This window comes from Schistocerca piceifrons, chromosome 5 (assembly GCF_021461385.2).
Source record: "Schistocerca piceifrons isolate TAMUIC-IGC-003096 chromosome 5, iqSchPice1.1, whole genome shotgun sequence".
NCBI classification, from domain to species: domain Eukaryota; kingdom Metazoa; phylum Arthropoda; class Insecta; order Orthoptera; family Acrididae; genus Schistocerca; species Schistocerca piceifrons.
Window position 1 is genome coordinate 683,000,237 of NC_060142.1, and position 72,089 is coordinate 683,072,325.

A 72,089-nucleotide genomic window follows, 5' to 3' on the forward strand; every position below is an offset into this window, starting at 1 on the left:
GGGCGAATAATACCCCGACACTGTTTGCAACAATTTTGAATAATTATTCTGTTAATAAAACTCTTATTCTCAATAAGTGGTTTTGTACCTACGGAAATGATTATAAATTTAATTATGGTACGTAGTCAAATAATAAATTTATTAATTAAAAACTGGATGAGCAATGTTACTAACCTATGACATTACAACAACAATCAAATTAACTTCTTAAACTAACTAAACTACCATTGGCTCAATTTAAACTCTGTTCTGTATCGCGCCCCTTTCCCTAACTTACGTTGGCTAATACTGGTTCAGAATGGTTCAAATGGCTCTAAGCACTATAGGACTTAACATCTGAGATCATCAGACCCCTAGAACTTAGAACTACTTAAACCTAACTCACCTAAGGACATCACACACATCCATCCCGGAAGTAGGATTCGAACCTGCAACCGTAGAGGTCTGGACTTTATATCTAAAAACGTGGGCGTGATCTCCGACCGAGAAACTCCTGACCATAAGTTGCTGAACTGCAGAGTCCGTCACGAGTAGGTACACAGTCTAGTTGCATAAATGCAAGGAGTAGTTGGTAGACTCAAGTGCGCTACAGACGCGAAATTTAACCGACAGGAAGAAGATGCTGTGATATGCAAATGATTAGCTTTTCAAATCACTCACACAGAGTTTGCGCCGGTGGCGAAACCTACAACATGCTGACACGAGGAAAGTTTCCAACCGATTTCTCATACACAAACAGCAGTTGACCGGCGTTGCCTGGTGAAACGTTGTTGTGATGCCTCGTGTAAGGAGGGGAAATGCCTACCATCACGTTTCCGACTTTGACAAAGGTCGGATTGTAGCCTGTCGCGATTGCGGTTTATCGTATAGCGACATTGCTGCTCGCATTGATCGATATCCAATGACTGTTAGCACAATATGGAATGGGTGGGTTCAGGAGGGTAATACGGAACGCCATGCCGGATCCCAACGGCCTCGAATCACTAGCAGTCCAGATGGCAGGCATCTTATCCGCATGGCTGTAACAGATCGTGCAGCCACGTCTCTATCCCTGAGTCAACAGATGGGGACGTTTGAGAGAAAACAACCATCTGGACGAACAGTTCGACGACGTTTGCAGCAGCATGGACTATCAGCTGGTATACCATGCCTGCGGTTACCCTTGACGCTGCATCAGAGACAAGAGCACCTGCGATGGTGCACTGAACGGCGGAGCTGGGTGCACGAATGGCAAAACTTCATTTTCTCGGATGAATTCAGGTTCTGTTTACAGCATCATATAGTCGCATCCGTGTTTGGCGACATCGGAGTGAAGGCACTTTGGAAGCGTGTATTCGTCATCGCCATACTGGCGTATCACCCGCCGTGATGGTATGGGGTGCCAGTGGTTACACGTCTCGGTCACCTCTTGTACGCATTGACGGCACTTTGAACGGTGGACGTCACATTTCAGATGTGTTACGACCCGTGGCCCTACCCTTCATTCGATCCCTGCAAAACCCTACATTTCAGCAGGATAATGCACCACCGCCGATTGCAGGTCCTGTACGGGTCATTCTGGATACAGAAAATGTTCGAGTGCTGCCCTGGCCAGCACATTCTCCAGGTCTCGCACCCACTGAAAACGTCTGGTCACTGATGGCCGAGCAGGTGGCTCGTCACCATACGCCAGTCACTACTCTTGATGAACTGTGGTATCGTGTTGAAGCTGCATGGGCAACTGTACCTGTACACGCCATCTTAGCTCTGACTCAATGCCCAGGCGTATCAAGGCCGTTATTACGGCCAGAGGTGGTTATTCTGGGTACTGACTTCTCAGGATCTATGCACCCAATTTTCGTGAAAATGTAATAATATGTCAGTTCTAGTATAATATGTTTGTCCAATGAATACCCGTTTATCAACTGCATTTCTTCTTGGTGTAGCAATTTTAATCGCCAGTAGTGCATGTGAAGCCCTCCACTCGCCGACAAGACGCTCCGTGTCTGCTCAGCCCCACACCAGACACGAGAGTCCCACCTCTTGCTGCCGCCAAACTTTGCAGTTCCTCTCACTTGTATTTCTACGTGTGTCCCGGCAATCAGGACTCTGAAGATTCGCGCGGTTCTTCCACCTTTCATGGGCATGCCGTATGTGTGTCCCGTTCCAACCGCTGCATAGCCGCAACGGCGAGAAGCAGTCTCGCTCTGTCTAGCATGTACTCTCTCTCTTTCTCTCTCTCTCTCTCTCTCTCTCTCTCTCTCTCTCTCTCTCCCTCTCTCTCTCTTTCCACCTGTGTGGTCTCAGGCTCACCCGGTGCTCAATGTGGCCACTGCTCACACTGCCGCCAAAGCATCCGCCGTGTGAGGTTCCGGTAGGTCGCCGGCCACCTCGCTTGTTCTACATCTCATAACAGCTCTTTCACGTGTCCGTCCAAACCACCTTCCCAAGGATAATATGCAAGGCTCTCAAAATCTTACGTACCAGTATGAACCTTTGTTTTGGTACTAGTATTATTTTTCCTAGCGGCTATGCCTGTCAATCCCATGTTGTTGTTGTTGTTCCTGTGGTCTTCAGTCCTGAGACTGGTTTGATGCAGTTCTCCATGCTACTCTATCCGCTACAAGCTTCATCATCTCCCAGTACGTTCTGCAACCTACATCCTTCTGAATCTGTTTAGTGTTTTCATCTCTTGGTCTCCCTCTACGATTTTTACCCTTCGCACTGCCTTCCAATGCTAAATTGGTGATTCGTTGATGCCTCAGAACATGTCCTACCAACCGATCCCTTCTTCTAGTCAAGTTGTGCCAAAAACTCCTCTTCTCCCCAATTCTATTCAATTGCTCCTCATTAGTTATGTTATTTACCCATCTAATCTTCAGCATTTTTCTGTAGCACCACATTTCGGAAGTTTCTATTCTCTTCTTGTCCAAACTACGTATCGTCCACGTTTCACTTACATACATGGTTATACTCCATACAAATACTTTCAGAAACGACTTCTTGCCACTTACATCTATACTCGATGTTAACAAATTTCTCTTCTTCACAGATGCTTTCCTTGCCCTTGCCAGTCTACATTTTATACCCTCTCTACTTCGACCATCTTCATTTATTTTGCTCCCCAAATAGCAAAACTCCTTTACTACTTTAAGTGTCTCACTTCCTAATCTAATTCCCTCAGTATCACCCAACTTAATTCAACTACATTCCATTATCCTCGTTTTGCTGTTGTTGATGTTCATCTTATATCCTCCTTTCAAGACACTGTCCATTGCGTTCAGCTCTCCTTCCAAGTCCTTTGCTGTCTCTGACAGTATTAAAATGTCTTCGGCGAACCTCAAAGTTTTTATTTCTTCTCCATGGATTTTAATACCTACTCCGACCTTTTCTTTTGTTTCCTCTACTGCTTGCTCAGTATGCAGATTGAATAACATCAGGGAGAGACTACAACCCTGTCTCACTCCCTTCCCAACCACTGCTTCCCTTTCATGTCCCCAGACTCTTATAACTCCCATCTGGTTTCTGTACAGATTGTAATTAGCCTTCCGCTCCCTGTGTTTTACCTCTGCCATCTTGAGAATTTCAAAAACAGTGTTCCATTCAACATTGTCAAAAGCTTTCTCTATGTCTACAAATGCTAGAAACGAAGGTCTGCTTTTCCTTAATCTTTCTACTAAGATAAGTCGTAAGATCAGTATTGCCTCATGTGTTCCAATATTTCCACGGAATCCAAACTGATCTTCCCCGAGGTCGGTTTCTACCAGTTTTTCCATTCGTCTGTATAGAATTCGCGTTACTATTTTGCAGCTGTGACTTCTTAAACTGATTGTTTGGTAATTTTCACTTCTGTCAACACCTGCTTTCTTTGGGATTGGAATTATTATATTCTTCTTGACGTCTCACATATCTTGTCCAACAGATAGGAGAGTTTTGTCAGGACTGGCTCTCCCAAGGCTATCAGTAGCTGTAATGGAATGTTTTCTGCTCCCGGGGCCTTGTTTCGACTCAGGTCTTTCAGCGCTCTGTCAAGCCCCTTACGCAGTATTGTATTTTCCATTTCATCTTCATCTACAACCACTTCCATCTCCATAATATTGCGCTCACGTACATTGCCCTTGCATAGACCCTCTATATACTCCTTCCACCTTTCCACTTTCCCTTCTTAGCTTAGAACCGGTTTTCCATCAAAGCTCTTAATATTCATGCAAGTGGTTCTCCTTTCTCCAAAGGTCTCTTTAATTTTCCTGTAGGCAGTATCTATCTTACCCCTAGTGAGATAAGCCTCTTCATATTTACATTTGTCCTTTAGCCATCCCTGCTTAGCCATTTTGCACTTCATGTCAGTCTTATTTTCGAGACGTTTTTATTTCTTTTTGTCTACTTCATTTACTCCATTTTTATATTTTCTCCTTTCATCAATTAAATTCAATATTTCTTCTGTTACCCAAAGATCTCTTCTAGCCCTCGTCTTTCTACCAACTTGATTCTCTGCTGCCTTCACTATTTCATCCCTCAGAGCTACATATTCTTCTTATAATTTATTTCTGTCTCCCATTCCCGTCAATTGTTCCCTTACGCTCTCCTTGAAACTCTGTACAACCTCTGGTTTAGTCCGTTTATCCAGCTCCCAGTGTAACGCTGCGCTTGTGGGCACACGATACTCATTAAAGCCTGTACTATGGTAAGTTGACGGGCTTCCCCTTATGAGAAAGGATTTTTATATGGATATAGACCGTGTGTACCTGAATGGAGGCAAATCAGGCCTACACCCACTCTGTGATAACAATCATACGTCAAGCAAGTTCGAAATGCAACCGCACGTCAGGACGGACAAGAAACAACACAGTAGATGTTACCAATTTGTTAATAATACGGTCGCCAGCCTTATTAGGCATTAACTGAGTTTCTTCCCTGTATAAGTTTGTGTATATTCATGTAAAACAACACGTAATAACACTGCATAATATGGTAAATTTTAGACCCAGAAAATTTACTGAACTGATAATTTCACTTCCTGTACTAATATGGATAAACCATAAATACATAACACTACACTATAATGTATACTATAAAACTTCATACTGTCTATTTATCTGGTTAAAATCGGGCATAGGTTACCCTAGGAATAGCACTTTCGAACCACACACACAATGTCAATTTTGATAAAGGTAAAACACTGATAAATTTTGGCCTTTATATTGGCTTTAACTTTGCTGGTCAAATCAGTTTAGAACACTTCAGAATTCAAATGAATAAAAAAGAGGGGGGGGGGCCTGAAACTATTATGATCACTGTATTAAAAAATTCGATTACTGAAATCATTATATGCTCAAGATTTCCAATATATTAGTTACTACTCTTTTCGTTTTATTTCCTGCTCATTTAAATACCATTATATCTGTCTCGAAATGATTAAACTTCACTACTAAATCGATGTCAAAATTATCTTCTAATTTTGTCAGACCTTTGTTATTCGTCTATTAGTTCATTAACAAAAAAGTTCTTTAAACATCATTCTAACACAGCTAGGTCTGCAGGTAATTATTATTAAGATAAACTTTAATTCTTCATTTCGGGACATTCGGATAGCACAACATTTGGAAATGACCCTGGCTGGGTTAGTTGTGAGGGTAGTTAAATGATAGGACTGTTCTGGTAAAATTTGTTATTGAACAGCATGGAACAAAAGTAACACTGGTCCACATGAATACAGTACTAAAAGTTTCAACCTGTTCGTATCGATGCGGCGGTTGGCAGGCGGCGAGATGGCGAGGCACAAAACACACATACAACCACAGCAATGGCTCTTGTTGTATCGGCACTTTACTTCTTCATAGCGTCGCAATACTTTTCCATTTAGTGCCTATGGAATTTTGCCATGCTGTATAGGCGTCGGAACGGCATATCCGAGGCTAAATGAAACTACGTCTTCCAGGAGAGCCTCCTCGATCCAGAACGTGTTGCTCACACCAATGACCAACTCCGACGACCACTGCTGAGTCCGTTATATCGTGCAGCGCCCGTGTGCATTTTCCCGCGCTCGCCTGCCATCCACCTTTTACCGCTCCCTTACAAGCCGGGTATTCCCACCGAGGTTTTGCCTTCTACATATCCTAATACATTGCCTACGTATGGACCAGACGCACAATTACAACTTTAAACATGTTACAACAGTTACAACATTTGTTACACTTCAATTCTATTACAATATTGCTTGAAATTTGACATAAACCTTAGTATTCACATCGAAAATTGTTTACAGTTTCTCTAACATAATGGCATGAAAAAAAAAGGAAATGAAATCAGAACATCGATTACACTAATTTGTCGAAAAATCAGAAAAATTTATTATATGTACAATAGTACAGCGTTGTTGTTGTTACATATGCCCCTGTCTCCAGTAAATTTCACTAAGTGCAAATTTGATGGGAACACTGAACTTTATGTTTATACAGGGGTTCTGAATCTTTGCATGAATGTGCCATCATAAAAGTTTTTACCAGAACTTCCCTTCACTCACATTATATAGTTCTATACTTTTTAACGTATCAAGAACATTTACCTATCATTTGCTCAAGTGCCTTTGGCACAGTCCAACCTCCTATCACAACATGATTTAAATAGCAAATTACTCATTATTATTAAATTTCTCAGAAAACTAAAATCAAATTTTGGAACACAAACACTTAGCTACAAAAGCAAATACAAATACCTATATACACTAAAAGACAATTTGTTGCAGCTTGCATCGAATGGCAGTCCATTTCCTTATTTACTAATAAACACACAATACTATTTAGAAAAACCACTACATCTATTTGCTGCCTATTATTCAGATTTGGGCAGTCCATTTCGCGTCATTTTACCACATCACCTGTACCACACTTAAAATTCTCCTTTGACTATTTATCTGCCCTCTTTGATTTTTGGGAGTCCTTTATATTATGACTCATATACTGCCCACGTTGGTTTTCGGCAGTCCCATCTTTTATCTGGCTTACAGCATTTGCTTTTTCTTTTCAACCCTTTTCTCCATACATCTTTACATTTATACGACATTTGGTAATCTGAAACTCACATAACTACATTAGCACACTGACATTGGTATATGAAGTGTTGGCAGAAGAGCCAACACCGTGTTCCTAGAGGAGGCCGAAATGTTCGCTTTTAAACTCACGCAGGCTGGCGTGAGGTCTGGAACAGGTCGGAGAAATAAGACTAGCAAAACAGGAGGTAACTGGTAGAATAGTTAACTTTAATTCATAATTGATGAACATTGGTCTGACGGTACAGGCATCATAAGATAAATATCTGTTGATAATGGCGCCTTGCTAGGTCGTAGCAAATGACGTAGCTGAAGGCTATGCTAACAATCGTCTCGGCAAATGAGAGCGTATTTGTCAGTGAACCTTTCCTAGCAAAGTCGGCTGTACAACTGGGGCGAGTGCTAGGACGGCTGTCTAGACCTGCCGTGTGGTGGCGCTCGGTCCCCAATCACTGACAGTGGCGACACGTGGGTCCGACGTATACTAAAGGACCGCGGCCGATTTAAAGGCTACCACCTAGCAAGTGTGGTGTCTGGCGGTGACGCCACAGTATACATACATTTACAAAGATTTGTTACATTTAGAATAAAATGGTTTCAGCATAAGATACAGCACATTTACTGCAAATTGCTCTCTGAGTGCACTTAGGTCACTCACTCCTAGGAACATACAGTTTCCGGTCCACAACGCTTCTTACACCTAAAGGTCTCTTGGATTTTGGGTACATCGGGTAGTAAGCATTATCGTGTGGAATGTTCTGTATTATATACGGTCCATTATAAATATATTTAAATTTGGAAATTTCATGGTTCAGTTCACAAGATTTTTCGTGGGTTTTTTAAAGAACATAATCCCCAATTTTAAATTTTGAAACTTTCAGATTTTTATCATGTCTTTTAGATCTAGATTCAGCTTTTTGCTTTGCCCTTTTTCCGACTAATTCTTTCTTTTGATTCAACCCCAAGCTTGTACAAGGTGGAAACTCTAGTTTTTCCTCAATTAAACCTTTACTTCTGCTGCCTAACAGATTTTCTTCCGGTGGGAACCCAGTAGATTCATGATGTACTGTGTTCATGACGTTCTCAGAGTCCAATATAAATCTGCCCCAGACTCTAAATCATGCCCTTTCCTGTTTTTTTCCGCAATGCACCTTGGTCGACTGTGACATTGTCCCAAGATACGTTCCTGATCTGTGAACCATTTATATCTGGTGGCTTTCTCGGTTTCTGGAGTTGAAAGTCTTTGCTTACTTGAACTCCTTGTAACAATGACATTGATTCGTCCGGTGGCTCCTTTTTTCTGTGTTCCGTCTCAACCTCTGGATTTTGTTGTGAAACCTCGTCATCAGTAGGTACAATATCGCAATTAGCTGTATTCCCATTATTTTCACTAGCACCGAAATACTCGTCATCTGAACCATCGTCAGAATCCGACCATTCTGGATCGCTCTCAGGTTCTAACATAAAAGCTTTTCTGAGACAGGCACTAAGTTCTTTCTCCGCATTTTCTTCAGGCTTTGATTTTAACTCAGTATCCTCTTTTGACAAAACGGCCTCATTATCAGCTTTACTCACATCCACTGTTACTTCATATTTAGTGTAATCCTCGTGGACTTCAATTACTCTCGCCCCTTCCCCACAGTGCCTTTCGGTAACAGCTTGTACTATTGGCTGATCGTTAACAGAAGTTACTTCCTCATCAATGCTTAGGATTTCATTTTCCAATTCCTTCCTACCTTTAACCATCGTCCTATCAGCAGCCCGCATGCTTTGCATGGCGCTATTTACTCTCTCCTCTTTAAATTCGGGCCACGTCACCTTATCGACGTCCCTACTGTTTCCTTTTTCACTAATTAACCTCCTTGCCACATACTCCTTCTTAAAATCCTCCAACTCACATTGCTTGAGGCCCTTGTACAGATCGTCGATCTGCACACGCCAATCAGTTACTTCTGCTAATTCATTCCTGCCTTTAACTTTATTGCTAACACTGCTAACCGCACCTCTCTGTGTATCCACTGTTTTATCTACTATTTCCTTCGCCACGGAATTACCACCCATAATATATTCACCAGCTCTTACGGCAATGTTCGTACCTAATGCTGCCGCATTGCTAGCGGCTGCTCTCTGACCAGCTGTTCTGCTAGGCTGGGCCGTTGCCCTCTGATGCTCCACTCGCCTGCGCGGCGAAGATGACTCACCAGCGCTCGCACCTGACGCTTGTTTCGCAACAACACGTTGAGTCTTTCCACGACTGTCTCTAACCGGTCTCATAACTTTACTGTCAGTCCGTTAACATTTCTTAAATCGGGGCCGGTATATACTGTCCGCATCCGTTTGGCCCGCAACGGTCGCGGAAATCAGTTTCCCGCGTCGTTATTAATTTGCGCGGTGTACCCTCTACCGCGACCTAGATAACTCCCTCTTCCTCTTCCTCTGCCTCTTCCTCTCCGTATGACGTTGCCGCGAAACCCTTCGCCGTCATTTCTCTCGTCATTATTGCGAATATTTCTGTTACCAAAATTCTGATAATTGGCACCACTTTCGCGCCAATGGTCTTCATCTTCAACCCTCTCGAGAAACTCTTGGAAGCTGCGATGATTGCTTCCCGCGTATCTCTTCGAATCTTCTGGAAGCTTTTTATATAGCTCCCATATGATTTCAGAATCGGTTCTTCTCCTTCTTAAATGGTCAACTTTCGGTACCAATATTCACAGAAATCTTTCAAAGAATTCATGCCCCTGTTATCATGAAGTTTGGCCATGATAAACTCACGCCACAAATGATCCTGTTTTTGTTCGGACCAATATTCTTCCGTAAACATTTGCTTAAATTCTTCGAACGTCATTTGTTCGGTTTTCAAATTAATTCCCCAGCGCTTAGCGTCACCTGCTAAGGCGCTAATTACTACGTTTATCTTTTCTTGACCAGACGAGTGTTCAGGAAGCATTCTCTCGCAATTTTTGATGACATTAACGGATGCCATCCGTTATGATTCTTGGCGGGATCGAAGCGTTCCTCACCTTCCAATAGCTTCGTAAGTGGTGTGGTATTATAGACAACACCAGGCCTATCTTTAATTTTACTCTCAAGATCGAAAATTTTGCCTTGAATTTTCGAAGTATTTTGTTCACACTTTTGTACACATCCGGTAACTTTTTCGCCTAAATTTCTTTCAGTGTCTGAAACTGCCCTTTTCAACTGTGATATTCCGTGTTGACATTCGTTTACGATCTCAGTTTTACGACCGAAAACTTTTTCATCTACTATTGTTTCAACCAGAGGCTCTACTTTCTCTTGGATGTTGAGAATTTCAACATCAAACCTACTGTTAGTGTTGTCAATTTCCCCCCGCATAGTATCGATATTTTTATTAATTGTGTCAATTTCAAATTTCATAGTATTTACCACAGAACTTAAATTACCCACTTCTTGTTCTACCTGTTCTATTTGTTAACTAATTTTAATTCCATGTTCTTCGACCTGTGCTTTAAGCTGACCAACTTGTTTTTTGAGCTGCTATTCAACGTGTGTTTTAAGCTGACTAACCTGATTACTGACTTGTTTCTGAAGCTGATCATTCTGTGTTTTGAGCTGCTCGTCAACGTGTGTTTTAAGCTGATCATTCTGTGTTTTGAGCTCATCAACATGTGTTTTAAGCTGATCATTCTGTCCTGCAATTTGTTTGGTTAATTGTACAAATAAATCGTTCATGCTTGAAATTTTCACGTTGTTTTGTTCTACGAAATCGGTGTGTTCCGATCCTACATCAAAATTTTCTTTCGGTTCTTTCTTTATCTGTGGTGAATCAAACATCTCAGTGGATTCGTTCATATACCCACTATCATCTACAAAGTCATCTTCTACTTCCTGTTGAATTCCTTGCTGTGTTCGAGGCAATCTCGACATTTAAATCGGTTCGTTAACATGTTTGTGATATTGTATGTACGCCAATTGTCTACCACTAACGCCATCTGTTATTTGGCCGCGTAAACTCCTGCTATTGCCAGCCGCATTTTCCATTAAGCTCAGCACATCTACTGTGTCTACATCCCTGCGCATACTGAATGCAAATTACACCTCTCCACCGTACTTGACGTTCACTGCTATTTACTTTACTAAATATTATTGCAATACGTGCCACTGAACATCCACTGTTCGGTATTCGCATTAATTTGTGACCGACAACAACTGGATGTCCTGTCACCGTTGCCACTTGTAACACTGTTCTTGTGTGCACACGATACTAATGAAAGCCTGTACTATGGTAAGTTGACGGGCTTCACCTTATGAGAAAGGATTTTTATATAGATATTGACCATGTGTACCTGAATGGAGGCAAATCAGACTTGCACCCACTCTGTAATAACAATCATACGTCAAGCAAGTTCGAAATGCAACCGCACGTCAGGACGGACAAGAAACAAAACAGTAGATGTTACCAAATTGTTAATAATACGGTCGCCAGCCTAATTAGGCATTAACTGAGTTTCTTCCCTGTATAAGTTGGTGTATATTCATGCAAAACAACACGTAATAACACTGCATAATATGGTAAATTTTAGACCCAGAAAATTTACTGAACTGATAATTTCACTTTCTGTACTAATATGGATAAACCATAAATACATAACATTACACTATAATGTATACTATAAAACTTGGTACTGTCTATTTATCTGGTTAAAATCGGGCATAGGTTACCCTAGAAATAGGACTTTCGAAACACACACACAATGTCAATTTTGGTAAAGGTAAAACACTGATAAATTTTGGCCTTTATATTGGCTTTAACTTTGCTGGTAAAATCAATTTAGAACACTTCAGAATTCAAATGAATAAAAAAGAGGGCGGGGGGGGGACCCTGAAACTGTTATAATCACTGTATTAAAAAATTCGATTACTGAAATCATTATGTGCTCAAAATTTCCAATATATTAGTTACTACTCTTTTCGTTTTATTTCCTGCTCATTTAAATACCATTATATCTGTCTCGAAATGATTAAACTTCAATACTAAATCAATGTCAAAATTATCTTCCAATTTTGTCAGACCTTTGTTATTCGTCTATTAGTTCATTAACAAAAAAGTTCTTTAAACATCATTCTAACATAGCTAGGTGTGCAGGTAATTATTATTAACATAAATTTTAATTCTTCATTTCAGGACACTCGGATAGCACAACATTTGGAATGGACCCTGGCTAGGTTAGTAGTGAGGATAATTAAATGATAGGACTGTTCTGGTAAAATTTAAGTTGTTATTGAACAGTATGGAACAAAAGTAACACTGGTCCACATGAATACAGTACTAAAAGTTTCAACCTGTTCGTATCGATGCGGCGGTTGGCAGGCGGCAAGATGGCGAGGCACAGAGCACACATACAACCACAGCAATGGCTCTTGATGTATCGGCACTTTACTTCTTCATAGCGTCGCAATACTTTTCCATTTAGTGCCTATGGAATTTTGCCATGCTGCATAGGCGTCGGAATGGCATATCCGAGGCTAAATGAAACTACGTCTTCCAGGAGAGCCTCCTCGATCCAGAACGTGTTGCTCACACCAATGACCAACTCCGACGACCACTGCTGAGTCCGTTATATCGTGCAGCGCCCGTGTGCATTTTCCCGCGCTCGCCTGCCATCCACCTTTTACCGCTCCCTTACAAGCCGGGTATTCACCCGAGGTTTTGCATTCTACATATCCTAATACATTGCCTACGTATGGACCAGACGCACAATTACAACTTTAATCATGTTACAACAGTTACAACATTTGTTACACTTCCATTCTATTACAATATTGCTTGAAATTTGACATAAACATTAATATTCACATCGACAATTGTGTACAGTTTCTTTAACAAAAGGCATGAAAAAAAAGAAATGAAATCAGAACATCGATTACACTAATTTATCGAAAAATCAGAAAAAAATTATTATATGTACAATAGTACAGCGTTGTTGTTGTTACACCGTCTCCTTAAAATCCCATGTAAGCTGCTGAAATCTGCCACCTTACAAAGGGTGTTAGTTTTATCGTGATAGTGCACATACTGGTTACGGTATAGGACTATTATCGTTTCTTTAAAGATTTGTATTGAAATGAAACAACAACAAAACAGACAGACATCAAACAAAGGTTCCATAAGCAACAAACCGTAATTACGTAGAAGCAAATTGTCATCAGCCTAATAAGCAAGTACCAGCATGGTTCACAAAGAGAGTTAACCATCGCAATTCCTTTGACTGATACTGAAATCCTGTTTTGCTTATAGGATACAAGTCAGTAGCGCAATTTAGCAATAATGTTCAAGTGATATAACATGAAATACACAGGAGGAGTATTAAAAAGTTTAGGTAACAACTGTCTCTGAGCAAAACTGACTCCTTATACATTCCACTAGGTCGCTAATGATGATGACAGGTAAATGATTAGTAATGGTGGAGCAATAATAACTTGGTTAGTGGTTTTTTTTGTTGGTTTGATTATTGAAAATTTCTTCCACTGAAATGCTTTTCGAGTAACTGCATCATCAGTACTAATTATTATATATATTAATTATTTATATTAATCACGAAAATTTAATAGTCATGGGTGACTGGTACTCGATAGCAGGAAAAGGAAGGAAACGCAGTAGTGAATATGGAATGAGAGTAAGAAATGAAAGAGAAAGCCGCCTGGTAGAATTTTGCACATGGCATAACTTAATCATAGCTAACACTTGGTTCAAGAATCGTGAAAGAAGGTTGTATACATGGAAGAAGCTTGGAGATACTGCAAGGTATCAGATAAGTTATATAATGGCAAGAGAGAGATTCAGGAACCAGGTTTTAAATTGTAGGACATTTCCCAGGGCAGATGTGGACTCTGACCACAATCTATTGGTTATGAACTGTAGATTAAAACTGAAGAAATTGCTAAAAGGTGGGAAATTGAGGAGATGGGACCTAAATAAACTGAAAGAACCAGAGGTTGTAGGGCGCTTCAGGGAGTGCATTAGGGAACAATTGACAAGAATGTGAGAAAGAAATACAGTAGAGGAATAATTGGTAGCTTTGAGAGACAAAATAGGGAAGGTAGCAGAGGAACAAGTACGTAAAAAGACGAGGGCTAATAGAAATCCTTGGGTAACAGAAGAGATACTGAATTTCATTGATGAAAGGAGAAAATACCAAAACGCAGTAAGTGAAAGAGGCAAAAAGGAATACAAACGTCTCTAAATCGTAGAGGGGGACCAAGAGATGAATATACTATACAGATTCAGAAGGATGTAGGTTGCAGTAGGTACTGGGAGATGAAGAAGCTTGCACAGGAGAGAGTAGCATGGAGAGCTGCATCAAACCAGTCTCTGGACTCAAGACCACAACAACAACAACAACAATCACTTCCTTATACTATTTAACTCAGATGGGACATGTGATACCAGAATCTATTATAGATTCAATATTAGTGCCTATTTGCTTTCTATAGTGCACACAAGTTATATGAAAGAAAGTTGTACATCTTGAGTACTGTCATTGTAATATGAAATTTAGATCTGGATCAACTATGAGCATGGGGATTTATTTTAGTCACAACACGATATTATAAACACTGTTATCTACGTAACACATGAAATTATATGCACAGTTATTTCGACAAGAAGAATCGTCATCTTTCTTAGGAAATGTTCTTTAATAAAACTTTAACTATCCTTTAAGCAAATTACATGGAGTGTTTGAAAACTTACGCTCATTGAATAACTATGTGTTTTACATGTGCATAAAGTGTGTTAACTTTGTTAAGAAGGATAACTGCTTTTCAGTTTAGTAAAATAGGACACTCGGCATTATTGCTGCACTTCAGATAGGACCTTGTCTACGTAACTGACTAAATATAAGATACGGTGACTCGACAAGAAGTTTACATAACACAAACTTATTAATGACAGAGACACCATATAACTGGTCTATGAAGTTATACAGCACTCAACTGTTAATGTGCGATAAAGTTGGTGTGCAATGTCGGTCTCCTACACTTTTCAAAAAAAAAATAAAAAATAAAAAAAAATAAACCAAAGAAAAAAAAGGCCACAAAATTATCCATGGTTTAACCTGGCATGGTCTCCTGACCTTCATTTCACACTCCCTCCTCACAATCATATTCTACACATCATGGCGCTTCATTCGAACCCAAACTCGATAAGGAAGAGTCAATTTTGCATGAATTAATACAAGCGATACGCAAATCTAATAAGTAAATTGAAAGTGCGCACTGAGGTTGGAAAAGTCGAGGCTGGTGTACACAACATGATGGCCACAGGAATTTTCGTTCTAAAGAGGAAACCAGCCCACTGGGAAGACTGTCCCTTCAGAGGTCTGGGTCAACAACATACCTACTTTGGCCAAAGCGACCGCCCAGAGAGAAGACAGCTTTTGCCAGAGTGAAGGGATAACAACCCCCGTGTTCAACTTAAAAGCAAATTCCGCTACATTGTGTGGGAGCGCCGAGAACATGCATTTTTTCATGAACTGACTGGACAGTTATAGAATTATCCCAGTAGGACAATATATGCTTAACGAAGATGCTACAGATTTCCGCATTGGTCGTCTTAAACGAAACGTCATTCTTCCGTTTAAAAAAGCAATGCTGATTGGTAGAATATTTCTGATGCAAAGAGTCAGAGGTGTGAGGGAAGGCAGCGGATGACATACCCTTGCAACTTTTCCAGAAAAAGGGGCCCTTCCGTTGTCGCTCTTTGAGCAGGAACATGTAATGAGAGTAAGAGCACTCGTACATGTACACAAAGAGCGAGGAACAAAGTCTCAGTACTTCACTGGGAGAGCACCTCTGTCGTTAGCGAATAGGAGTGACAATCTATATTTAGTCGCTCGCGATTAAGTGTTGTTCACTGTGTTGGCCACCACACTTATTGTGCAGTGTGAACACAGACAGGGTACTGGTTAAACGCCTGCGAGCAAGTACTGAGTGACATCACGGTGGACTGGTTATCTGACAAGTGTACCACGCCAATAGTTAGACTACGGTTTGATAGGAGTCTTTGACTTCATCAAGGTGTATGGAGAGTTTGATTGACGAAGGTCAATCCAGATAGAAAAGGAAAGTTGTGTTACTTGTCAGACTGCAGGCAGCAGTCATCGCGGCTCACGCTATTGTGTGCTACAGAGTATGCGAGCCCTATTTGTCCTCCATAACAGTACACTCCATTACATTTCTTACACGACAGCCTTGACCGTACCTAGAAAAGCCATTCAAGTTGTGTAGATGCGGCTCTCAGCCATTCTGCCGAGTAAATAACATTCTCAAAGATAAGGTAGAAAAGAACTTTTCCAAACTTTGCCAAATAATAGCGTTCCTATTCATAAGAGGCAATCTACTGTTACGAAAAGAGCACGGAAGTTTATTATATTTTTATAAAAGATTAAGTTTTTCTTGATTTCTCAGAATTTTTTGCAATAAATAATATTTTTGCTCGTTTAACGTTTTTCTTACAGTAACTAGCAATACTCCAGTAACCAAGTATTCCACTAGTTATGTAAGAATGTAGAATATTGTTGTGTCTTTTCCTTACAGCAGACGATTCCAGAAGATATTTGTTGCTGAATGTTTTTCAAGTAGTTCTTGTTGGTACATTAGGAGTGCCTGTCTGACTTCTGTAGTAGTGTGAGGTGGAAACTGTTTCTTGCAGGAGCGAAAGGGTACTTGTGGGATCAATCCATTGCGCAACTTGACAGAATAAAACCCTCACACTCAAAATGGCTCTTGCTGCGTAACTAACTCTGAAAATTATCTTCTTAGTATCAGGCCATTCAAAATATACCATTAATAATTAGCCAAATTACGTCCACACGTGCAGTTGAGCGCCCCTCTGTCTGTTCAGAAGACGCTTATGCGTTGCCTGCTAGCCACCAACTGACTCATGTCAGACAGAATCCTTGCAGTTCTACCGCAAGATCCACCTTTTCTGCTCCTGGCATAGCTAATTCCGTTGCAGAGGGAAGTTTGTCCCAGTTTGACATGATTACGAACCTACTTTCGCTATGCATGAATAAGTAAAATTTTAACATTTTGATTCTCTTACGCTATATTACTTTTGTAGATAAATCCTTAAGTTAGTTAAAATTACATAATTTTCATAAATAATAAATAAACTATTACATGGATGCTACATCAAACACTATGGTTATATAGAAGTAACAAAAAATATAATTTGCCATCAGGGTCCTGAATGAAAATAAATCGTAAGCCCTTCATCTGCGTTTCATTAAATGTTGGACACGATTCGTTGAAGACCTGTTCTTCGCTGAGCCTTTGTAAATGAGACTTGTGTTGGGTTCGCGTCTCAAGTATGCGTATCTCAGGCTGGTGGCTATTTTTTGGCATGGGTTTTTTATTAGTGGGCCAGCATTCTTGGTAATCAGATCATGCCAGACTTATTTTTGAGACATTTTTACAGTTAGAACAGCTATAGTTCCATTATTACCTGATTTCGAGTACTAGTGGTTTCTTTAAAATGTCTGTCTGTGTCTTATTAATGAACGCTGAGGGAATTAAATCTAGCATTGTCTTTTGCTTTTATAGCACTCGTGCGTTGATTCTTTAGAATTCAGTCTGCATTTCATGCTGAGCGATCAACTGTTTAATTCATTTTTTCAAATATTTGTATGTTCAACCATCTGTTTACTTCTGTGGGCTAAACAGGCACATTTACTCTTGTTCTGAAGGCAAGCATCCACATGCAATCTGTAATGTACACAGTTTTAGCGTGTTCGCTGTTTACGTCTTTGAGTCTAAGGTGAACCACGCAACTGTTCCATATGTGGTTGAACACAAAAAGTGGTTCAAATGGCTCTGAGCACTATGGGACTTAACTTCTGAGGTCATCAGTCCCCTAGAACTAGAACTACGTAAACTTAACTAACCTAAGCACATCACACATATCCATGCCCGAGGCAGGATTCGATCCTGCAACCATAGCGGTCGCGCGGCTCCAGGCTGTAGCACCTAGAACCGCTCGGCCACTCCGGCCGGCGGTCTGAACACAGTTCGGTGTAACCTTATCTTGGTTAATGCATTAAATTTCAGCTCCTTTGTGACTATGCGAAGGATATGTTAATCATAGCGTTTATTTATTAGCTTCTGCCGCTCTAATAATTGTATAATTCTTTCCTTGTCTTAGTGAACTGAAAATAGTATCTGAGATCAATGTCTTAGGGCTCCAAAAGACTTTTCTCTACTTTTCAATAGTTAGCATTCTCGCGCCTGTATCAAAAGATTCTGGTAATTGTCTTTCAAAAGTGTAAGAAACTGCCTCTGATTTTAAATGTTCGGTGGATGGTCTTTTAAATGGATTTTTTAATGTTTCTGTTTTTAGAGCTCGATTCAAAAGATTTTTTTTCTAAGTCATTGTTAATAGCTGTGAACACCTCTGGGACAGGTTCTTAAACAATCGCTAAATTGGGGAAATGACACTTGTTGAAAATTGAAAGCAAAATATGGTAAACACCCACGAAGTCTTTTAGGCTTCAATGCCCAGTACGTTACCGTTCCTAGGTCCAGGTTCCTTACCATTTCACTTTGAGTCCAATAGCTGTTTAACACGGTTCACCTCCACTGATATGAACTAATTTCCCCGATTAACTTCGTAATAACTGACGGAATGCCATTGAGTAAAACGGAGGTAGTATTTGGCATTCTACTAGGAAGTGTTGTAGGCATTTGCTATTCCTGACCTACATAATCGATTTTAGAAATAATCGGAAAAGCCCTCTTAGATTGGTTGCAGATGATGCTACCTTCCATTATCTTCTTTTATCATCAGAGGAACAAAATAAATTGCAAAATGGGTTAGACATGATACTCGGACGGTGAAAAGTGGCAATAGATTCTAATTAATGAAAAGTACCTAGTTATGCACATGAGTGCTAAAAGGATACCAGTAAAGGCCGGTTACACTATAAATGACACAAATCTAAAGGCTGTAAATTTGATAAAATTCTTAAGGGTTATCATTACGAATAACTTAAACTGGAGCGATCGCAGAGATAGTTTCGTGGGGAAAGCAAACCAAAGAGATTGGTTTATAGGCAGAACTCTTAGAAAATGCCCCAGGCCTACTAAAGAAGCTGCTTGCACTACACTTGTGTGCACTCTTCTGGAGTACTACTGTTTGGTGAGGAATCCGTATCATACAGGATTGAAGGAGGTCATCGAAAACGTTCAAAGAATGGCAGCTCGTTTTATACTATCAGAAATTGGGTTGGAGGGAGCCACCCGTATGATACACGAACCAGAGGGGGCGGGGCTACCATTAAAAGAAACGGGCTTCTTGTTGCGGCCGGATCTTCTCACGAAATTTCAGTCACCAACCTATTCCTCATGAAACTTTCCCGTCTCCTCTACACCTCTTTTGTAAATGATAACCTTCCCTTTTACTATAACCTATGTAAACTTCCCTTAGGATTTCTATCTCTTGCTTATCAATAACAAATGAAATCTTCCCTTTGAAATTTCTTCTCTTTCTCAATCTTCGCATACAAATTTAATTGCTGCTTATTAAAAGTGATTTTCTGATTATTTCGACGAAACATAGAATGTGTCGTCGTCGTGGTCCTCAGTCGTTATCTGCAATACCCCAATACTGTTCCTTACCTGTTTTTACTGTTACTGGATCACCATCTGACTGCTACATCGAACTGCGACATGAATATACTAACTCTGCTTTACTATACTCTGTTAACTGCTGGTGGGCTGTCATAATAAGTGGCTGTATTTATTACCAAAGCTGATGTTATTCTTTAATAGCAAAGCCGACGTTATTCTTTAATTAATTTGACTGAAGTTACGTAATTCACAGTTACACTTTTTCTTGACATCAATAAAATTTTTCCAAAGTTTTATGATGATGATTTTTGGGATGGATTATAATGAGTAATGCAACATTGCTCGAAAAATTAATTATATTCTGAAAACGCTTCTTCAAATATTTACTGCTGGTAATGAAATGATTTTACAAACGTTCAAATGGGACTTACTTTTTACAATAATCTTACAAGTAGCATTGCGCAAACATACCTTCAGTAGTCTTGAGTTTCGCAAAGAAAGTAATTCAATAATATTAGTTCCTCTTATGATAATAGTTAATTGATGTCTCCGTACATCCGTTTATAATCTCTTGTAAATCATAGCTGGTGGCTGGCAGGCACACTACTCCTCTCAACCTCTCGCTTCAGACCTGCTACCAACTCGCTTCACATCTCGCTTACTACTGACTTCCTACCAACGCTAAAGTGCGGTCTCTCCCGCCAACAATGCTTTCTGGTGCAGCGAATCCCAGCTACCTTTACAAAATGTATCAATGCGCGGTCTTTCCCGCTCTTTTCTTAAAATACACTCCTGGAAATTGAAATAAGAACACCGTGAATTCATTGTCCCAGGAAGGGGAAACTTTATTGACACATTCCTGGGGTCAGATACATCACATGATCACACTGACAGAACCACAGGCACATAGACACAGGCAACAGAGCATGCACAATGTCGGCACTAGTACAGTGTATATCCACCTTTCGCAGCAATGCAGGCTGCTATTCTCCCATGGAGACGATCGTAGAGATGCTGGATGCAGTCCTGTGGAACGGCTTGCCATGCCATTTCCACCTGGCGCCTCAGTTGGACCAGCGTTCGTGCTGGACGTGCAGACCGCGTGAGACGACGCTTCATCCAGTCCCAAACATGCTCAATGGGGGACAGATCCGGAGATCTTGCTGGCCAGGGTAGCTGACTTACACCTTCTAGAGCACGTTGGGTGGCACGGGATACATGCGGACGTGCATTGTCCTGTTGGAACAGCAAGTTCCCTTGCCGGTCTAGGAATGGTAGAACGATGGGTTCGATGACGGTTTGGATGTACCGTGCACTATTCAGTGTCCCATCGACGATCACCAGTGGTGTACGGCCAGTGTAGGAGATCGCTCCCCACACCATGATGCCGGGTGTTGGCCCTGTGTGCCTCGGTCGTATGCAGTCCCGATTGTGGCGCTCACCTGCACGGCGCCAAACACGCATACGACCATCATTGGCACCAAGGCAGAAGCGACTCTCATCGCTGAAGACGACACGTCTCCATTCGTCCCTCCATTCACGCCCGTCGCGACACCACTGGAGGCGGGCTGCACGATGTTGGGGCGTGAGCGGAAGACGGCCTAACGGTGTGCGGGACCGTAGCCCAGCTTCATGGAGACGGTTGCGAATGGTCCTCGCCGATACCCCAGGAGCAACAGTGTCCCTAATTTGCTGGGAAGTGGCGGTGGGGTCCCCTACGGCACTGCGTAGGATCCTACGGTCTTGGCGTGCATCCGTGCGTCGCTGCGGTCCGGTCCCAGGTCGACGGGCACGTGCACCTTCCGCCGACCACCGGCGACAACATCGATGTACTGTGGAGACCTCACGCCCCACGTGTTGAGCAATTCGGCGGTACGTCCACCCGGCCTCCCGCATGCCCACTATACGCCCTCGCTCAAAGTCCGTCAACTGCACATACGGTTCACGTCCACGCTGTCGCGGCATGCTACCAGTGTTAAAGACTGCGATGGAGCTCCGTATGCCACGGCAAACTGGCTGACACTGACGGCGGCGGTGCACAAATGTTGCGCAGCTAGCGCCATTCGACGGCCAACACCGCGGTTCCTGGTGTGTCCGCTGTGCCGTGCGTGTGATCATTGCTTGTACAGCCCTCTCGCAGTGTCCGGAGCAAGTATGGTGGGTCTGACACACCGGTGTCAATGTGTTCTTTTTTCCATTTCCAGGAGTGTATATCCGTACACGGTTTCTCCCGCCCTTTTTAAAATTATATCAACAATACTTTGGTGCAGATATTCCCTGCTACCACAGTTATTTCCAACAAGACAAATATTAATTGTTCCTACTTAATCCTATTAATAAAAATATAAACATCTTTCATAAATTATGATTTGACAATAGACAATAGAAATAAACATGTCTTACACACAAAATGCGGAAATACACTGGCTGAAAAATATCGCAACGCGACACAAACCGAAGTTAGTAGGCGCGTTTGAATATTTGATAGATGACTCCATTTAAATTCCGCGTCAGTCGCATATTAGTGACGGTAGTAGCGCCTCTATGAGGATGAACATCTGACTGTTTTAAATACACACTAAAATTGTCATGAGCGCTAGTTTCCTATGAGATTGGACGTGAGTTGATGCGTGTTCGTAATGCCTTTAAGGCGAAAAAGACACCATTATCAACATTTCACTGAATTTGCACGTGGTCGTGTAATAGGGCCAGGAAAAGATGGATGTTGCTTCTGCGGTAATACAGAAAGGCTTGGTACGTAGGCACTGTGCTTGATTGCCGGCAGCGGTGGTCACGAGAATGTACGGGAGAAAGAAGGCTTGAGCTCCGGACAGCCACGTGAAGCACCGAGAGGGAAGACCATAGTGTTCAACGTATGGCTGTGACGTATCACAGGGCAACTGCAGCAACAATCTGAGCAGTTAGCACCACAGCCACACAACCAACTGTTATAAATCGGTTACTTTAACGACAGCTCCGATTTAGACGCCCTGTAGCGTGCATTGCGCTGATTCCACATCTCCGCCATTTGCGACATCAGTGATGTCAAACGAGAGCTCATGGGATGTGTTTTTTGATGTAAGCTAGTTCTGCCTTGATGTCAGTAAGAGTCGTATGTTGGTAAGAAGGAGACCAGTTGAGAGCCTGATATCAACCTGTCTACGTGCTAGACACACTGGAGCATGCTCGCTGCTATCCCACGCACCCTGACTGGGAATTAGTACGTCAGTGTGGTGATTCGACATACTGTGCTGCCATTCATGAACAGTATCCCAGGGGGTGTTTTCCAATGGGATAACGCTCGCCTGCATATCGCCGTTGTAACCCAACATGCTCTACAGATTGTCGACATGCTGTCTTGACCTGCTCTATCACCAGACCTTATCTCCAGTCGAGGACATATGGGAAATAACCGAATGACAGGAGCCATCGTCCTGCACAAACCGTATTGAACGTCCCTGTTCTGACCGCCCAAGCGCAACAGGCATAGAACACTCTCTCAGAAACTGACATCCGGCACCTGTACAATGCAATATACGCATATTTGCGTGTTTGCATTGAACTTTGTGGAGGTCACTCTTGTTATTAATGTACAAGGATTTCACTTGAGGAAAGTGTTATCTCGCGCTTAAATTATCCTGTGAGCTTGTAATGTTAATGACTTAAATACCAGGGCTATTTGGAAAGTAAGGAATGATAGGTCACGAAATGGAAACCGTAGTCAAGATGAAGAGTGTTAGCTACAACTTCCAGCTACTTATCTCCATAGTCGCCGATCCGACTCAGACGTTTGTTGTAGCGTTGTATCAATTTTCATATACGCTCGTGATAGAAGACAGGCGCCAGTGCTTTCCGCCAATTCTCTAAGCTGGCCTACAGCTCGTTGTCTGAGCCAAAATGTTGTCTTCATAGCCGGCGGTTCATGTGAGCAAAGATGAAACTCAGAGGGAGACAATTACGGGCTGTATTGTGGGTGACCAAACATTCCCAACTGAAAACGATGCAGGAGCATCTTTATTGACCCTGCAGAATGCGGCTGAGAATTGTTTTGAGGAAGAAAAAAATGGTTCAAATGGCTCTGAGCACTATGGGACTCAACTGCTGTGGTCATTAGTCCCCTAGAACTTAGAACTACTTCAACCTAACTAACCTGAGGACATCACACACATCCATGCCCGAGGCAGGATTCGAACCTGCGACCGTAGCAGTCGCGCGGCTCCGGACTGAGCGCCTAGAACCGCTAGACCACCGCGGCCGGCTCTTGAGGAAGAAACCCACGACAGTCCTGTAATGTTGGCTGCATTGCTTCAGGCGAAATTTCTCACCAGACCCTCGTACTTGGCGGGAGACACTATTGTTCTAGGTCTCTTTATGTCCTCCCTGTGTGCTCAGAACTAAAAAGAACGACGTAACGCGATCGACGGTCGTACTAGAGACACTGCCCAACACACCTGTGCAAAACGTCGACCGATTTTCATTGTAGTTTCCATTTCGCGACCGATCGTTCCTTACTTTCAATGTTGATTCACTGAAAGGGTGTAATAGGAAGAATGACCTGGAAGTCTTGCTCAGTTCTTTCAATTTGACATCTGTCATTAATTTTTCTACTCGGGTAGTAAAGGGCAGCAGCACATTGATAGATAACACTTTTATAGACCAAGACAGGTTTAAAAACATAAATTCTTGTCCTGTTGAGAATGGGCTTTCTGATCATGATGCTCAGCTAGTTACAGTAAATGACGTAGCTCCGTTCAGCAATTCAAAACTACCCTCCAAAGGTGTGCGTTCAATTAATGATTGAACAATTAGAAATTACGGAGAAATTCTTCAGCAGTTAAACTGGAACGAGGTGTACAAGGAACCCGATGCTAATAAGTGGGTAATTTCTCCAATCCCCACAAAAAATAAATAAATAAAAAAAATAAAAAAATTTATGTGTCATGTAATATTTTGTGTAATGTAATATCTTGTATAGACACCTTTTATTAACCTGACACGTTGCACATCATCACGAAGTGTCGTATTCATGATCTGTGGAACAAGTACTAATCTAATCTAATCTCTAACTTTCCGAATTACCGTCGTATGTTACATAGACAAATGTATTCCCGAAGTTTCATTAATTCGCATTAATTATTTTTCGGTGTTGCCATTTTTTCCGTCCCACTTACATAGGCTGAAACGGATAACATAATAAAGTAAGAGAAATCGGAGCTTGCACGGAGAGATTTAGCGTCCGCTGTTTCCGCGCGGTTGTCGAGGAAGTGTCGTCGTTGAAAAGGAGCAAAGAAAAGTACTCGTGTAGTTGATGCACACTTCTTGGGCCGCAATGATACTTGCTTTGGGGCGCAAGCTGCCTGCCGGCCACGGGCTGCACATCCCTGTTCTAAATGCAGAAAAATTTAGACTAATAGAAAAAACAATGGAGCAGTTTTCGAATAAAGTTGGAGTAGTGTGCCGGCTGTCACAGTCACGTCGACTATATATCTGGGCATAATGTTACAAAGCTATACGAGTTGGAACGAACACGCAGGCGAATGGTCGGCTTTGGTTCATTCCGAGAATCTTAGGAAAGCGAAGTGCTTCTACAAAAGAGAACATATATACGCAGAATCTCCCATAGCAATGACGGATGACACGCTTTTCGGATATGCAGCCCGAGAGTATACTCATCTTGACACAAAATTTACGTCGATTGATGTGAAATAACTATCCTGGTTAGCCTTATTCATAGTAATTGACGGCAAGTCATCTAGTAAAACAGACTTCCAAAAGGAAGTCACATGGGCCCTGTTCTGTTCTTGTACGTGTATAGAGCACATGTGAGAGCCTTTGTTAAATACTTCTCAGATGTTGGGGCTACATACCAGACTGGATTAAAGGAACACACTGAAGCAACTCAAAAGCATCCAGCTAGATTTGTTACGGGTAGGCTCGATCAACGCGCAAGTTTTACCGAGATCTTTAGTGAACGCAGAATGGAATCATTTGTGTTTCTTTCGCGGAACACAGTTACGAAAATTTAGAGAATCCGCAATTGAAGCTGACTGCAGAATGATTCTGCTGCCGTCATCGTACATTTCGCGTAAGAACCATGGAAATAAGAGAAATTAGGGCCCGTAAGGAGGCAAATAAAAAGTCGTTTTCCCTCGCTCTATTTACCATTGGAAAAGGAAAGGAAAGACAAGCAGTGGTACAAGGCACCTTCAGCCATGCACCATACGATAGTTTGCGAACAATGTATGTAGATGAAGAACACAAGTACTACGGTATTCTTTCAAATGTCGGTTTATTTGATCATAATGTGAGCCACTAGACTATTAATTGTGAAAGCCACAACCGGTTTTTGGAAGGTTGGGGTTTTACACCTGTTCAGTGAGGAAATCTTCTGAGACGGCGTCTAAGCTCGGGTTGCGAGATGAGGAGAATTGAATTCTCCCTTCAATTTTTTTTTTTTTGGTCCTGTCCTCCTCAGTTGCGCGTAATACTACGGTATGTTGATGATTTTCACTTATGGACCGTCTGACAGCAACTGAATAAAACACAATTTTAGTGCCATACGCGTTTCGCCTTTATTTTCTGCAAGGCATCATCAGTGGCCTGTAATATGTACATATGTTAGCTATTTTATTTACATTTTTGTCACTGTGCCTATAGGTTATAAACAGTTCTGGTGGTTGGTATTTCCTATTAAGTAGTAATGTTTTTAACTGTACTTACAGGTTGCGTAGACAGTTTCTTACATATTACGCTCCTGTTGCATTTTTGGTCTTGTTCTTCTTCCTATGAGCGCCAATTTGCTGTTTTTTCTGCATTCCACAGCACTATGCACTGAACGCTTTTTTTAATGCAATGTTTTGGTTTCTGTTGCCGACTGTCAAATGTTTTTGCCAAAGATCGAATATTACTGCCAAACTTATGAGTGTAACTATCGAAGTATCTGTGGTCTGTTCGTGTATGCATTTGTGTGTGCGCTTGTGTGTGTGTGTGTGTGTGTGTGTGTTTGTGTGTGTGAGTGAGTGTTTTTTGGTGTCATATAATTTTATTTTATTTTATTGTATTTAATAATTTATTTTTGTTTATGTCCTGTGTATGTGTGTGTGTGTTTTGGTGTGATATATATATATATATATATATATATATATATATATATAAACAAAATATATATGTGTGTGTGTGTTTTGGTGTGATATATAAACAAAATATATATGTGTGTGTGTGTTTTGGTGTGATATATATATATATATATATATATATATATATATATATATATATATATATATACAAAATATATATCACACCAAAACACACACACACATACACAGGACATAAACAAAAATACATTATTAAATACAATAAAATAAAATAAAATTATATGACACCAAAAAACACTCACTCACACACACAAACACACACACACACACACACACACACAAGCGCACACACAAATGCATACACGAACAGACCACAGATACTTCGATAGTTACACTCATAAGTTTGGCAGTAATATTCGATCTTTGGCAAAAACATTTGACAGTCGGCAACAGAAACCAAAACATTGCATTAAAAAAAGCGTTCAGTGCATAGTGCTGTGGAATGCAGAAAAAACAGCAAATTGGCGCTCATAGGAAGAAGAACAAGACCAAAAATGCAACAGGAGCGTAATATGTAAGAAACTGTCTACGCAACCTGTAAGTACAGTTAAAAACATTACTACTTAATAGGAAATACCAACCACCAGAACTGTTTATAACCTATAGGCACAGTGACAAAAATGTAAATAAAATAGCTAACATATGTACATATTACAGGCCACTGATGATGCCTTGCAGAAAATAAAGGCGAAACGCGTATGGCACTAAAATTGTGTTTTATTCAGTTGCTGTCAGACGGTCCATAAGTGAAAATCATCAACATACCGTGAATTCTCCCTTATTCTCTTCGAGTAAACCAACCTCGCATTTGCTTTCCACATGAGGATATCACAGGAAACTTAATTATATGAATCCTCACATGGACAAGAGGAGCTGTCTTCCCAAACCGAGTCCTATGTCATAATCATTATAACTTCTCGCTCGCTCATGGTCAATAACGTGACGGTAGTGGCCTGAGATTATCCGAACTGACACAAGGAACACACAAAGCGATATTCCTCACAATAAACGTTCTAATAGCACTGCACGTGAAGTAATTCAAAAATATGGAGTAAACCTCCAAAAACGGTACGTTTGTAATCTCCTCTTCACATGCAAAATCTATCGTTGCAGCTACTGGTTAATACACTGAGCCGGCCGCGGTGGCCGTGCGGTTCTAGGCGCCTCCTCCCGGAACCGCGAAACAGTCGCAGGTTCGAATCCTGCCTCGGGCATGGATGTGTGTGATGTCCCTAGGTTAGTTAGGTTAAAGTAGTTCTAAGTTCTAGGGGACTGATGACCTCAGTCCCATAGTGCTCAGAGCCATTTGAATCATTAAATACACTGAAGCTACAAAGCAACTTCTATAGACATGCGTATTCAAAAACAGAGATACGTAAACAAGTAGAATACGGTGCTGTGGTCGGGAACACCGATACAAGATAGCAATACTCTGGTACAGTTCGATTACTGCTGCTACGATTGGCAGGTTTTCATGATTTAAGTGAATATACACGTGGTGTTATAGTCGACGCACGAGAGATTCGTCACAGCATCTCCGAGATAGCGATGACGTGGGGATTTTCCTGTACGACCATTTCACGAGTGTACCGTGAATATCAGGAACCCGGTAAAACACCAATTTTACGAAATCGCTGAGGCCAGAAAGAGATCCTGCAAAAACGGGACCACAGACGACTGAAGAGAACCGTTCAACGTGATAGAACTTCCACCCTTCCGCAAATTGCTGCATATTTCAGTGCTGGTCCATCAACAAGTGCCGGCCGGAGTGGCCGAGCGGTTCTAAGCGCTACAGTCTGGAACCCTGCAACCGCTACGGTCGCAGGTTCGAAACCTGCCTCGGAGATGGATGTGTGTGATATCCTTAGGTTAGTTAGGTTTAAGTAGTTCTAAGTTCTAGGGGACTGATGATCTCAGAAGTCCCATAGTGCTCAGAGCCATTTGAACCATCAACAAGTGTCAGAGTGCGAACCGTTTAACGAAGCATCATCTATATGGACTTTCGGAGCCGAAGGCCCGCTCGTGTATCCTTGAAGACTGCACGACACAAAGCTTTACGCCCCGCCTCGGCCCATCAACACCGACATTGGACTGTTGATGATTGGTAACATGTTGCTTGGTCGGATGAGTCTCGTTTCATATTGTATCGAGCGGATGGACGTGTACGGGTATGGAGACAACCTCACGAATCCATGGATTTTGCATGTCCGCGCTGGGGACTCTTCAAGCTGGTAGTATGGGGGGGGGGGGGGGGGAGGGGGTGTAGCAGTGGTGCAGTCGGAGCAACATCGACCAATTGATACGTCTAGAAACGTCTCTCACATGTGATACATACGTAAGTATCTTGCCTGATCACCTGCATCCATTCATACCCGCTGTGCATTCAGACGGATTTGGGCAATTGCAGCAGAACAGTGCGACACCCCAGACGTACAGAATTGCTACAAAGTGGCTCCAGGAACACTCTTGTGTGTTTAAACGCTTCCGCTGACCAGCAAACTTCCCACACAGGAACATTATTGAGCACATCGGAATAGCCTTGCAACGTGATATCCACAAGATACTCCCTCGTACTCTTGGATTTGTGGATAGCCCTGCAGGATTCATGGTGTCAATTTCCTCTGGCACTACTTCAGACATTAGTTGAGCAGTGTAGCGGCACTTGTGCGTGCTCGCAGTTGCCCTAAACGATATTAGGCAGAAGTCCCAATTTCTTTGGTTCTTCAGTGTATATGTCAGAGTCCTAGCCAGATATTCCGGCAGTTGGTGCCAGCATTACAAAGAAATATAAAGTAAGTCAAAGCAACTGAATTATGAAAAATCTGAGTACCGACAGCACACGTTAACTCCGTGAATTAACCGAACGAGAAGTTTCAGGATAACTAACAAATGTGTCGAGGAACAGAAATGGTTCAAATGGCTCTAAGCACTATGGGACTTGACATCTGAGGTCATCAGTCCCCTACACTTGGAACTACTTAAACCTTCCTAACCCAAGTACATCACACACATCCATGCGCGAGGCAGGATTCGAACCTGCGACCATTGCAGCAGCACTGTTGCGGACTGAAGCGGCTAGAACCGCTCGGTCAGAGCGGCCGGCTGTCTAGGAACAGATCACAGAGTAAAATTCAGTCGACCGCGATTACAGTGACAGGGAAATGGGTGAAATTTGTAGCCTGGATGATAAGTGGAGTAAGGCAGTTCGTAGGTTCATTATAAGGAGTAGGAAATTGAAAGTTGATATCTGACACTGGACATGACGCGTCGAGTTTGTGTATATAATGCACGGAAGTCTGAAGAACACAGTCATTTGAAGGTATAGCGGATGTTAAAAGGCAAGTGAATATTTTTTATTGCATATTTTTGCTTTAGGTAACAATGACCATACAACCAGAAGTAGTTACAATTGCACAGAGTCCACATACAACACTAAGTGAAAGTAAACTGACAGCATATACTCAGCAATGGAGATATTACAACAAACTAAGGGTATTTAGCTATTGCCATAACTACATGACGTACATTTCTATTCTTAGAATGGTTTCATAAGCAGTAAAGACAATGTTTGATCGTTCATACACATTTATAAGATTTAATTTTAAAAAACAGATATGCAGAAATGTAATTACTATTCCAATGACAAGGCCCTCTCCACAAGATTAAAGTTTAAATCTGCATATTAGCTTTTTTAAGTATTCCGCTATCACGTTGTACGTATTTACATCAAATCTATGGACCAAGGAGGTACCTCTAGTAAACAATGGAAAACCTATCGCAACCAGTTTTACTGTACAGTACGATTTGTATATCCTTCTACCGTAAGCAAACCATATTCTGTGATCCAGGCCGTCTATGTCAGTTTGATGCTAATCACAGCTTCAGAAAGCTAGAAATTTTATTGAATGTAAATCTGCAGAGTAACATCAGCGCCCCACCGTCATACGAGTGACGGACGTGACATGAGGTTTATTTAGCTTCACATTGTCGAGGATAGATATCGGGTTTATGACCGCTACATGTCTGCCCTTAATCGCTGAGATATGAGCCATTCGCGATCTAATTTATGGAGGCAGCTCTCTTGGTAGTACATCTGAAATAAATTTGAGGCTCTAGTGCGAGACTGAACTGTCTATTCGTAATTTTTCTCTTTGCTAGAAGGTTACCTATTACGTCATCAAAAATTCCATGATGCCATTTTATCCATAACAAGTGGACATTTGCGTCGTCTTTTCCCCGATTCTGTGCTGGACCCCAGTGCATCCGAAATTAATTTTTCAGTCTATTTGTCGAAATTTGGGTTCACTATTTACCAGAAAAGTGTATAAAAGTCCGTATCAACATAAGCGTAAATGTTTGTATGACGCAATAAGTTGCCTCCCACGTGGCCGATAGCTCCCCCCCCCCCCCTCTCATCCCCCCACATATTTACAGACACTGGTTTCAGACATAAGCGCTATCATTCAACGGCTGATATTACAAGGACTGCAGAAGACATATTCCTCTTCCTCTTTAGTTTTAGAGCTATCTCTATGCATAAAAGCATACTGCAGCCATCATAATCCTATAATGATGACGAGAAACCTGCGGTTGCTGGTTTCTCTACCATACCCACTGGCTGTAAATGACGTTAATATCACTTCCGTTAGTACACCAAATTTCTCTATGCCGTATGGCGCCGCCCGGTGTAACGAGAACATTAGTACAGATATTTCGTCTAGCTGTTAAAGGATAGCTTGCACTGCGTATGTGAAAGAGAGATACAGGAAATTTTCCCTGCCGAACAATCAGTTCCTCAGTTAATAGTCGTAATGTAATTTCCGAACTAGAGTCGGCGCGGTAACGAGCGAGGCCGGAATAGCGCGGTGCTCGAGCGGCCAGGAGAGGCTATTGTTCGGGGGGGGGGATGCCAACGCACCTGTGCGGATCATTAGGGCATGGCCCTCACGCAGGATCCAGTGCGCATGCCCTGCCACGCAGTTCGAATTCCTTTCCCTGGAGCAATCCCCACACGTGCCAAACTGCGGACGCGCATCTGATGCTCCAATGCACACGGACAGGCTCACATCGTGGAACCCACCGTGGCTTCGTACTGTAGCGTAGTGTTCGTTCCCATAGGACATAGTTGTTGCCTTTGCTACATATGTTAACGTTTGCATTCTTCGGTGCATGTAAGGGCTCGTCCCTAAGCGGAGATTCTTCCTGAATTATAGGACGTAATTTTTTACGCTCATCCGCTGGATAATTGAAGTTATTATTTGAGAGGCCCTTCGCTCTTCTTAATAAATACATATGATTTAGGAGACATTCTGAGTAGAGAACCGTGGATTTATTTTCAATGAATATTCTGAATAATTTATTTTATTTACTAGCGATTCAACAAGAACATCAACACATTTAATCACACTACGTAAGCGTGGAAGTAGTTGCCAGGGAGTAAACGATGAAATCATAATCAAATTCCTTTTTAACAAATGGTAATTTATTCACTTTAATGGTGCTTAAAGCATTTTTAAAAGAAACAGATTTAAAATTATAATCAGAAAGCACCCTCTAAATATCAAGTTACAATTTATTCAGACGCAGAAAGATACAAATTTTTGACTGTATGAGCTTTCGGGCTGAGAACCTTGCCACTCCCTTTTGACACGACCATAGTTACGACCGCTCACAACAAACTCTGAAAGACTACACTGGTGCAAATCTGCTACACACCAGATTACTTTAAACTAAAAGTGTTTACAACTCACACAAGCACACAAACTACGCATCCTGTAGGAGGGATGAAAACGGTACAAAACACTAAAATTAAAATATTAACTTTGCCACCGAAGGTACAACTTGATTTTATTTTCTAAGAAAAGTCTTACGGTGAAAGGGTGGCAAAATTATATACTAAAATGACCATTTAAATAAAAGCTCATGAAATGTAATCTTATATAAAATTATACAAGGTTGGCCAAACAAGTTAAACTGCTCTACAGTACAGGATGAGAGGCAAGATTAAAACGTATTTCAGGAATGAGGCCGTTACACTCCAAGCAATAAATTCGTTAACACACCAAATCCGACAAACACGACAGATGGACACTAAATGCCTAACAAATGCGGACGAGAGACAGACGAGCAAGCTGGGGACGAGAGACTGACCAAGACAACAAATAGAAATTTAACAAGAGTAAATCACACAACATATCGCCAATCACTTCTAATAAACTGCGATTTCTCAAGAAGACCTGGCGCAGCACCCCGAAATCGCTCTCCCGAACCGTCCGCCGATAACCGCATCAACGGAGGCAGGAAGGCGCGCCGATCTCCAGTCTTCCCTGGTGCGCACCAACCGACCGATTGCCTGCTGCTCCGTCCGCGACTGCTGCTCAGTTTGCGACTGCACTGTTGGTGCGTCTCCCACTCACTTCCACACACACGATGGCGGAAATACTGGCTCCGACCCAACCATGCAGAGGAAACACGTCCACTGGCAAAACGACATCCCTGCACCAGGAAAGGCCGAGCCAAGCTCTACAAGATGGTAACCGAAGGGACCCAGAAGCGCTCGGAGAACCACGGGGTCGCAGCTTGCACCGGCCAGACTGATGTCGTGGGTTGACTCCTGTTGCTCTCGGTTCGACCGCGAAGCCACTACCCCTCGCCATACGCCGTGGCCCACTGGACTCACGTGGCGACCTCACATGCGCCGACGCTCAAGACGGACAAATCTTCTTGCGTCTCTGTGCGCGAAGGACTAACCGATCGACCAACCGCCCATAACCGTTGCCTGAGCAAACCCGAGCAGACTGGTGGCCTATCGCATAGACTCACATGCAGGAACCAAGCCTCGACTGGGCGACCACTCGATGAGTTCTCTTACTGGCGGAGTGGAAAGACTCTCATTTATCCGGCTTTAAAGATTGATCCAAACGAAAGACTACTAGCACTCCGGACGACAGACAGAAACTAACTGCCCGACCTGCAGACGAGGGACTGACCCCAGACTGACTCCAGACTCACCCAGACTGACCTCCTGGCGAGCTCATAGCGCCCCTTAAATGCACGTGAACAGGCAACCTTTCCCCTTTCCCACCAGAGGGAGACACCAAAGCTGCGATTGCCACAGCGGCGCCACCGCCAGAAACGGAGGGCGACTGCTTCACACTACGCGCTGCGGCGCGCTCTTCAAAAGAGCAATTTTTACCACGGCTCAAGTAGCCTTCTTACAAATTATGCATATTATGCCGTTATTTACCATCTAGAGAGCTAGTTTCACGTTTCATGAATGATAGTTTAATCTCAATGATGCGGAAAGTATAACTTCATATATACAACGCACATTCAAACGTAAATACGGCAACAAGCTGACCGTTTACAAATTTTTTATACCGACCACTTTATAGGGTTTACAAAAGCAGAAATTACAGTATGAAATAGAAGTGGCTGTCAGGGCCAATTCTGTAAAGCTTGTTTCAAATATACCTATGCTGTCTGTCAAACATTTTTGTCATTCAGTAGCTGATCAGAAGTTCTGAGTGTGCTGTTGGGCTACGAATTGGCGCGTAGAATGTCAGAAGCCTGAACGTGGTAGGGAAGCAAAAAGATCTGAGAAGGAAAATAATAACGCTCAGTATAGATTTAAAGAAAGTCGGTGAAGTGAAATAGAAATACGGAAAGAATTTCTCGTCAGATGAATGTAGGGTAACAACTGCAGAAAATGATGTAATGGGAGTACGATTCTTTCCGGAAAGGAAGATAGGGCAGTGAGTGGGTTACTGCGAACAGTTTAGTGATGGGTTTGTTCTCATTAGACTTGATACAGTAACAAACAATCACTGGCAACGATATTTCAGGTATACTTGACGACTTCGCAAGCCGATGATGAGGAGATGTATGAGCATATTCAACTGGTAGTTCAGTACGTAAAGGGAGATGAAAATCTAATGGTAGTTGGTGACTGGAATGCAACTGCATAGGAAGGACTAGGAGAAAGGATGACGGGAGAAAATGTGCTTAGTCTTAGGAAAGAGAAAGCTCTGCAGTAAACGTCAGGTAGTAATAATGAATAGTCTGTTCAGGAACCACTATAGGAGGAAGTATATTTGGAAATGGCAAGAAGGTACCAGAAGATTCCAGTTAGATCACAGCATTGTCAAGCAGAGATTCCGAAATTAGATAATGGATTCTAAGGCGTGCCCAGGACCAGATATAGACTCAGATCACAATGTCGTAGTAATGAAGAATAGGCTGAAGTTTAAGAGAGTAGTCACGAAGACCATGTGCGCAGAGAAGTGATATAGGGAAGTACTAAGGAATGAAAAGATACGTTTGAAGTTCTCTGAAGCTATAGATACTGCTTTAAGGACAGACGTAGGCAAAATTCATTCTTGTCCTCGAACATATAATATATATACATCTATATCAAAAAATATTGCAACTAGAACAGAAAACTGGAGACTATTTTGTGCTACATAATGTCTGATATTCAGTGCAACTTTTGTTAGAAAATTGGAATTTTTAACTACCACTGTCTATAATGCACCTTTTCTCCTAAACTAATGTAGGAAGAAAACTGAAATTTCTAAGTTTACATCTGCATAAGAGGCTGTGACGAACAGGTTTTCGGTTAAGATCGTAGTTGCTCTGAAAACAATTTTTCAGTTTTGCGTTACATAGGACTGCTGAATTTTTTCAGATTTTGAAGGAGAACTTTTCTCAGAGAAAGACAGGAAAGTGCTGCGCAGGACATTCAATAATTAATTCTTAAGAACTATGCCAAATTTCAGGAAGTTAGCTGTCGTAGTTTCTGAGAAAAGGTACATTTTAGCTACAAAAATCAATTTACGACAGTACGCAATTAAAGTTTTTTCTCAGTTTTTGACAATACTGCTATGCTTACAGTGACTAATACTATCCATACCCATAACACTTATTCTATTCGTCGTCTTCCTGGAGTAATCTCTTCCCCTGGCTCCTTCGCCTAGCACACTTTTGCATTTCTTCTTCTGCTGCCTCAGCCTTGTCCAGTCGAACTTCATCCTTGCTTCTGAGTACCTTGGGTGTGAATGCACCTGGATGGAAGGCTAGTCGGTGCAGTCATTGAATCCTAATTACATTTCCACTACTGAGAAGTAGACAGGCATCACATACAGCTATCTTCACAACAATGAGGACATAAATACTGATTTTGGGTAACGCGTGCATTTAAGGTGACTGTAACGCTCATTTGTATTTTGTGTTTTGCCATGTAGAGATTTTTCAGCAATTCAGGATTGGCTAGGTACCCGAAAGTTGGTTTTATAACATCTGAAACAGCAAGAGGCAGACTATGTTTGTGGGTGTATGGTTTTCCACAGGAGGAACAAGACTTTTGGTCAGGTGAATACAGGGCTATAAATACAAAATCAAATAGGGGTAATGCAGGAGTAGGTTTAATAATGAATAAAAAAGTAGGAGTAAGGGTAAGCTACTACAAACAGCATAGTGAACGCATTATTGCGTCCATTTCGCAACCAGGTTTTAAATTGTAGGACATTTCCGGGGGCAGATGTGGGCTCTGACCACAATCTATTGGTTATGAACTGTAGATTAAAACTGAATGCAAAAAGGTGGGAATATAAGGATATGGGACCCGCATGAACTGAAAGAACCCGAGGTTGTACAGAGTTTTAGGGAGAGCATAAGGGAACAATTGACAGGAATGAGGGAAAGAAATACAGTAGAAGAAGAATAGGTAGCTTTGAGGGATGAAGTAGTGAAGGCAGCAGAGGATCAAGTAGGTAAATAGACGAGGGATAGTTGAAAACCTTGGGTTACAGAATAAATATTAAATTTCATTCACGAAAGGAGAAAATATAAAAATGCAGTAAATGAAGCATGCAAAAAGGAATACAAACGCCTCATAAATTAGATCAACAAGAAGTGCAAAATGGCTAAGCAGGGATGGCTAAAGGACAAATGTAATGATGTAGACGCTAATCTCACTAGGGGTAAGATAGATACTGCCTACAGGAGAAATAGAGAGACCTTTGGAGAAAAGAGAACCACTTGTATGAATATCAAGAGCTGAGATGGAAACCCGGTTCTAAGCAAAGAAGGGAAAGCAGAAATGTGGAAGGAGTATATAGAGGGTCTATGCAGAGGCGATTTCCTTGAACACAATATTAAGGAAATGGAAGAGGATGAAGATGAAACGGAAGATATGATTCTGCGTGAAGAGTTTGACAGAGCACTGAAAGACCTGAGTCGAAACAAGAACCCGGGAGTAGACAACATTCCCTTAGAACTACTGACAGCCTTGGGAGAGCCAGTCCTGACAAAACTCTACCATCTGGAGAGCAAGATGTATGAGAAAAGTGAAATACCCTCAGACTTCGAGAATTATGTAATAATTCCAATCCCAAAATCCCAAAGAAAGCAGGTGTTGACAGATGTGAAAATTACCTAACTATCAGTTTAATAAGTCACAGCTGCAAAATACTAACGCGAATTCTTTACAGACGAATGGAAAAACCGACCTCGGGGAAGATCAGCACGAAGAGTCTTTACATTTGGTACCGGGGTTGCGTAGACCAGAGCTTTCAAATGCCGCCATAAATTAAAGTCAAGAGGGTTGAGATCAGGAGAGCGTGGAGGCCATGGAATTGGCTCGCCTCTACCAATCCATCGGTCACCGAATCTGTTGAGAAGCGTACGAACACTTCGACTGAAATGTGCAGGAGCTCTATCGTGCATGAACCACATGTTGTGTCGTACTTGTAAAGGCACATGTTCTAGCAGCATAGGTAGTGTATCCCGTATGAAATCATGCTAACCTGCTCCATTGAGCGTAGGTGGAAGAACATGGGGCGCAGTCGAGACGTCACTAACGATGCCTGCCCAAACATTCACAGAAAAGCTGTGTTAATGACATGATTGCACAATTGCGTGCGGATTCTCGTCAGCCCACACATGTTGATTGTGAAAATTTGCAATTTGATCACGTTGGAATGAAGCCTCATCCGTAATGAGAACATTTGCAGTGAAATGAGGATTGATTCATTGTTGGATGAACTATTCGCAGAAGTGTACCCGTGGAGGCCAATCAGCTGCTGATAGTGTCTGCACACGCTGTACATGGTACGGAAACAACTGGTTCTCCCGTAGCACTCTCCATACAGTGATGTGGTCAACGTTACCTTGTACAGCAGCAACTTCTCTGACCCTGACATTAGGGTTATCGTCCATTGCAGGTGTCCTCGTCGTTCTAGGTCTTCCCCAGTCGCGAGTCATAGGCTGGAATGTTCCGTGCTCCCTAAGACGCCGATCAATTGCTTCGAACGTCTTCCTGTCGGGAGACCATAGTTCTGGAAATCTGTCTCCATACAAAGGTACCGCGCCACGGCTGTTGCCCCGTGCTAATCCATACATCAAATGGGCATCTGCCAACTCCGCATTTATAAACATTGCACTGACTGCAAATGCACGTTCGTGATGAACACTAACCTGTTGATGCTACATACTGATGTGCTTGATGCTAGTACTGTAGAGCAATGAGTCGCATGTCAACACAAGCACCGAAGTCAACATTACCTGCCTTCAATTGGGCCAACTGGCGGTGAATATATATATATATATATATATATATATATATATATATATATATATATATATATGCGAGGGTGATTTGAAAGTTCTCGGAATCACCACAAGAGGCCAGCACCAGCGCAACGAGTTGTTCACGTGATATCCACGTCAGTGCTCTTTGAAGACAGCTGTGGCAGTGACGTGGCTCTACTGTTGTTCCTGCTTGGTGACTTGTGAAGATGATGGAATACATCGAGATTCGAGCAGTGATTAAGTACTTCGTAAAGAAAGGTATGAAAGCAAAGGACATTCATTCCGATTTCCAGAATTCACTGGGGGACTCTGCTCCTTCATATTAAACTGTTGGCAACTGGAAAAATGAATCTAACTTTGGTCGGGAGAGCTTAGATGATGATCTGCGCAGCAGTCGTTGAAGATGTGTCACTAACTCAGAAACCATGGCAAAAGCGTACAAAACGGTCATGGAAGATCGCCGATTTAAAGTGTGTGAAATTGCTTACGCTTGTCAGATGTCACCTGAAAGGGTAAATCACTTTTTAACAGACGAATTAGAAATGCAAAAATTATCTGCAAGATGGGTGCCGCGACTCTTGACACACATGTGCCGTCACCGTGGCAAAATTACACGAACTAAGGCATGAATTGTTGCCACACCCGCCTTATACATCTGATATGGCTCTGTCAGACTTCCATCTTTTCCCATAACTGACAATTTATCTTGGTGGATGAATATTCAGTTCAAACGAAGAATTAATAGCTAGAGTTGAGAACTATTTTGCAGGCCTGGAGGAAACTTATTTTCGAGATGAGATCAAGGCACAGGCACATCTTTGGAACAAAGTGCATTAATCTACAAGCAGACTACACTGAAAAATAAAAAAATAAATGTTTCAGTGATGTAAGTACTTCTTTCCTATTCCGTTCCGAGAAATTTTCAAACCACCCTCGTATACTTGGAGTGACAATTCTATCAGCCATCATACAGTCTGAGGCCCTTTGACCCACATTTACCACAAGCACATGAAACATTAATCGTAAGGGCTAGTATTTCTAATTTTATTTACCCAAAAACCACTGCAAAACTCGTCTTTGGCACTGTACACAGCATCATCAATTCTTGTGAAAATTAAGATATCCTAAATAAACTGAAATTTCCGTGAACTGATGATACAGATTACTAATGGATAATGTAATTTCTAAACAAAAGAATGCGAAAAGTATTGCTTAATAATGCAAACAATGGGAGCTGGAGAGACTATTCCGACTAGGGAGAAATCACTTATCGGATTTCACAGTATGATTTCCTTTCTGAAATAAGAAATGCCTCACCAACTCAAGGCATTCACCACAAGCGACTCGAGTATGTCGTTTTCCAACACCTCTGCAAAAACGGTAATAGCAGAAATGTCAATAACTTCCTACCACACTGACATCTAACAACACGTCAGAGGTGATGTATTCCGGAATAGTATCCCACCTGGGTAAAATAGTTTCTTCCGTATATTACAGCTAGAATGTCAGAATGGTTGTTCAATTGAGAATATCAATTACGTGTTCACCCGACATCAACATTTGTTACACGTATCGTTGCTGTGTACCTCTAGATGTCGAGAAATGTAGATTGCGTCATATATATATAAGAAAATCTATATCACATGGAAGTTCATTATTAAAAACTACTCTGCTGCTGTATGTGCGTTTGCACTGATTACGACACTATTGTCATCTGTAACCAGAACTAAATCTGGTTCTTTTATAGTAGATGGGTAGTCCTTTAATTATACCAGAAAGAGTAGTGAACCGAAGATTTAGTCATGTGGGACCCCGTAAGTGACTTCTACTTAGCCGCGCGGGGTAGCCGCACGGTCTTGGGCGCCTTGCCACGGTTTGCTCGTCTGCCCGCGTAGGAGGTTCGAGTCCTGCCTCAGGCATGGATGATTGTGATGTCCTTAGCGTAAGTTACTTTAACTTAGATTAAGTAGTGTGTAAGTCTATGGAACGAGCCGGCCAGGGTGGCCGTGCGATTCTAGGCGCTACAGTCTGGATCCGCGAGACCGCTGCGGTCGCAGGTTCGAATCCTGCCTCGGGCATGGATGTGTGTGGTGTCCTTAGCTTAGTTAGGTTTAAGTAGTTCTAAGTTCTAGGGGACTGATGACCTCAGATGTTAAGTCCCATAGTGCTCAGAGCCATTTGAACCTATCTACATCTACATCTACATCTACATTGATACTCCGCAAGCCACCCAACGGTGTGTGGCGGAGGGCACTTTACGTGCCACTGTCATTACCTCCCTTTCCTGTTCCAGTCGCGTATGGTTCGCGGGAAGAACGACTGTCTGAAAGCCTCCGTGCGCGCTCTAATCTCTCTAATTTTACATTCGTGATCTCCTCGGGAAGTATAAGTAGGGGGAAGCAATATATTCGATACCTCATCCAGAAACGCACCCTCTCGAAACCTGGCGAGCAAGCTACACCGCGATGCAGAGCGCCTCTCTTGCAGAGTCTGCCACTTGAGTTTATTAAACATCTCCGTAACGCTATCACGGTTACCAAATAACCCAGTGACGAAACGCGCCGCTCTTCTTTGGATCTTCTCTATCTCCTCCGTCAACCCGACCTGGTACGGATCCCACACTGATGAGCAATACTCAAGTATAGGTCGAACGAGTGTTTTGTAAGCCACCTCCTTTGTTGATGGACTACATTGTCTAAGCACTCTCCCAATGAATCTCAACCTGGTACCCGCCTTACCAACAATTAGTTTTATATGATCATTCCACTTCAAATCGTTCCGTACGCATACTCCCAGATATTTTACAGAAGTAACTGCTACCAGTGTTTGTTCCGCTATCATATAATCATACAATAAAGGATCCTTCTTTCTATGTATTCGCAATACATTACATTTGTCTATGTTAAGGGTCAGTTGCCACTCCCTGCACCAAGTGCCTATCCGCTGCAGATCTTCCTGTATTTCGCTACAATTTTCTAATGCAGCAACTTCTCTGTATACTACAGCATCATCCGCGAAAAGCCGCATGGAACTTCCGACACTATCTACTAAGTCATTTATATATATTGTGAAAAGCAATGGTCCCATAACACTCCCCTGTGGCACACCAGAGGTTACTTTAACGTCTGTAGACGTCTCTCCATTGATAACAACATGCTGTGTTCTGTTTGCTAAAAACTCTTCAATCCAGCCACACAGCTGGTCTGATATTCCGTAGGCTCTTACTTTGTTTATCAGGCGACAGTGCGGAACTGTATCGAACGCCTTCCGGAAGTCAAGAAAAATAGCATCTACCTGGGAGCCTGTATCTAATATTTTCTGGGTCTCATGAACAAATAAGGCGAGTTGGGTCTCACACGATCGCTGTTTCCGGAATCCATGTTGATTCCTACATAGTAGATTCTGGGTTTCCAGAAATGACATGATACGCGAGCAAAAAACATGTTCTAAAATTCTACAAGAGATCGACGTAAGAGATATAGGTCTATAGTTTTGCGCATCTGCTCGACGACCCTTCTTGAAGACTGGGACTATCTGTGCTCTTTTCCAATCATTTGGAACCCTCCGTTCCTCTAGAGACTTGCGGTACACGGCTGTTAGAAGGGGGGCAAGTTCTTTCGCGTACTCTGTGTAGAATCGAATTGGTATCCCGTCAGGTCCAGTGGACTTTCCTCTATTGAGTGATTCCAGTTGCTTTTCTATTCCTTGGACACTTATTTCGATGTCAGCCATTTTTTCGTTTGTGCGAGGATTTAGAGAAGGAACTGCAGTGCAGTCTTCCTCTGTGAAACAGCTTTGGAAAAAGGTGTTTAGTATTTCAGCTTTACGCGAGTCATCCTCTGTTTCAATGCCATCATCATCCCGTGGTGTCTGGATATGTTGTTTCGAGCCACTTACTGATTTAACGTAAGACCAGAACTTCCTAGGATTTTCTGTCAAGTCGGTACATAGAATTTTACTTTCGAATTCAATGAACGCTTCAAGCATAGCCCTCCTTACGCTAACTTTGACATCGTTTAGCTTCTGTTTGTCTGAGAGGTTTTGGCTGCGTTTAAACTTGGAGTGGAGCTCTCTTTGCTTTCGCAGTAGTTTTCTAACTTTGTTGTTGTACCACGGTTGGTTTTTCCCGTCCCTCACAGTTTTACTCGGCACGTACCTGTCTAAAACGCATTTTACGATTGCCTTGAACTTTTTCCATAAACACTCAACATTGTCAGTGTCGGAACAGAAATTTTCGTTTTGATCTGTTAGGTAGTCTGAAATCTGCCTTCTATTAATCTTGCTAAACAGATAAACCTTCCTCCCTTTTTTTATATTCCTATTAACTTCCATATTCAGGGATGCTGCAACGGCCTTATGATCACTGATTCCCTGCTCTGTACATACAGATTCGAAAAGTTCGGGTCTGTTTGTTATCAGTAGGTCCAATATGTTATCTCCACGAGTCGGTTCTCTGTTTAATTGCTCGAGGTAATTTTCGGATAGTGCACTCAGTATAATGTCACTCGATGCTCTGTCCCTACCACCCGTCCTAAACATCTGAGTGTCCCAGTCTATATCTGGTAAATTGAAATCTCCACCTAAGACTATAACATGCTGAGAAAATTTATGTGAAATGTATTCCAAATTTTCTCTCAGTTGTTCTGCCACTAATGCTGCTGAGTCGGGAGGTCGGTAAAAGGAGCCAATTAATAACCTAGTTCGGTTGTTTAGTGTAACCTCCACCCATAATAATTCACAGGAACTATCCACTTCTACTTCACTACAGGATAAACTACTACTAACAGCGATGAACACTCCACCACCGGTTGCATGCAATCTATCCTTTCTAAACACCGTCTGTATCTTTGTAAAAATTTCGGCAGAATTTATCTCTGGCTTAAGCCAGCTTTCTGTACCTATAACGATTTCAGCTTCGGTGCTTTCTATCAGCGCTTGAAGTTCCGGTACTTTACCAACGCAGCTTCGACAGTTGACAATTAGAATACCGATTGCTGCTTGTTCCCCGCATGTCCTGACTTTGCCCCGCACCCGTTGAGGCTGTTGCCCTTTCTGTACTTGCCCAAGGCCATCTAACCTAAAAAACCGCCCAGCCCACGCCACACAACCCCTGCTACCCGTGTAGCCGCTTGTTGCGTGTAGTGGACTCCTGACCTATCCAGCGGAACCCGAAACCCCACCACCCTATGGCGCAAGTCGAGGAATCTGCAGCCCACACGGTCGCAGAACCGTCTCAGCCTCTGATTCAGACCCTCCACTCGGCTCTGTACCAAAGGTCCGCAGTCAGTCCTGTCGACGATGCTGCAGATGGTGAGCTCTGCTTTCATCCCGCTAGCGAGACTGGCAGTCTTCACCAAATCAGATAGCCGCCGGAAGCCAGAGAGGATTTCCTCCGATCCATAGCGACACACATCATTGGTGCCGACATGAGCGACCACCTGCAGATGGGTGCACCCTGTACCCTTCATGGCATCCGGAAGGACCCTTTCCACATCTGGAATGACTCCCCCCGGTATGCACACGGAGTGCACATTGGTTTTCTTCCCCTCTCTTGCTGCCATTTCCCTAAGGGGCCCCATTACGCGCCTGACGTTGGAGCTCCCAACTACCAGTAAGCCCACCCTCTGCGACTGCCCGGATCTTGCAGACTGAGGGGCAACCTCTGGAACAGGACAAGCAGCCATGTCAGGCCGAAGATCAGTATCAGCCTGAGACAGAGCCTGAAACCGGTTCGTCAGACAAACTGGAGAGGCTTTCCGTTCAGCCCTCCGGAATGTCTTTCGCCCCCTGCCACACCTTGAAACGACCTCCCACTCTACCACAGGTGAGGGATCAGCCTCAATGCGGGCAGTATCCCGGGCAACCACAGTCGTAGTCCGATCAGGGGATGCGTGGGACGAGCTGGCCGTCCCCGACAAACCCCCATCCCGACCCCCACAGTGATGCCCATTGGCAACAGCCTCAAGCTGTGTGACCGAAGCCAACACTGCCTGAAGCTGGGAGCGAAGGGATGCCAACTCAGCCTGCATCCGAACACAGCAGTTGCAGTCCCTATCCATGCTAAAAACGATGACCTCAGCAGTTTGGTCCCATAGGAACTTACGACAAAGTTCCGAGTTTACTTTTCACTAGTCACAAGATTCTCCCCAGCTTGAATTAGTTGCATTGTTAAATACATATTTCCGCACTCTTTTGTTTAGATATGACATTATCCATTCGTCGGATACACTATCACTTCTCTTACACGTGACTTTATCTAAGGCATTGTGGTGCACACAGTCAAATGCCACATACAGGTCACAGAAATTGCCAAACCTTGCTACTTCATTATTTAATGCTTGCAAAATTTGGCTTGTGAACATATAAATGTCATTCTCAGTTGATGTCGAGCTAACAGGTAAATGATATTCTCAATTGAAAAACCATTCCGACATTCAAGCTGTGATTTACCGAAAAAACTATTTTACCTAGGTGGAATACTATTCTGGACTACATCATCTCTGACATCTTGTAAGTCGTCAGTACTGAAGTTGGTAGGATGTTATTGACATTTCTCCTACTACCGTTTTAGCAGAGGTGTTGGAGAAAGACATACTCCAGTCACTTCTGGGGAAAGCCTTAAGTTAGTGAGGCACTTCATATTTCAGAATAGAAATCATACGGTGATATCCCATAAATGATCTCTCCCTAGTCTGAAGAGTCTATTCAGCTCACATTCTTTGGATTATTAAGTAACAATTTTTCAATTATTTTGTTTAGATATTAAATTATCCGTTACTAGATTATACTATCAGTTCTCGGAAATCTCAGCTTACTTAGGATATCTTAATGTTCACAGGCAGATGCTATTGACAGGTCACAGAAAATACTAAATGTTGCCATTTCGTAATATAGCTCTAGTAAAATTTGGCGAGCTCCTCTGAAATTCAAACTGTAATTTACTGAGGTTATTGATTTGCTCAGGTGGGTTAATAAGGCTAGGCAGTGGATTGAGATACTCTGATGAACATTCGCCAGTTGACAGGCAAATAGCGAAATCAGACCTCGTTCAGTGTAAAGACGCATCTTTTTTTCTGAGTCATCAGTCTTCTGACTGATTTGATGCGGCTCTCCAAGAATTCCTGTCCTGTGCCAACCCCTTCATCTCAGAGTGGGACTTGCAACCTACGTCCTCAACTATTTGCTGAATATATTCTAATTTCAATCTTCATCTACAGTTTCAGCCCTCTACATCTCCCTCTAGTACAATGGAATTCATTCCCTCATTTCGTAACAGATGTCGTGTCATCATGTCTCTTCTCCTTATCAGTGTTTTCCACACATTTCTTTCCTCTCCGATTCTGCCAAGAACGTCCTTATTCCTTACTTTATCAGTCCACCTAATTTGTAACATTCGTCCGTAGCACTACCTTCAAATGTTTCGATTCTCTTCCCTTGTGGATTTCACACAGTCCATGTTTTCACTACCATACATCTCTGTACTCCAGACGTACATACTCAGAAATGTCTTTCTAAAGTTAAGGCCCATGTTTGATAGTAGTTGATTTCTCTTGGCCAGGAATGCCCTTTTTGCCATTGCTAGTCTGCTTTTGATGTCCTCCTTGCTCCGTCCGTCATTGATTCTTTTGCAAACTAGGTAGCAGATTTCCTGAACTTCATCTACTTCGAGACCATCAATCCTGATGTTAACTTTCTGCTGCTTCTCATTTCTTTCATCTTTCTTTGATTTACTCTCAGTCCATATTCTGTAGCCATTAGATTGTTCATTCTACTCAGCATGTTACGTAATTCTTCTTCAGTTTCTCTCAGGATAGAAATGTCATCAGCGAATCGTATCATTGAAAACCTTTCGTGCTGAAGTTTAGTTACACTCCTAAAGCTTTCTTTTTTTCAATCATTGCTTCTTCGGTGTATAAATTGGACATTAGGGGAAAAAGGCCACATCCCTGTCTTACACACTTTTTAATCCTAGCACTTCGTTTTTGGTCGTCCACTCTTATTATACCCTCTTGGTTGTTGTACATATTGAATATTACCCGCCTCTCCCGATAGCTTACCCCTATTTTTCTTAGAATTTCGTACAGCTTGCATCATTTTACAGTGTCGAACGCTTTTTCCAGGTCGAACAATCCTTTGAACGTGTCTTGACTTTTTTAGTCTTGCTTACATTATCAACCGCAATGTTTTATCAAAACATTGTCGAAATATTCGTAACAAAGTTCCTAAATGTACTGCCTTCAGTCAAAGTTTTAGCGCTAAAATTATTCTTGGTGCCGGAAACTTGTTGAAACCCGAAGTAGAAACCTCTGAAATAATGAGCAAGTTATGGAACGAATGCTACAAAGACAGATTAGAGGAAACAGGTGAGCCAGACGGGGTTTCCGAGCGGTTCTAGGCGCTACAGTCTGCAACCGCGCGACCACTACGGTCGCTGGTTCGAATCCTGCCTCGGGCGTGGATGTGTGTGATGTTCTTAGTAGGTTAGTTAGGTTCAAGTAGTTCTAAGTTCTAGGGGACTGATGACCTCAGAAGTTAAGTCCCATAGCGCTCAGAGCCATTTGAGCCCCAGGAGAGCGAACGTTCATTGCAGTTGATAAAAATATTGTTTGTACTGAGGTCAAATTTGAGTTTGACAGTAAAGTTTTCTGGTCGCGTATAACTTGTTGAGATTAAACTAAGTTAGTGGTTGTATGTTTCTTTACCGGCCATCCGATGCGGCTGTGATGAAAAGATATTCTAGGATCAGTAGCACGTAAAAGCCCAAATGTTGATATACTATTTGGAGGTAACATAAAATTGCGGAGTATATACTGGGACGCCTATGGATTCATTGCAGGGAGTACAGAAAGCAAACCATCCGAAGTATTTTTGAACACATTTTGAGAACACCGTCTTGAACAGGTAGTACGGCAGCCCAGATGAAAAGGAACAGTCCAAACTTGGTCGGCATCAGTATACAGACGGGGATTAGTGACCATGGTATCATCATAGCGACTGTGGTTACGAAAATTAATAAAGCAGTGAAACAGATTATGCGCAAGTTTCTGCTGGAAAGAGTAGATAAGAAGTTGTTTTGATCTGACACAGACTATGAGCAGACATAAATTAGTTCCGGTATGATAGACGTAGAGGAATTATGAGCGATGTTTAAATATACTGTAAATAATGCTCTGGAGAAATATGTGCCTTGTAAGATGGTTAACGATAGATATGACCTACCGTAGTTTTTCAGCGAAATTCGGAAAATTCTAAGAAAGCAAAGACTGTTGCACTATCGGTTCAATAGAGAACGCGCAAATGAAGACAGGTAACGGTTATTAGAGATTGTTGCATATGTAGAAAGATTTGTGAGCGAAGCACACAACTACTACCGTCATACCTTAGCAAAAGGTATGGCCAAGAAACCCAGAAAATACTGGTGCTATGTAAAATCAGCGAGTAAGTCTAAGGCTTCCATCCAGTCACTCGCCAGTTTGGTGTGGAAACAGAAGACAGAAAAACGAAAGCCGAAGTTTTAAATTTCGCCTTTAATGAATCGTTCGCGCAGTAGAATCGTACATGATCAGTCGGTTAATCATCGCACAGAGTACCGTATGAACGATACAGAAGTAAGTGTCCCTGGTGTAGAGTTTGAAACAAACAAGTCGTCAGGACCGAAGGGAACGCTGTATCGGTTGTACAAAGACTACTCCGGGGCACTGGGCCCTTACGAAGCTTCCATTTACCACGAATCTCTCGCACGATGGAATGTCCCAAGGACTTGAAAAAACGCGTGTGACCTTCCTATATAAGAAGGGTAAGATAATGGACTCGAAAAACTACAGAGGCTGCTCGAACAGTCCACGGGTATATTGCCGGTTCATAGTGTCCAACGGGCCAAATATTTCGGCGATCAGACATGTCGCCATCGTCAGGAGCTCAGTTCGTCAGCGCACCTGACGATGGCGACAAGTCTGATCGACGAAATATTGTGCCCGTTGGACACTATGAACCGGCAGTATACCCGTGGACTGTTCGAGCAACGAATACGCCGGGAGAAACTGAAGAATCACAACTACAGAGGCTGTTTGCTGCAGAATTATGACATATTCTAATCTCGAATATAGTAAATGTCCTTGAGACCGCAAACCTATTGTGCACGAATTAGCATGGTTTTAGATAGCTCCGCTCGGGTAAAACAGCTTGCCCTATCCTCACATTATATACTGCGAAGTATGGACGAAGGGCAACAGCTGATACCGTATTTCTAGGTATCCAGAAAGGATTTGACACGGTGTCCCTCTGCAGATAGTACGAGCATATGGAACTGGTTTCCAGACATGTGAGTGGCTAGAAAACTTTTGACGTAATAGAGCGTGGTAAGCTGCCCTCGACGAAGTGTTATAGGGGTGCTGTTATTCTATTTACAGTAATGATTTGGCATACTGGATGGGCAGCAATCTAAGGTTTTTTGATGATGATGGTGTGGTATATGGGAGAGTGTTGAAGTTGAGTTACTGTAGGAGTAAAGAAGATGAAAAAATTTCTACACTCATGCTCATAAATTGAGGATAATTGCAGAATGTGGTGCCACACAACTTGGCACTACACAAAACTGGTGCTAATAGCATAGCCACATGGGGAACACACATGGCACAGATTTGTAAGTCCACGGTACTGGTGATAAGTTGAGAAAACCGTCCCGAAATACATATGGTACAAAACGCCACTTTTTCCTGCGCAATTTGCCCGACATCAATATGGGATATGATCACCATGCACACGTACACAGGCCACACAACGGGTAGGCGTACTGTGGATCAGCTGGTCGACCGGCTGCTGGGATATAGCCTCCCATTCTTGCACCAGTGCCTGTCGGAGCTCTTGAAGTGTCGTAGGGGTTTGAAGACGTGCAGCGATACGTCGACCGAGAGCATCCCAGACGTGTTCGAGGGGGTTTAGGTCTGTAGAACAGGCAGACCACCCCATTCGCCTGATATATTCTGTTTCAGGGTACTCCTCCACGATGGCAGGTCGATGGGGCCATGTGTTATCATCCATCAGGAGGAAAGTGGGACCCACTGCACCCCTGAAATGGCGGACATAGTGTGGAAAAATTACGTCCTGATACAACTGACCTGTTACAGTTCCTCTGTCAAACACATGTAGGGGTGTATGTGCACCAATCATAATCCCACCCCACACTACCAAACCACGACGTCCACACAGGTCCCTTTCAAGGACATTAAGGGGATGGTATCTGGTTCCTGGTTCACGCCAGGTGAAAACCCGGCGATAATCACTGTTCAGACTATACCTGGACTCGTCCGTGAACGTATCCTGGGACCACTATTCCAATGACCATGCACTGTGTTTTTGACACAAGGCTTTACGGGCTCTCCTGTGACCAGGGGTCAGTGGAATGCACTTTGCAGGTCTGCGTGCGAATAAACCATGTCTGTTCAGTCGTCTGTGGACTGTTCGTATGGAGACAACTGTTCCAGTGGCTGCGGTAAGGTCCCGAGCAAGGCTACCTGCAGGACTCTGTGGCCGTCCGCAGGCACTGATTGTGAGATATCGGTCTTCTTGTGGTGCTGTACACTATGGAGGTCCCGTACTGTAGCGCCTGAACACGTTTCCTGTCTGCTGGAATCGTTGCCTTAATCTTGAGATCACACTTTGTGGCACACGGGGGGCCCATGCTACGACCTGCTGTGTTTAACCAACCTCCAGTCGCCCTAGTATTCCACCCCTCATAACATTCATATGTGTTCCTTGAGCCATTTTCAACACATAGTCACCATTAGCACGTCTGAAAATGTCTGCACCCTTACTCGCTGCACCGTGCTCTGACACACACCAACACACCTCTGCATATGTGGACTGCTGCCAACGCCACCGTGAGGCGACCGCAGGTCAAATTCAGCGCGTGGTCATACCCCGAGGTGATTTAAAACAGCAAACCGCCCACCAGAGCGTTGTTTCGCCGTGTATCACCATTATCTTTAATTTATGAGCATTAGCGTAATTGGTAGAGTGAATGGCAACTAGCTGTAAATGAAGAAAAATGTAAGTTAATGAGCTTGGGTAGGAAAAACAAATCCGTGAAGTGCGGGGACAGCATTAGCGATCTAATTGACACAGTCACTTCGCTTAAATATCTGGGCGTAAAGCTGTCAAGCGATATGAAATGGAACGAGCATGCGAAGCTTGTGGTAGGGAAGGCGAATTGTTGACTGTGGTTTTGCGAAAATTTTTGGAAACTGTTTTATCTGCAAAGGAGGCCACGTGAAGGAGGCAAGTGAGACCTATTCTTACGTACTGCTTCAGTATTAGGGATCAGCACCTAGCTAAATTAAAGGAAGACATCGAAGAAAATCAGGAACGTACGTTAGAATTGTTACAGGTGGGTTACAACAACGCGCAGGTATTACGGAGATGCTTCGGGAACTGAAATGGGAATCGCTAGCGGGAAGTTGACATTATTTTCGAGGAACACTACTGAGAAAATGTAGGATACGGCATTTGAAACTGACTGCAGAACGATTCTATTGCCATCATCATAGATTTCACCGGAAGACTACGAAGATATGATAGGAGAAATTATGGCTTACTCAGAGGCATAAGGATTTTTCCATCACTCTGCGTGTGGAATAGGAAAGGAAATGACCAGTATTAGTGGTAAGGGCACCCTCCACCATGCAACGCACTATGACTAGTTGATTACGCATGTAGATGTAAATGTAACATGGTATAACACAATACGTTCTAAAAAAATCTTTTAAGGTGATGTGAGTAGTGAAATGAGTAATTAGTAGGTAGGTAGGTATTACAAAAATTCCATTAAATTTGTGTTACTTTTATGTAACAAATATTGAGGTTATAGATTTAACCAATTACCTATTGGACAAAATGTTACAAACACGAAAATATTATTTGACTTTTGCTGCCTTAAGCGTTCAGGAAATTTAGGTATTATTATACCAGCGCCGGCCGGTGTGGCCGAGCAGTTAGAGGCGCTACAGTGTGGAGCCGCGCGACTGCTACGGTCGCAGGTTCGAATGCTGCCTCGGAGATGGATGTGTGTCATGTCCTTAGGTTAGTTAGGTTTAAGTAGTTCTAAGTTCTGGGTGACTGATGACCTCATAAGTTAAGTCCCATAGTCCTCAGAGCCATTTGAACCATTTATAACAGCGGATTTCGATTCTTGTTATTGCTTTATCGATAATGATTCTCAAAACATTTTAAAGTGTGACGTCCCGACTAACCTGGAGTTACAAACGGTGTTATTAACAAATTTGCTATTTTCTGTACGTTATTTATGGCATTATTTAACATTTCAATAAAGCCAGAGTTACTTACAATCATTTTTGTTAGCAAATGTGATATTTTCTATACATTCTTTATGGCATTTATTTTCTTACTATTACATAGTTTATCCTATCTTTGTTTGCTGCTATTTGAGTCGAAAAAAATATGACTTTGATTACTCGCCTTGTTATGGTCTTTAGGTGCTCCATTTTTCAGGAAGGGTGTTTCGTGATCTCCTGCACTTCGTAAAACTTTAATATTAATGGTGAGATCGTATGAATTCTAATGCAGATGGATTCGGTTTGCAATTAGAATTTCACAGATGCCCTGTCGTATGATGTCTATATTTTCATGTGTCCTACCAACACAATGAATGACGTATTTTTAAGTTCGGAGCTGAGGAAATTCGTGAGCAAAGAAGCAGCAGGGGAGCTGCACAGGTCGGGTTCAGTGATGCGGAACTGTAGAGGGCAGAATGTCGACGTGGGCGGTGTCTGGCAGTGAGGTATTGCCAAAGTGAAACGTGAAATTAATCGAAACAAACGTTCTAGACAAATAATCGTAAGTCCAGCGGAGAATGCTACACCACACTTCCTAGTGTAAACACGGCGAGAAGGCTCACAAAGAGTTACTGAAATACATTTTGCGAACATGGTACCCCATAAATCGTAAATATTTTAAAATGTCGCTTCATAACATTATTTACAGCATCATGTACGGCAACGCAAAAGAAAAAAAAAAAAAAAAAAAAAAGAAAGACAGAAATGAGAAACCTAGATCACAGAAGGGAAGGTACCACTAATTGTTGACTGCATTGTTCTGTCAACAGTTCAGTTCATTGATATACAAGATTATCATTTGTCCATATTAGTGAGTCAGAATCACTTAACAGTGACACAGCAAACTTTTTATTTTATTTGGCACCACAGGAAGAAAAAGACACCTAAGGCCTGTTGCAACTAATTGTATGATTTTGATGCTGAGCAGATTAAAATGTTAATTAAAACAAAAATTATCTATCGCGCTTGGTAGCTCTGAAAAATAATTGTTTATAGGTCACTGAATGTCACAAACCTACAGATGTCAGACGCTCAGATCGGTGCCAAACGTTGTATGTCGATAGAATATCGACCAAAACACTAATTTAGTTCGTACTAAGTGCTACAGTCCAGTAGTACATGAGTAAATCGAAATTAAAAGCAACGTCGGAACTACGAAGCACAGGAAAAGCGTATCTGTGAGTAATTTCTGGTAGATCTGGCGTGGGTCCTCATACCAAAACTTCCGCGTTCAAATTCCTCTGATAAATTTTTTTGTGTCAGTGAGTGTGTGTGTTTGTGGCCGTGTTTGCATTGACTTTTGAATCTTATGTACTTATTATTGATCTAATTATTTTGTTTCTTAGTACTACTCTTAGTTTTACTATGTGTATTATTATTATACATTTTTGCTTTTAAGATAGTCATTGAAACTGAATAACATATGATTATTCAGTTTTCCCCTTTTTATGTTTTCTTCTTCTTTTTCACTTCCCAAAACCTCTTTATTCTTTGACTGTGTTCGAGTTTCGTTTGTTCTGTTCATATTTTCCATGTTCTTTTCCTTTCTTTCACTTCAAATATCGTGTAAATTTTTTCTGAATTTGTCTCGTTCATCCATCATTTCTTTATTGACTCCTGCTTGTTTCATGTCTTCTTCTATTTCATGAAACCAGTTGACTGTGCCCAAAGAATGTTACCTACGTTTTATAATTATGAATGTGAGTCTGTCTGCATGTTTGCACAGTTCTTTGGTTGATCTCTTTATCCATACACCATATCTATGTACTGCTCCAAAAATTTTTCGAAGGATCTTACGCTATATCTTTTCTGTCCCTGTGATGTCTGATGTTACGATTGTGGTCGTTTCTGATGCATAGAGGGTCTCTGGTAGTACAACTGTATTGTAGTGCCTGAGTTTCGCTTGTCTTGCGGTATTTCTTTTATTGTTGTGCGTCCATGTGAGTTTGTATGCTTTCTGAAGTTTTTCTGTTTGTCCTGTAAAGGACGCTTTGTTTGATCCTCCTATTTGTATGTATTCTCCCAGATACGTGAATTTTTCCACTCTGTTAACGAATCCGCAATTTGTGTGCATGACTTGTGTATTGTTGTTCTTTCTTTCCATATATTGTGCTTTATCGTATGATATCTGTAAAATTGATTTAGCAGAGACTTCATGTAAATATTCCAGGGCTTCTATCGCTTCTTCTCTGTTGTTGCTGAGTACTACCAAGTCATCTGCAAATGATAGGCATTTTGTGATTGTCTTCTTTGCACGTGTTCTTACTAACTGAATTCCTTTTACGTTTTCTTCCCACCGCTTGATAATTTTGTCCAAGACTATGTTGAATACAAGTGGTGAGAGACCATCTCCTTGTCTGAGCCCTAAATGTATCTAAAACGGCTCTGAGATTTCTTCCACAAATTTTATTTTGGATGTGGTGTCTGTGAGCGTCTGTTCTATCAGTGCCCTAGTTTTTCTGCCTATTCCATATTCTTCTAGTGTGTCAAAGAGAGTCTGCCTCACAGTGGAGTCATAGGTCTTGTTGAAGTCCACAATGTAACTACAGTGTTGTTCGTCTGTTTGACCTTCAAGAGTGTGCGCAGGTTCCCAATTTCTTCAATACAGAATATTCCCTTCCTGAACCCTATCTGGTATTCACCTATCTTTGTATCCACTTTTGGTTCCAGTCTGTTCAGTAACACCTTGGACAGAATTTAGTAAGTGACCGGTAATAACGAGATCCCTCAGTAATTATTGAGGTCCATCCTGTCTCCTTTTTTGGAGTGGGTGAATCAGTGCGCATTTACATTCCTTTGGAATTTTCTCTGAACTCCATATTTCCAAGACAATTCTATGAGTTTCTTTGCAATATTTTGGTCTGCGAGTTTCCAGAACTCAGCGGTAATGCCATCTTCCCCTGGGGCTCTGACATTCTGTAGTTGTTTCATAACCTCCTATACCCTTGTGATTGTAGGCGGTTTCTCGCAGTTGAGGAGTGTATCAAAATATCCTTTAAGAATATTGCAATTTTCTTAAGTGTTTGTTTCTAGAGATCCATTTGTTCTTCTGAAGCAGATATTTGAAGGCTGATAACCCATTATATTCCCTGAATATTCTATAGAAACATCTCGTATTATTTTACTTGAAGTCTTCTTCGATTTCATTTAGTCTGTTTTTGTCGTATGGCCTTTTCGCTGCTCTAATACCTTTCGAGGATGGCTTTTGGACTTCGTGCAAATCCTGTCATGTTTCTGTTGTTCTGTTGCTGCTAAACTTCTTCCATGCTTTAACTCATCGTTCAGCTGCCTGATCACAAGTTGCATTCCATCATCTATGTTTGCGTGTCCTGGGATGCTGACCCCTACTTATTGCCTTCTGAATTGTCTTCGCCAGGTCTGTCCAATTCTCTGTTGTATTCTGATTCATTTCTTCAATAATTTTGTCTTTGTTTACCTTTATGTATTCTGGTTCAGGTCTTACAATTTTGTTCTGTGTTGTCTTTCTATTCCTTGGAATTGGCCTAATCTTTACTTGTAGCAAGTGATGGCCAGACTCGAAGAATCGTTTGCGAGTTCTCACATTTAGAATTTCACTTGTATTTTTACTTGTTATGGCTATGTGGTTTATTTGGAATTGTCCTCACATGTGAGTTTTCGTCTTGGTTTCTGAAATTGTGTCGGCATAACTTTTATTATTATTATTATTATTATTATTATAATTTATATTACTTCGGCACGTGTGATTTAGTTGTTTCGTTATTTTTCTGTTATGACTGTATATTCAGTGAAACTATAAATGTACCCTATACGTTAACTGTTTTCAAAGAAACGAATAGAAAGCAGACTGCCAAGAAAACATACTGTAAACTCCAAACAGCCCTTTTACATGTCAAACATTTTGTCGAATGTAACACTTTCACTCATAACATAGTAAGAAATGTATGTCATCATTGGTGTGTGAACCCATGACCGTATGTAAGAGAATTCAACGCTCTACCAACTTCCCCAGGGAGCTATACTTAACATGTACTCATAGTTATGATATTTCTGTGCTGCGCTATCCTGGAGTCTCTTTTAACAAATGTTCACGCACATTCTGCTGGACGACAAGACATAGTGCGAACTAAATTGGAGTTTTGGTTGATACACTGTCGACATACAACGTTTTATACCGATCTGAGTGTCTGACATCTGGAGGTCTTAGTGTTAGTGACGCCCTCATACACGACAAGGCAATATGTGTCAGAGCAGGGTGGCAGGGTGGAGGAGAGACGAAGTAAAAGTGGTTTTAGGATGAGTAGATATAATAATTCCAAAGGTGGGGACTGGAAGGATCAGTGATGAGACACTCCAGGATGACCGCGCGCGTTATCACGCCGCCGGCAGGATCTGTGGAGGTGTTTCGGCCTTGGTTCTGAACTACCCAGCCTATTAAAGACCAGGGAGGATGTGCCGATCCCTTTGGATGTATTTTTAGGCGGTTTCGCTCATCCGATTTGGAGAATTCAGGAATGATTCCCACGACCGACCTCAATTACATGATCTGGAAGCATTTAAAAAACGTCCTCCCATTATCATGTAGGATAACATTAAACGCAGACAGTAGGATTACGCAAATTTGACGCAGGAGGAGTGCGGGGGGGGGGGGGGGGGGGGAAGGCGGTAATTAATGGGGTGGGGTGCAGGGGAGAAAGTGGTGACAGGAAGCGTGCCCTACCACAGTAGGTATGCCACAGTAACACTGCCTAGTCCAGAATAATATGCACACCCCGTGGAGGTACGGGAAAATGTCTGGAAAAAGGGAACCTCAAGTTTGATTTACTAGGTTCTTCAAAATATTTAGTAGCTGTTTCTTTTCTGGTTTTCCTATACGGATATTGTAGTTTTCTAGAAGGATGAATTATAATTTGGTAGCTTATCAAACTGCACTAATGGTTCCAAGTCGATAATTCCTAAAACGCTATTTATCTTTTGCTGATTCTCAGGTAACTACAACACTTAACTTTGTACAAGATCTGTCAAAACATAATGCAATTACGAAATAGGAGCTAATAAAACTTACTGGTACCAGATATGCAGGTAATTTATGTATATGCATCACTAGTGATACTACCACAAAAATTGTTTTACGTAAGTACAAACTGCCCAGCTTTCCACATCACTAGATTATTGAATGCATACAGCTGCAAGAAGGTAGAAAGTAAAGTGGTAAAGAAAGTACAGAGCTAACATTGCTTTAGCAGACAATCAGAGCAGTCGACTTAAGACTGTTCACAGATAACACTGTCGTTTACCCTCTGACAAAGTCATCAGAACCTGTAAACCAATTGCAAAACGATTTAGACAAATGTCTGTGTGTCGCGAAAAGAGGTATGTGACTCTAAAAGGCGAAAGATATGAGATCATTCAATGGCTACTAAAAGGAATCCCTTAAATTTCTATTACACGATAAATCACACGAACGTAAAGGCTGTCAATTGACCAAAATATTTGGGGATTAGAATTACGAATAACTTACATTGGAGCATATCCCACACAAAATATTTAGCAGAACGCAAAACATCGGCTGCGTTGTACTGGCGGAACACTTCGAAGAGGCACCAAATCGGTGAAGCAGATTGTCTACGTTACGCTTGTCCGTCCACTTCTGGGGTATTGCTGCTGGGTATGGAATCCTTACCAGATAGGATTGACGGAGGACATCGAAAAAGTTCGAAGAAGCGTAGCTCTTTATGTATTATCGTGGAACAGGGGACTTCGGTGGTGGGGAGGGGAGTGTCACGGATATGATACGCAACTTGGGGCGGCAGTCATTAAAACAAAGCGTTTCTCGTTGCGGTGAGATGTTTTCACGAAATTTCAACTACCGACTTTCTCTTCCGCATGAGAATCTATTTTGCTGGCTCCCACCTTCAGAGGAATGGCCATTACAGTACAATATTGGAGATCACAGCTCGCATAGATATATTTAAGTATTTGTTTTCCCCACATGCTACTAGTGAGTGTTAGGTACAGAAAGAGTCTCAATGGTGTTATACGCACCCTATGGCATGCATGTAACTGTCATCTGCCGAGCTGCCATGTAAATGCATAGGTATATACTGGAAAAGACGCTGATAAGGTCAGAAGCTGTGTGACAGCCTAGTAGCCATCTCAAACATGGTACAGAAGGCATGGAGCAAATTTTCCGGGCGCTTCAGGCGAGTGACAACAACATGGTTACGAGGCAGACACGGCACGAAGCTTTGTTGAGGATGACAGCTAAATGAATGAAGTCACTGAGGATTGTAAACGCAGTGGAATGAGGGAAAAAGATCGAAACACGGCAATCAATTTTGCACTGTATACATCATTTGTACTTCAATGGCAAATAATGAACGTGGATATGTTTCTTAAATCTCCCATGAAAAACCGATTGCTGTTAATGGTTGAGAGGGCATTTAACGAACCGAAATGACGATAATGCTGCTAATGCGTCAGTAAACTGTATCGAGGCCGACAAATATTAGACTCTGGTGACCGTTGTAACCTCGTCCTTTGGGGTACAATGACGTTCAGCAAGTCTGTTGCGTAATGCGATGCAATACGTTTCACTCGCTGTGTTGAAAGGGGCCGCGAGTGAACAGTAAATCAGCAGAGTACACTCTGGTGACCGGATAAACGGCACAAATATGATTCTGAGTCGCGTACTCAGCATTAATGTACTGGGAGAGAATTAATGTGTAGTTCATTCTGCCCTGCTCGATTTGATTCTTAATGACAGCAATTTCATGCTGTTGCTGAAATAACGCTGACGGCTACAGATTTTAAACGCCTCTGAAATGTAAATTATAGCATTTCGTTTAGTGTTTAGCGATGAATTATCTCCCCATTACAGTGTACTCCACACGTTTTGATGAAATGTTTTTGCTATATTTGGAGTCTATTACTGATGCTAAACTCATTTCGAAGCACATATGGTTGTGTAAGCAATAACGTACGTACCAATTGATATAAGTAAAAATTAAAAATAAATAGTATACACCTCAGGGAACTCGATCTGTACAACGTGCAAGCAGCGAAGGAAATAAAGGAGAAACTTAGAAAAGGAAATGAAATTCAACAGGAATAAATGAAAACTTTAATCTTGCAGATTAAATTATGATTCTGTCAGAGGTGGCAAATGACTTTGACAGTCAACTGAATTTAATGGGTATTACCTTTAAGAAACGTTTTGACACCAACATGAGTAAAAGTACACCACAGTCAGTGGAATGTAGTCAAAAAGAATTACGTGATGATGGGAGACTAGATGAGGAAATGAGACGCTAAAGTTGTAAGCGAAATTTGCTACGCAGAAGTAAAGAGGATGTAACGCGCAAACAGAAAGCAAGAAAGTTCTTTGGAAAAAGAGATACGTACCTGTTAACATAGAATATAAACTGATATATTAGGTATTCCTTTCTGAAAATACTTCTGAGGACTGTTTTAGATGGAAGAGGTACGCTATGGTAAACAGCAGAGACACGAAGAGAACAGAGTCGTTCGAAATGATTTTGGTAGTATCCGTAACTACACGGAAGCGATTAAAATTTAAATTAACAATTTAAGAAAATATTTTTGCTCAACCACAACTTAATGTTAATCGCCATTGAATCTCATCACATTAAAACTTGCACGTTATGGAAGAGCAAGCCCTCATCTTCAGATACACGCTTTCCGAAGTTCTTGCCCAATTGGCAGCACACTTATCATACTGCATGGTCACGACTGAGGTGGTGCCCGACTAGAGGGTTATCAACGGAAGTAATGAGACAAAACCAAGTTTGAGAAATTTTCACTTTTATGTTACAGCTTTTATCGTAAGAAGTATTCTCGCGGTACTGTGTGTCACCTTGAAACAATCTCGTAACCATTTCAAAACGCAGTTACCGCCTTCAATAAGTTCGATGGTGAAGGGGAGGGGGGGGGGGGCTCAACTTCAGACTGTGTGTACATTAAAAAATAAATAAATTAACACATTAAAAATGGCCAAGTGCGAGTAGAATTCACACGCTCATGGTTCCGCACATCATTATGTATATAGATAGTTGATCCATCCCGGGAATCAAGGATTCTTGATGTTTTTTGCCTATTATCAAAGTCGATACTTGCAAGATATAGGGCCCGGAAATTTCAAGAGAGTAGAAAAGTTCCTACAGTGGTTCTGAGACTATCCAGGACATGTAAATAGAAGCGTGCGGGGGAAATTAGTTACAATACGTAGAGAGAGAAGTTTTAATTATATATTTTTATATACTTACTAAAACGTGACAACTGGCATATTATGCTTGCATGCAGTAATATTTTTGTAATATACATTTGACGAATGAATAATACATAAAGATACAATTCATATGATATACTTGCAGTTTAGCAAAGTTCGGTTTTTCCCCTTTACTTCTAGTGTGAAAATTTGTTTCTTGCTCCATTTCATTATTCGAAGTTAATTAGAAGTACCCTACAGGTTTTGATGAGTGAGTTTACGTGTTCTGAGGTAAGTGATATAAATCGTCCTTTCCTTAAATTGTACCGAATTAGAAGCTAAAATTTTGAACGCCGTCACGGGACAGCAGACTTAAGTATGTGAGAGGTCTTAACAAGTGGATAGACAGACGAATAAAAAATTCCAAAAAAATATTTTTCGTGTCATATTATTACGAATTAACAATTTTAGGATCTTTTCCTCTACTTTTAAACCTGTCTTCCTGCCAAATTTAATGATTCTAGATAGCTTATAGGTTCTGATGAATGAGTCTGCGGGAGTCAACGTATGTAACACACATGACCATATATTCTTATCAACTGGATTTAGAGGCCTAAATGTTTTCCACGGCCAAGAGACCGTGGACTTCAGTATGTGATCAAAATTTAAAATTATTATGTCTACTTATTCTTGAGAAGATGGATGCTTAACAATGGGACGGACTGACTGATAGACTACAAAGTGATACTAAAAATTTTGCGTTTTACCGACTGAGGTAAGGAACCATAAAAAGAGGTGATAGCAAGAATCATTACGAAAATCCACCAAGTTAGTGAATATCTAATTATAAAAATAACGTAAGATTAGATCTAACTGCAGGTAATGAAGTACATTTTCTGTTGCGTTATCGGCAATAGCACAGTAAGGTGAGGTAAAGTTGTCACTCTAATGGAAACTGGATTTTCACCAAATCATCGTTACTGATAAAAGCCCACGGGGCATTTTGTATCTACATATTATAAGGTATCACACAAAAGAAAATAATACATACGAAAAATATATAATTTTTGGAAAGCTTGCAGAGTGGCCTCTTATCCCTGCATAAGACGATATGTGGAAAGTGTGTGGTTATTTTCATTAAAGGATATTAGGATATTAATGGTTTCCTATTTTGTTCCGCTCTGGACACTGAGATGGTAACCTCCGTAGGTCATCCAAAAACTATAATTAAATATTTCTAGTCCGTTTGATTCATTCAACCCTCCCCATAAACTTCCTATATCCCGTTTACCAACTACTGCATCTGTATTTTCTTTCTTAGAATCGCGTTTCTCACTGAGACACGTAAGAAATTACTTCGTTCAGATGCTGCAAAAAGGACATCTTATCCCTCTTCGTCGCCGCAAAGGCTTTTCCTTCCGAACAGGACCAAACGATGTTTGTTCCTCTGATTTCTGGTATGTTTTCAGGGGAATCGCTATAGCCTAGTTCCTAAAAGAACAGCGAATGGCTGCAGCCAACCATTCTCAATTGGAATTTTGTAGTACGCCAAATACAACAGAACTGTGATGACTATAAACACAACTAATTCATCCCAAAACTTCACAAAAAGACACAATTTCGTCTGATCCCTTTGTATATAAAGCGATATTTAGGTCAATCTGTAGTATTATGTGTGAGACATGCAAGCAAATAACACTCAGTGAAGTAAGCAGATTAAGTGTATGCTGTTGAGAAAAGTGGCAACCTTGCTCACGAGCTGTGTGACCGCTTCTTCCCCAACTGGACTCCTTGTCGGCATTAACTATTCGTAGATGAGACTATCATACCGAAAGGAAGACGAATAAACTACATTTGTCAGTGAATACATTTTCCTTAAACACTGGTATTATTAGAAAGAATGTCGAAAGGAACCAGAAGAAAATACATTTGTAGGGCAAAAAATGTGGATTAAACATTAATATTTTTATGAAACATTGCTCTTAGTATAAATGAGCTAACAGCAATAATATAAGTGACTTCAGAAGACTGAAATTAATAAAAATCTTTGTCGAGTGATAACGGAACAGGCTTCCTTTGTCAGTCTCACTATCAATAATGAAGTATATTAGAGGCAGTCTGACCAGTTGCCGGCCTGTAGCCGCACTGTTTTCGACCCCATGTTCCCCTAAGTGTACCAGTACGTGAAAGTCAAGACTTTATAGCTGAATGCAATATTCTCTTTGTATATTCGTACCTGTATATTTTCAAGAAAGGAATAGCCGCTGAGGAAGAATTTATAGCTCCATTAATTAATGGATGAAGATCGGGAATCACTCACTGTCTAGAGGGAAGCGTTCATGGTAAGTAATCAAAACGTCCTCAGACACGGGTTCGAAACCAGCCGCCGCTTATTATTTGATTAATAATCAGCACTGGCAGCCAAAGACTTCCGGCGTAGGAAGTCAGCCTCATCCTGCAACGGCGTTGTGAAAGTGGGTGGAAGGGCGGACAGAGGTTCAGGGCACTCTCTTGTCCTAGGGGTGGGAAACTGCCCCTATAGGCGGAAGAATCAGCAATTATAAACGGCATGATGGTGCAGAAGGCAATAGAAACCATTGCATTAAAGACACGTAACGTGTATCCACAGGACATATAACCTGTAAATGAAAAAGTGCCATGATGATCTCTCCATTGGCAACATTCAGGTCACCAGGAACGGACTGCCGAGGGGACGTCACCATGAGAAATAGATCAATAACCAACGAAACGATAAGGTTCTACGAGTCAGGGCGTGGAAAGTCAGAAGCTTGGATGTTGTAGGGAAGCTAGAAAATCTGAAAAGTTAAATACAAACGCTCACTCTAGATATAGTAGGGGTCAGTGAAATGAAATGGAAAGACAGCAAGGATTTTTGGTCAGATGAGTATAGGGAAATATCAAAAGCAGAAGAACCCAATATAACGGAACATGATTCGTTATGAATAGGAAGGCTGGGCAGAGAGTGTGTTACTGCGAACAGTTCGGTGATAGGATAAATCTTATCAGAAACGGCAGCAAGCCAACATAGAGAACAATGGATCAGGTATGCAAGCCAATGTTGGAAGCTCAAGATGAAGAGATATACAAAGGGTAATACAGTATGTAACGGAAGATGAAAATATAATAACCATGGGGTGACTGGAATGCCGTTGTAGGGGAAGGCATGGGAGAAAAAAATGAGTTCTGTAATACATTTCAACTAGTAACAGCTGTTGAAAATCACAAGAGCAGGAGGTACACTTGGAAAAGGCCATGTAATATTGAAAGATTTCAGTTAGATTACATCTCGGTGAGACAGGGATTCCGAAATCAGCTACTGGTTAGTAAGGTGCGCCCAGGAGCAAATATACACTCAGATCGCAATATACTGGTGATAAAGAGAAGTCTGTAGCTTAAGAGAATAGTCAGGACGAATCAGTACGGAAAAAAGCGGTATATGGAAGTACTAAGGAATGACAAGGTATGCCTGAAGTTTTCTATGACTGTGAATAAAGTAATAGGGAATATCTCAGTAGGCAGTACAGTTGAAGAGGAATGTACATCTCGTAAAACAGCAACCACAGAAATTGGGAAGGAAATCGTGGGTACAGGGAAGGTAACTGAGAAAAAACAATGGGTAACACAAGAAATACTTCAGTTAATCGATGAAACGAGGAAGTGCAAACATGTTCTGGGAGATTCAGAAATACAGAAATACCAGTCACTGAGGAAAAAAATAAATTGGAACTTCAGGGAAGCAGAGATGAAATGGCTGCATGAAAAATGCGACGCAATCGAACAGGTTATGAATGTTGGAAGGACTGACTCAGCATATAAGAAAGTCAAAATAACGATCGGCAAGGGTGGCGATATTAAGAGTGTAACAGGAATTCCACTGTTAAATGCAGGGGATAGAGCGGATAGGTGGAAAGAGTACACTGAAGGCCTCTATGAGGGTGAAGATTCCCCTGATGTGATAAACGAAGAAACAGGAGTCGGTTTAGAACAGTAGGGGGATCCAGTATTAGAATCAGAATTTACGAGAGCTTTGGAGGACTTATGACCGAATAAAGCACAAGGGGAAGGTAACATTCCATCAGAATTCTTAAAATAATTGCGGAAAGTGCCAACAAAACATCTATTCAAGTTGGTGTGTAGAATGTGAGTCTGGCGACATAGTACCTGACTCTCGGAAAAATATCATTCACACAGTTCGGAAGACGGCAAGTGTGAGAGCTTTCGCACAGTCAGCTTAACAGCTCATGTATCGAAGTTGCTGACAAGAATAATATACAGAAGAATGTAAAAGCAAATTAAAGATGTGTTAGATGACAATCAGTATGTCTTCAGGAAATGTAAAGGCACCATAGATTCAAATCTGACATTGCAGCTGTTAATGGAAGCAAGACTAAAGAAAATCAAGACACGTTTGTAGGATTTGTCGACCTGGAACAAACGTTCGACAAATTAAAATGATGCACCGTGTTCGAAATTCTGTATAAAATAGGGGGGCAGGAATAACGGGTAGTATGTAACAGGTACAAGAGCTAAGAGGGAATAATAGGAGTGGACGACCAAGAAAGGAGTCTGGGATTGAGAAGGGTGTAAGACAGGGATGTAGTCTTTCGCCGCTACTAGTCAATCTGTACATGGAAGAAGCAATGATGGAAATAAAAGAAAGGGTCGGGAGACGAATTAGAATTCAAGGTGGAAGCTTATCAGTGATACAATATGCAGATGACATTGCTATCCTGAGTGAAAGAGGAGGAGAATTACATAATGTGCGGAATGGAATGAACAGTATAATGAGTACAGAATACGAATTGAGAGTAAATAGAAGAAACACGAAAGTAATGAGAAATAGCAGAAATGAAATCAGCGGGGAACTTGACATCCGGCTCAATGGTCGTGAAGTAAATGATGTTAAGGTATTCTACTACCTAGACAGTAAAATTACCAATGACGGAGGGAGCAAGGAGGATATAAAAAGCAGACTAGGAATGGCAAAAAGTCATTCCTGTCCAAGAGAACTCTTCTCGTACCAAACATTGGTCTTACTGTGAGGAAGAAATTTATAAGAATGTGCGTTTGGACTACAGCATTGTATGATAGTGAAACATGAACTGTGGGAAAACCGGAACAGAAGAGAATCGAACCATTGGAGGCGTGGTGCTACAGACGAATGTTGAAAATTAGGTGAACTGATAAAGTGAGGAATGAGGAGGTTCTGTGCAGAATCGGAGAGTATAGAAATACGTGGAAAGCACTGAGAAGGATAAGGGAGAGGATAACAGGACAACTGCTGGGACATCAGGGAACGACCTCTAAGTTACAAGACTGAGATGTAGAGGACAGAAACTATAGAGGAAAACAGGCTTTAGAATACATCCAGTAAATAATTGATGATTTAGGTTGAAAGTGCTACTCTGAGATTAACATGTTGGGAAGGAGAGAAATTCGTGGCGGGCTGTATCAAACCAGTCAGAAGACTGATGATTAAAAAAAAAAAAGTGCTATTGTTCAGCGGCAGCAATTTCTTAAACTGTTTTCGAATTATGGTATTATAAAAGAATATTAATGATAGAATGGACTGAGCAAGCAACATCTTATCAGGAGACGTATTGCTTCGGAAGGGAAGAGCTTCATTGCACAACTTGATTGAAACAATGTAGGCCAGTAGGACACCTACTAAGGCATCAGAGCATAGTTAATTTAGTAACGGAGGGAAGAGTGTGGGGTAAATAACGTAGAGGGAAGTCAGTGCTTGACAACTATAAGCAGGTTAAAATAGATGTATGTTACAATAGTTATGCAGAGATGAACAAACTTTCTTAGGATGCAATAGTTTCAATACCCGCATCGTACCGTTCTTCAGCATAAAGACTACACGACGAAACAACAATAGACACGAATCGTAGATGAGCCGTATATCGCGGAGATTTATTAAATTTTCTGGTCGTTAACTGTTTACAGCAATAAATACAAGTAGTACGAAATGCAGCACCGAAAGTGTGCCTGACTGGCGAATTCTACGACCAGTGTAGACTGCCCTACGTGGATTTACATGACATATTGCATTTATCAAATATTCGAAGGCAGTTTATATTCGGCATATTGACGTTATCTAGACCGTACAGTTCTAACGGGAATTCTGTGTACTAACTGAGATAAGTAACTTAACTAGTGAGGCAGTGAAAACAGAGATAATTTCAGTGATAATTTCATCAGGCAGAAACATGTTATTGGTCACACCATTACAGATAAGGAGTCTAAAAGAAGAATCCTGATGCTGATAGGTAGTCCATGTTATCCAACTAAAGATAAACAGACCTCGGAAGCGTATCTTATCGTGCTACTCGTACAAGTCAGAATTTTCCGTTGGATATCTCTTTAAAAAGTTCCATGTCCATGCAATAAATAATGGAAAATATGAATATTAATGTTGTCACCCACAGGCGTTGAGGTACCATACTATAATTTCAACATCAAACTAGCATGTCCACTGTGGTCTTCATCTTTAACACTCGTTCTGCATTCACTAAACATTTTATGCAAACGAGAAACACACAGAGTTTGAACGAGGTCGTGTAATATGGCTACGACAAGCTGGCTGTTCCTTCCGGGAGACTGCGGAAAGATTTGGTAGGAAAGTAAACTGGCCATTAAAATTGCTACACCACGAAGATGACCTGCTCAGACGCGAAATTTAACCGACAGGAAAGAGACGCTGTGATATGCAAAGGATTAGCTTTTCAGAGCATTCACACAAGGTTGGTGCCGGGGGCGACACCTACAACGTGCTGACATGAGGAAAGTTTCCAACCGATTTCTCATACACATACAGCAGTTGACCGGCGTTGTCTGGTGAAACGTTGTTGTGATGCCTCGTGTAAGGAGCAGAAATATGTACCATCACGTTTCCGACTTTGATAAAGGTCGTTGTAGCCTACCGCGATTGCGGTTCATCGTACCACGACATTGCTGCTCGCGTTGGGCGAGATCCAAAGACTGTTAGCAGAATATGGAATCGGTGGGTGCAGGAGGGTAATACGGAACGCCGTGCTTGATCGCAACGGCCTCGTATTACTAGCAATCGAGATGACAGGCATCTTATCCGCGTGGCTGTAATGGATCGAGCAGCCACGTCTCGATCCCTGAGTCAACAGATGGGGACGTTTGCAAGACAACAACGAACAGTTCGACGACATTTGCAGCAGCATGGACTATCAGCTCGGAGACCATGGCTGCGGTTACCATTGACGCTGCATCACAGACAGGAGCGCCTGCGATGGTGTACCCAACGACATACCTGGATGCACGAATGGCAAAATGTCATTTTTTTCGGATGAATCCAGGTTCTGTTTACAGCATCATTATGGTCGCATCCGTGTTTGGTGACATCGCGGTGAACGCACATTGGAAGCGTGTATTCGTCATAGCCGTACTGGCGTACCACCCGGCGTGATAGTGTGAGGTGCCATTGGTTACACGTCTCGGTCACCTGTTGTTCATATTGACGGCACTTTCAACAGTGGACGTTACTTTTCAGATGTGTTACAACCCGTGACACTACCCTTCAGTCGATCCCTGCGAAACCCTACATTTCAGCAGGATAATGCACGACCGTATGTTGCAGGTCCTGTACGGGACTTTCTGGATTCACAAAATGTTCGACTGCTGCCCTGGCCAGCACATTCTCCAGATCTCTCACCAATTGAAAACGTCTGGTGAATGGTGGCCGAGCAACTGGCTCGTCACAATACGCCAGTCACTATTCTTGATGAACTGTGGTATCGTGTTGAAGTTGCATGGGCAGCTGTACCTGTACATGGCATTCAAGCTCTGCTTGACTCAATTCCCAGGCGTATCAAGGCCGTTATTGCGGCCAGAGGTGGTTGTTCTGGGTAGTGATTTCTCAGGATCTATGCACCCAAATTGAGTGAAAATGTAATCAAATGTCAGTTCTAGTATAATATACTTGTCGAATGAACACTCTTTTATCATCTGCATTTCTTCTTGGTGTAGCACTTGTAATGGCCAGTAGCGTAGCTATGTTCATGAACGCTGACAGCGGTGGTCACGGGAGGATATCGGCACAGGTGCACTGGGCTTCGGACGGTCACATTGCACCACCTAGGAGGAAGACCGTAGTGTTTGGTGTAAGACTGTAGCGCATCATACTGCGTCTGAAGCAGCAATTCGAGCAGCAGTTGGCACCGCAGCAACACAACGAATTGTCGAAAATTAGTTACTTCAAGGACGGCTCCCAGCCAGACGCCCTGTGGTGTGCGTTCCACCGACCCGTAGACAACGCTATTTGCGACTTCGGTGGTGTAAAACATGAGCGTTTCGAAGGGAATGCTTGAGGTATGATGTGTCTTCTGATGAAAGTCGGTTCTGCCTCCGTGCCAGTGATCGTTATGTGCTGCTTTCGTGGAGACCAGCTGAGCGCCTGCGTCCAACCTGTCACAGCCTAGACGCACTGGAGGTACATCTGGAGTTACGGTCTAAGGTCCGACTTTGAATGACTGCAGGAGAACTTTCGCGGTTATCCCACAGACTCAATTTGTACGTCAGTCTGGTGATTCAATCTGTTATGTTGCCATTCATGAACAACATTCCAGGGGAGCTTTTCTAACAAGATAACGGTCGCCCAAATATCACTGTTGTAATCCATGGACAGTTCAGTCACCAGATCTACCTCCAGTCGAGCACGTATGTGGCATCATCGGACGACAAATGCAGCATCATCCACAACAACCAATTACCGACCTTGTACTGACTCGCCAAGTGCAGCAGGCGTGGAACTCCGTCCCACGAACTGTCAACTGACACCTGTACAAAGAAATTCTTGCACATTTCCATCTTTTCATTTAAAATTCTGGCGGTTAACCGATTGTTAATATACCATCGTTTCGCTCTTGCATTGTCTTTTCCTAGGCGTAAATTAACCTCTGATTTGCAAAGTGATTTGCAAAATGTTTTCTTGAAATTTTATTACTCTGCATTAACTATATCTTGGAGCTGCGATTTTTCTCCATCAGTGTATGAACATGAGGGCCATCGGTGTCTGGCAGCCGCAGGTATCGTGGCAGTATAGCCTTTGTGTGCAATTTGGGGACTTGCGCGTGACTATGGGAGACGATCACACATGGCACTTCACATCACGTTTCTAGTTTGCCTTACATAAACTGACTCTACTCAACTATCCCGTATCCAGTGCCAGTGGTGGTGCCGGCCGTGGTGGCCGAGCGGTTCTAGGCGCTACAGTCTGGAACCGCGCGACCGCTACGGTCGCAGTTTCGAATCCTGCCTTGGTGATGGATGTGTGTGATGTCCATAGGTTAGTTAGGTTTAAGTAGTTCTGAGTTATAGGGGACTGATGACCTCAGCAGTTAAGTCCCATAGCGCTCGGAGCCATTAGAACCATTTCAGAGAGTGGTGGTGATAATTGTTTACAGTGTAAATTTAGCGCCGTGTTGTGAGTGTACAAAATCGAAATTATCTGTCATTATTAACTGTAAGTAATAAACCTATAGTGTCATACTCCACTAAGGCAAGCTGGCTGTGACGTCGTTTACTAGTAATGCACTACTAACGCAGAGGCGAGCTCCTTGTAGACGCCGTATGTACTTCTCATACTGTACTAACTGAGTGATGTGGGGTACGAGTGTATTTGTGCACTTATTGCACTTGGCTTACTTGTAATGTTGAATATCTGTGTATTTGTTTAAATATCGCACTGTGATAATTGTATAGCATTTGAAGCCTTGTGTGTATTTGGGGAAAACTGGCAAAATTATAATAAATTACCGGAAAAATTGTCAGTAGAAATGGGAGGTGGTCATACAAGGGACAGCTTACAGAAAATTCCTTTACTTTTATCAGAATGTTAATGAATTGTAAAGAGCCGTTTGAGGTGGTCATAAACTGGGGTACTCACAGAAAATGTCGTTCCTTTGAACACACTATGGTCCCACTCATTAACTGTAAACAGCGATAGGAGATCGTGATCATTGTAGTCGCTACAGAAAGTACTAATGTTTCTAATACTCCACCATATCGCACATTAATATATTGTAAACGTTAATGAGAGGGTTTCATATGTTATTTTTAAAATACTATAACGTCACACATTAATAACGCAGGGTGAAATTCTCATAGACTTATTACTTAGCAACAGTTTGTTAGTTTAAATAACACATTTTGGCTGTTGCAGAACCTTTAAAGCCTCATAGTTTTGCGCGTCTTCTTGAAAAGTTTGTATTTGGAATACTGAAGGATACTTGGCAAAATTTGTAACAAATTACTGCAAACCTACAGCAAATAATCACAGCATCGTAAATATCAGTGACTTATAATATCGTACCCGTGGTCTAGTGGTAGCGTCTTCCATTCAAAATAAAAAACGTCTTCGGTCACGGGTTCGATCCCCACCACTGCCTAAATTTTGATAAATAATCAGCATTGGCGGCCGAAGACTTCCGGCATAAGAAGTCAGCCTCATTCTGCCAACGGGCTTGTCAAAGAGGGCGGAGGAGCGGATAGAGGTTCAGGGCACTCTCTTGTCCTAGGGGTGGGAAATTGCCCCTAAAAGTGGATGAATCGGCAATGATCAACGACATGAGGATGCAGAAGGCAATGGAAACCACTGCATTAAAGACACGTAACGTGTATCCACAGGACATGTGGCCTGTATTTGAAGAAGTGTCATGATGATCTCTCCATTGGCAAAAGATTCCGGAATAGTCACCCATTCGTATCTCCGGGAGGGTACTGCTAAGGGGGAGGTTACCATGAGAAAAAGATTGAATAATCAACGAAAGGATAACGTTCTATGAGTCGGGGCGTGGAATGTCAGAAGTTTGAACGTGGTAAGGAAACTAGAAAATCTGAAAAGGGAAATCTAGATATAGTAGAGGTTAGTGAAGTGAAGTGGAAGGAAGACAAGGATTTCTGGTCAGATGAGTATCGGGTAATATCAACAGCAGCAGAAAATGGTATAACTGGTGTAGGATTCGTTATGAATAGGAAGGTGGGGCAGAGGGTGTGTTACTGTGAACAGTTCAGTGACCGGGTTGTTCTAATCAGAACCGACAACGATAGTTCAGGTATACATGCCGACGTCGCTAGCTGAAGATGAACAGATAGACAAAGTGTATGAGGATATTGAAAGGGTAATGCAGTATGTAAAGGGGGACGAAAATCTGACAGTCATGGGCGACTGGAATGCAGTTGTAGGGGAAGGAGTAGAAGAAAAGGTTACAGGAGAATATGGGCTTGGGACAAGGAATGAAAGAGGAGAAAGACTAATTGAGGTCTGTAACAAGTTTCAGCTAGTAATAGCGAATACCCTGTTCAAGAATCACAAGAGGAGGAGGTATACTTGGAAATGGCCGGGAGATACGGGAAGAAGAAATGGTTCAAATGGCTCTGAGCACTATGGGACTCAACTGCTGAGGTCATTAGTCCCCTAGAACTTAGAACTAGTTAAACCTAACTAACCTAAGGACATCACAAACATCCATGCCCGAGGCAGGATTCGAACCTGCGACCGTAGCGGTCTTGCGGTTCCAGACTGCAGCGCCTTTAACCGCACGGCCACTTCGGCCGGCGATACGGGAAGACTTCAATTAGATTACATCATGGTCAGACAGAGATTCCGAAATCAGATACTGGATTGTACGGTGTACCCAGGAGCAGATATAGACTCAGATCACAATATAGTAGTGATGAAGAGTAGGCTGAAGTTCAAGACATTAGTCAGGAAGAATCAATACGCAAAGAAGTGGGATACGGAAGTACTAAGGAATGACGCGATACGTTTGAAGTTCTCTAACGCTATAGATACAGCAATAAGGAATAGCTCAGTAGGCAGTACAGTTGAAGAGGAATGGACATCTCTAAAAAGGGCCATCACTGAAATTGGGAAGGAAAACATAGGTACAAAGAAGGTAGCTGCGAAGAAACCATGGGTTACAGAAGAAATCCTTCAGTTGATTGATGAAAGGAGGATGTACAAACATGTTCCGGGAAAATCAGGAATACAGAAATACAAGTCGCTGAGGATTGAAATAAATAGGAAGTGCAGGGAAGCTAAGACGAAATGGGTGCAGGAAAAATGTGAAGACATCGAAAAAGATATGATTGTCGGA